This window comes from Balaenoptera borealis (assembly GCF_965194805.1).
Source record: "Balaenoptera borealis genome assembly, chromosome: 5".
Classification (NCBI taxonomy): Eukaryota; Metazoa; Chordata; class Mammalia; order Artiodactyla; family Balaenopteridae; genus Balaenoptera; species Balaenoptera borealis.
Window position 1 is genome coordinate 115,589,215 of NC_138862.1, and position 72,089 is coordinate 115,661,303.

Here is a 72,089-nt window from a genome sequence, read left to right on the forward strand (position 1 = left end):
TTGTGGTGAGTGGGGGCTACTCTTCATTGCCGTGCGTGGGCTTCTCATTGTGGTGGCTTCTCTTGTTGCAGAGCATGGGCTCTAGGCACATGGGCTTCAGCAGTTGTGGCTTGCGGGCTCAGTAGTTGTGGCTTGCGGGCTCTAGAGCGCAGGCTCAGTAGTTGTGATGCACGGGCTTAGTTGCTCCGTGGCACGTAGGATTTTCCCGGACCAGGGCTCGAACCCGTGTCCCCTGCATTGGCAGGTGGATTCGTAACCACTGTGCCATCAGGGAAGTCCCATGTTTAACTTCTTGCACGAGAAAATATATGGAGAGCTATATGCCGAGTGGTGGCATTTCAAGATATTTTCATTTTTTTCCCTTTTGGGGGATATAATTTCAATATAGTAGAATTCTCCCTAAAAAGGAGAGTTAGGTGTGCAGTTCTAGAAATTTTGACAAATGTTTTCAGGTATGTAACCCCACCACAATCATCACCCAAATTTCCCTTCTGCCTTTTAATAGTCAATACCCGCCAGCTCCAGCTCCTGACAATCACTGACGTAATTTTTGTCCCAATAGTTTTGCTCTTTCCAGACATCGTACAGGTGAAATCATACAATTGAGTCTGACTTCTTTCACTTGGCAAAAAACATTTGAGATTTATCCATTTTGGTGTGTGTGTCAGTAGTTTGTTCCTCTTTGTTCCTGAGTGGTATTTCATTGTGTAGATGTACCACAGTTTATCCATTCACAGTTGGTGGACATTTAGGTTGTTTCCATTTGGGGGTAATTATGAATTAAACCACTATAAACATCTGAGTACAGGTTTTTATGTGGTCATATGCTTTCATTTCTCTTTGGTAAATATCTAGAGTAGATTACTGGGTCATATTGAAAGTGTATGTTTAATTTTTCAAGGAACTACTAAACTTTTTCCCAAAGCAGCTGTGCCATTTTGCCTTCCCACCAACATGCATTAGAGTTCCATTTGCTCTGCATCTTTGCCAGGACTTGGTGTTGTCAGGTTTTTTGTTGTTTTTTTTGTTTGTATGTTTTATTTTATTTTGTTTTAATCATTTTATAAGTAGATTGTAGGATCCCATTGCGGTTTTATTTTGACCAATGATATGGAGCATCTTTTCAAGGGCTTATTTTCCACTCACATCTCTTCTTTGGTGAAATGCCTGTTAAAATATTTTTCCCACTTTCTTTCCTTAGGATATTTATTTTCCTATTGTTGAGAGTTCTTTATATATTCTATATACAAGTCCTTTATCAAGTACATTTTTATTTTATTTTTTTCTTGTAACAACCCCGGGGGCCGACCTGAGGCTCAGAGTAGGAAAGCGACTTGCCTAAGGCCACCCAGCCAGGAGGGGTAGTGTGTGCTGGGGAAGTCCTGGCCCTAGATCCTGAGCTACTTACTTCCAGGAGGGAATGGGGGCATTGCTGAGGAGCAGGGAGCTAATTCTCAGAGCCCTCTGGCGGGGTGGGCCTGGCCAGGTACATATTTTTAATATATTTTCTCCCAGTCTGTGACTTACCTTTTCATTTATTTTTACAGTGTCTTTCAAAGAGTAGACACTTTTATCAATTTCTTAATTTTATGGTTCATATTCTTTTTGTCTAAGAAATCTTTACCTAACTTAAGGTTACAAAGATTTTGTCCCAGAAGCTTTATATTTTAGGCCTCATATTTAGATCTATAATACATTTCTAATTAATTTTTAATAGGATATGGTTCTCCTTTTAAAATATCTTTGTTAAAGTAATCTTTTTCATAATGATAAAACATTTCTTGTGTCATCATTGATATGAAAAAGTCATTGGCTGGCCTAGCTTACATTCCAGCAGAAGGGAAGGCACAGAGTGAAGTGTGGTTCTCTTTCATAAGCATCCCAGGTTCACTGAATTTATATCTATTCTCTGTAGTGCCCAGGGCTTTGACATCATTTAAAGACACAGCGTCATGTCTGATCTGACTTGCTGGTCATTTTCAGCACATGACGAGTCAAAGAGTTTTGGCTCCTAAGTATGGTAATTTCATAGGCTCTTCCCAGACCAGCTGGGGTTTCCCAGCACTCACCACCCCTTTATCCACCCGTGGGTGCTTATCTTGGAAAGAGCCTTTAAAGATAAGGGATTTGTAGCCTTCTAGGTTGCTTTGTCTACAATTTGCTTTTATTATTTTTTCAAATAAGGACTATGCACAGAGAAGTCAGATAATAAAGATCTCATGTTCATTTCGATCTGAATTTCCTGGAAAGGGACTCTTAACCTAGAAGTTTTGCCTTGCTTTACAAGAGCTTAATGAAGCTGTCTTGGCCACCAGGTTTAAACTGTTCAGTTTTAACACTTTGATGTCCTAGTGACTAGCTTATGTTTTACCATCCAAGGGGACAAGTATTGTTTTACAAAGGTGAATAAATATGGACTTGGGCAAGATCTTCTCACGGGTGAACAAAATATTTATTTTTCTAATTAAGCTGAGGAGGAGAGGGGTGGAGAGGCGGGGAGAGAATGGTTATGGTAGAAGGAAAGATATGTGAAGATTAATTCATGTGCGATCCGCCCTGAGGGTGGGTGGAAAGAATCAGATCTGAGTAGGGCATGCCTTGTTGCCTGCAGATTTGCTATAGGATATTTGTAGTCTGGGAAGGCGAAGAAGAGGAAGGGACCCAGTATTCAGGAGAGAGTGTAGAAGGAAACTGAGTTTGAGCTAGGGCTGGGAGTGGAAGTCAAGTCCCAGATCACCATGCCTAACTGCACTGTTTTTTGTGGTTTTTTTTAGTAACCATTTTTAAAATTTAAATACAGTTAATTTACAATGTTGTGTTAGTTTCATGTGTACAGCCAAGTGATTCAGATATATAGATATAGATATAGATGTATATACACACACACATACATATATATGGACTCTTTTTCAGATTCTTTTCCATGATAGGTTATTACAAGATATTGAGTATAGTTCCCTGTGCTATACAGTAGGTCTCTGTTGTTTATCTACAGTAGTGTGTATATGTTAATCCCAAACTCCTAATTTCTCTCTCCCCCTCCACTCCTCCCCACTATCCCCTTTGGTAACCGTAAGTTTGTTTTCTATGTCTGTGAGCCTACTTCTGTTTTGTAAATAAGTTCATTTGTACCATTTTTTTAGATCCCACATATAAGCGATAGCATGTGATATTTGTCTTTCTCTGGCTGACCCTAACTGCACGGTTACACAGTCCGTCTCAGGACCAGCTAGTGAGGCCCCGCGCTGAAGGACAGCCAGCACATTGCCAGCTACAGAGCCGCAGCAGGGTTGCTTGTGTGTGCCCCAGGACTCAGTTCAGCCCTACCCACCCCCTTCTGTTCTTCTTCATGAAGTCAATCCCAGGAAGGTCAGCAACCCAGGACTCTTGTGGTTCCTCCAGGATTGGAGGGTGGGGTCCTGGACACCTATGGGGGTAGGGGCAGCATGAAAGGAAAGTGCTCCTGCTTGATGAAGGAGGGACCAGTCAAGACCAGCCCGAGCAAAAGCTCCCATGAGCTAAGGCAGGGCAGGACACAGGGGCTCTCTGGCTGGCACTGACACACATGTGCTCGTGCACTGCACACGGAGTCCAAGGCTGATACCACACACCCTTCACTCAGGTGACCCTCCCAGCCAGTTCCACCTGGTGCGACAAACCAAGTACCAGATGGTGGGAAGAGCTGAAATCAGTGCTTCCCAGGAAAGTAAACAAACAGGTAAAAGACTTAAGAAAACTTTGGCAGCGGAGACCTACATTTGACTTCTGGGAAGAAGGGTGACAGCTGGCAGAAAAATGGAGCAATCAGCTAGAGCAGTAGAGGACAATTCAAGGCCCTCTTTGTGGGGCAAGACTGCTTCCTTCTTTCTGCAGACTGGCCTCCAAAGCTTTGACCTTGTGCCTCTCAATTCACTTCCAAATTTCCAGGAGACGGATTCTGACTGGTCCAGATGTCTATTCCTAATCAATGTAGGCGAGAAAGGGTGGATCACACAGTACAAATGTGGTAGCCACAGAGTTGATATCTGTGTGTATTGAAGGAATTTCTCAAAGAAAGTGCTGGGGGCTGGGCAGACACCCCAAAGGCGTATGTGTTACACTGTAGTAGCACCTGCAGTAGTCATTTCACACTGTTGGCTCCGTGGGGCTCATTGTCTGGTTAATTGTCTTTTCCCATGAAGCCCTGCCAACCCAGATTTCCCCAGGCAATTAACGTTTTCAAACCTGAAGATATCTTGTTGCTTTGGTCCCATCCTTAGAAACTCTTAAGACAATATCGAGTCTCCATTTGGTCATCCACTATTTTTAGCTGTCTCTGCCCATAGTCAGTGTTCAGATATAGGTTTGATATGAAGCTAACATTTTGAATGAGAGACTAGTCTATGTTTTTAAGTAAGTCACTAATAAAAATGTATGTCTATGTACACACTGCTATATTTAAAATAGATAACCAACAAGGACCTACTGTATAGTACAGGGAACTCTGCTCAGTACTCTGTAATAATCTAAATAGGAAAAGAATTTGAAAAAGTGTAGACACGTGTATATGTATAGCTGAATCACTTTGCTGCACACCTGAAACTAACAGCATTGTTAATCAACTATTCTCCAATATAAAATTTAAAAAATTTTAAATGTCTAAAATTTAGAATTAATACAACATTGTTAATCAACTATACTTCAATAAAAAATAAATATATTTAAAAAGAATATGGTAAATATGTGGAAAATATTAAAAATCACTCATTTTTAATAAGCGATGTTTATTATTTTTGCTTTAAGCAAAATAATGTATATAATAGTGTATTATGGAGTTTATAACAAATGTAGAAATAAAATATACAACAACAACAAAAATAAAATTTAGAGTTAGTCTAAATCTGTCTCTAGCTAGCATAGCTCCACAAGTCAACACTCCTTGTTTCTACAGATTTGACAAGATATAAATCCACCTAATTGTACTATCATTCAATTCTCCAAGTTGAGAATATTTTAGGAGACTTTGTGATCTGCCTGACTGAAAATTAAGCTATCCTACTACTTGGAACATCTTAACCAGAGAAGGGGTAGGAAATCTAATAATTGTCCCAGTGTGTCTGAAAAGAAATGAGTTAATACATAGAATAACAGCTGAAACAGAGTAAGCCCCGCTATGTATTACATTTTTGTTAATATTTTGTTAATATTATTTTGATGCAAATCATCAAGGAAATTGTCAGTATCTTAAGTGTCACACACCCACACAAAGGAAAACATTTATACAATAATAATAGTTGGTAATGACAGATTCAAACTACTCCAAAGTTTACCATCTCAATACACCTACCCCGGGTTATATCAACGAGCAAAATTATTACTATTTCCCTGTACTAGAATCTGGTCCATCTATTCTTATTAAAGGAGGTATCTCAGGCTGTGTCTTCCTTCTGTAATAGTTTGGGCATCCTGCTCCTGCTGGGTTGAGGTTTAAGAATCAACCTAGCCTTGTAATGAGATACCAACAAGAAACCCAGAAATATCAGGGGTGTCACACATCTTATCTGACACAGGCAGCAACTTTCTTCCACTCCGGCTCTCCGGCTGTTCCGTATAAGAAGCCCAACTCTTATACTTATCCCACCATCATCACCAACCCTGAAAATCCCACAATCACCACCAACCCTGAAAATCCCACCATCATCACCAGCCCTGAAAATCCCACCATCATCACCAGCCCTGAAAATCCCACCATCATCACCAGCCCTGAAAATCCCACACTGAATTCTCCCTCCAGCCCAAATCCACAGAGGCTTCATCTGTATTCTAAGAGAACTTTGTTTTCTTTTTCTTCCCTCCCCTCAACCCTTTTAATCCTCTAGTTCAAGCAATTAGCTCTACAAATATTAGCTGCAATCAAGGTCTAGCGCATGTGGTAATTTTCCCCCTAATAAATCAATCAATTCTTTCTGTGGAGTGGTTTCTTTTCCCCTTAGAGTCATTAGAGAATGACAGTGCTACTTCAGGATCACCAGCAACTTGAATTAGTCAAGGAACGTCAATCAAATTTGCCAGATTTTGCTTTAAAGATGAGAAAAATGGGATAGATTCACAAAGGCCTCTTGTCTTAGAATAGGAAGCTTGATAAACCCTTGCTGAATCTCTCTTAGAGACGCCTTGGAGTATAATGATCCATTTGGAAGAAAATCGAAATCACTCTTACTAGTGACAAATCAGACAAAACCGAGAAACACTCACCAAATAATAAAAACTAATAATTGGAATAATCAACTATCCAGTGTTTCTCAGCCGTGCAATGTTCTATAATACATAACACGTTAGTACAGCAAATAAAGAGAGAGAAATAATCTAGCAAATGGACAAATTTTAATTCTATAACTTGTGAAAAAAATGTTTTATAGATAGAAGGGAATTAAACGATCATGTGTGTGGTCCATGCTTATCACTGTGCTTCTCAGAGCTGACTTTAGGGTTGGGATGGGGGCTCTTAGGGAATAAGGAGCGAGGGGGGTGCCCAGTGACAAAGCTCCTGGATCCCCACCTCTCCCAATATAAAAGCTCGATTTGTATCTCTTATTACACCCAAGAGTTCAGTTGAGGAAACGGTTTCTCCAGTTAAAAATAATTTGAGAATTGCCTATACATATAGCCAAGACCACTCTTTTCATAAATGACTAAAACAAATGCCAGAGAAATTAAAGAATTCTTAATTTAGTGACGGACCTAGAGCCAGACCCTGGAGCACATCTTTCTCCCCAGCTCTCTCTCCACACCCCATCATGCCGTGCTCCCTCTTACTCTCAGGGGACACATCAGGTGAGAATCTCTGTGCCTTTGGATTGGAGCCTTTTTTTTTTTTTTTGAATGGCCATAACAAAAAACCAATGAAGCCAAATTAGCGTGAGAAGAGACACAAATACTATATTGGAAGTAAAAACATTGTCTGCAATTGTACTCCTTTCTCGATATTTTTTCCAGTCACACTGGGGAATTATATCATCATCCAGCACCGGAAAGGGGTCACTGGGGAGGGTGGAAAGGCTTCGTTCCCTTTTCTTTTGTCACCAAATGTATTGCTATTAAGATTGAGAGAAGTAAAGAATACTTGGTGAAAACTTGCTGACATTAATGACTCACATTCTCGGAGAGGCTGCAGGGAAAATGGTGTCATCACTGTAATTCAAGACACTTAAGATGAAATTTCAAAAGAAGGCTGTCAGGCATAATGACTGCCAGGTTCTATTATATCATTTTCGTAGGGTGGATCACACACACTACTATGCAGCCTGTGGGTGGTTGATATTGAAGTTTGAAAGGGAGCTGCACAGAGAGGAGGGGAGATAGGCGCAGGACACGAGGGGGACCCTTCACAACCAGGAGACATCACCACTAACGTTCATGTGGTGACTTGCCGTAAAGCTATGATCCACGACCTGGTCTTTCATCTTGGAGAGGCTGAAACTTGACCTCATCGGGACAATTCGACAAGATGATGTGCTCTTGGTGCTGAACAGAATTCAGGAAAGTCTGAGCTGTAAGTGGTTGTGCCAGTTTATTAATTTATAATGAGAAACTTCCTCTCAAGTGACCAGATGGCCATGCCTGATACATCCCACCTCTGAGATATCTGCAAAGCCCAGTCAGTCATCAGAAGGCAGCCGTTTAGAATGGGGTCTGAACCCTGGCTCCAAACCTTGACTGCACAGTGCAATCACCTGGTGTGATTCGACGTGAAGGCCATACTCTAAAATCAAACAAATCTGAATTTCAGGGATTAGAACCCAGACATCAGCGGTTTTTAAAAAATCTCCCCAAGTGATTCCAATGAGCAGCTGAGAACCACTGGCTTAGGGCAAAGAGACCAGCCAGGTCACCATGAGGCTTTAGGCCTCATTGTTTCCACATGGGGATCCATAATTGGTATGTCATAGACAAGTAGTTTTTTTTTTTTTAACTGGGAACAGATAAAGTTTTGTCAATTTTTTAGCTTGCCAAGTAAGATGTTAAAAATTCAACTACTATTATTCCATTAAAGAAAGGAAATCTTAACAAAAATTAGGAAAGACAAATTTCAGAATAAAATGTCAACTTACTACGTTGTATTTATTTTTCTCATGTTTCTACAGATCAGGGAAAACTTCACTATAGACTGATGCAAACTTAAGAACTGACATGATCTAATTGCTGTCCACACACATAGTCAGGGCTTTTTTTCTTGGACAGCTTTGGCTGGATTTTGTTCATTAAACCAACATCCTATGCTAACTACCCCTCTCTTACCATGTCCTTTCTGTAGAGGTATTAATTGTATTGATTAAGTTGTAGGTGATTCCTGCTTCTAGGCTTGGAAGTGTTCTGTCTCCTCCAATTACAGAATATGTTGATTTAATTAACTTAGCTCTCCTTAGACATCTTAAAGTTTCTGTAATGGGTGTGGCATATGGATCCTCACATAACCACTTACTAGGGGCACTGGTGCCCCCTTGTTTTGCTAGTGGGCAATGATGGCAATTATTCTAAATCCAGTGGAGAATTCATTGGGAAGTCAAATGAGTTGTTTATTCTGTGTGTCAAGTTACATGAAATAAATAGGCTTACTTACATTGTAAACCTAATTTTGAGTGACTCTTCAGAATCTTGTGTGTGCGCTGTCCTGCGGCCATGGTTTATGTTCCCCCCTCCTCCCCTGAAGGGACATTGGCATTATTGAATTGGTTCTATACTTAGTTGTCTATCTCCAACAAGACAGCTTCTGGCAACTACTAAAAGAGGGTAGCCGTGCCAAGAAGTCCAAGAGTATACCTTAAATTCCCCCTCAAAGCGCTATTAACCTAAGACTCATTTATGCTGCCAGTGGTGTGGAATCTTCACAGATTAATTTCTTCTAAGCTGCCATGCTTAAAAGTGGATCAAGAGACTAGAAGCTAGCGTAAACAGGTGTTTCTGACCAACTGGGAAAGTTCTATTTGCAGATGTCTGTTTCCCAGGCACCCAAGATGTATAACAGATGATGGGCTACCCTGCCATTACTCCCAGCTCAATCCAACCCAAACTGAAGAGCTGGTCATCTCTTCAAGGTCAAGGGCTGCTACGAATAGCACATAAATCTCAGAAGGCCTGGATTTGAATCCAGTTCCACTACTCTCTTGGGCAAGTTGTTTGCTCTTTCTGAGCCTCAGTTTCCGTATCTATGAAATGGGGATATCATGGTGATCTTCTTCCTCATCACTTTATACACTAATCGTGAGAATTAGATAATTTAGGTAAAACACTTAGCAAGGTGCCAGATGTAATAAGTTCTTACTAAAAGTTCACTTTGTAGGTCAGAGCCTAGCACAATAATGTGGCATAAATAGACATTCATTAAACACTTACACACACGCACAAACGAGTACTATATCTGTTTGCAGAAAGAGGAATCTCACTGGAAATGCGGTGAAAAAGCTGTCACTGAATTCTGAACTTTAGCTTTCAGATCTTGACAATTTAACCAAACTCACTTTGCTATTTAGTCTTGCTCACACCTTTGTCTCTTGTCTCTCTGGCCAATTACCTCTGCTGGGACCTGTGCTTTTCAGTGATGAATTCTTAGTGCCTTCCATGTGACTACAATCCATTATTTCCATGACAATGCCTTTGTCTTCTTTCCAGATTCTGGTATTTCTCAGATCCAGAACCACATTCCCTTGCCATTGTCCCAAAGCAGTCAAATGTTTTAAAGGAAAACATTTAGAAATCTAGATATTTGCGTCTGCCTCTCCATATTTTTGTGTGCCAGGAAAAAACTGAATCAAACTCTCTATTGACACACTGGTTCTAAATCACTGATCTGGGAGAAAAGGAGTTAGGAGCCCCGGTGGTTGGTCTACGGTGCTTCAGATCCATACAGAATCCCCTTCAGTCCATTATTTTATCCTGCTACAATGAACATTTTCCAGAATCAATTAATTGCCAATATATATGTGTGTGTGTGTGTGTATACATATTCTTCCTACCTCTAATGACACTCCTCTTCTCTCCCCACCAAAAGCAAAAACAAAAATAAAAACACATCAATAAATGAACTTCTCAAGTTGCTGAAAATTTACCGTAGGAACCAAGCCTGTTTCTGAAAGTTTCAACTCACCCAATCAGACAAAAGGCAGAGGAGAGGGGAGGCATTCATCAAGTTACACGGAGGACTCCATCTGTTATCTTAGACCTCTGTTACCAAGGGACACAAGAGGAGATACTTGAAGGCAGTTTGAAAGAGTTTTATTTTACAGATTCTTAGTCCAAAGATTTCAAATTAGCAGCAGAAGCAGAAAAGGAGAAAAAATCCAAGTGAGCGTGATGAAGCCACCTTCATCCTGGCATTCTGACATTTCACCTGGTGAGAAACGCCATCGATGGTGAAGTTGCCTTTTCAGCGGGGTTCTGTCTGTTCAGCTTCCATAATAAATGCAGTCAAAGGGGCAGTCACTTCTCATCGGTCACAAAGGTCTGGTTTGTGAACCTCACCCTCACAAGAGCCATTTCTCATCATGCCAAGCCAACAGAAGAAAGTCATTTTTTGCATGGCTGGGATGTTAAGCTTTGTGTGTGCCCTCGGAGCTGTGACAGCCCTGGGGACACCTTTGTGGATCAAAGCCACCTTCCTCTGCAAAACTGGGGCTCTGCTCGTCAACGCCTCGGGGCAGGAGCTGGACAAGTTCATGGGCGAGATGCAGTACGGGCTTTTCCATGGAGAGGGCGTGAGGCAATGCGGGCTGGGAGCAAGGCCCTTTCGGTTCTCATGTAAGTAACTATTGCATTTGAATTATTTAATACTTTAGGCAAACTCTTCCAAGTGTTGCAAGAAATTATTTTTAAGAGCCTGGCCCTGTCTATTGCAGGATTTTTTAAACAGGTATGAACTATTTGAAATACCTAGATCTCTTCTGAGCAGTTTCTTCTTCCTAGTTTTTATTATTTTGTTTTTATTATTTCATTCTTGCTATTTTTCTTATGACAACTTATAGTTCATGAGTTGCCAGGGAATTAAACTTTTTGAAAAGACAAGCAATTAAAATTCTTAAATATTAATATTTATGTAAGAAATTATGGGCTCCTTTTTTTAAAAGGGAGGAACTTGTGCAACAGGAAAGCTGTAAGAGATGATCTTGGTTTTGTTCTTTAAAAAAGAACCAGTGTCATGGGCTCCTTAACCAGCTCTAGCTGCTTTTCCCCCTTGCACAGAACTTTGTTTCCTGTCTACACCCTTATTTTCCCTCCTAGGAGCTTTGCTGTCGAAAAATATTCTTCTTTTTTTTTTTCCTTACCCAGTTTGGATCATTTGACTATAGAAATTTAAAATGATACACTGTGCTAACTGGGAAAGAATTAGAAGCCTATTTAGGATAGAAAATTTGCCACTGATTAACCTTCGAATCACACAGAATGTGAGACAGATTTTCCTGTCGCGATATTTGTGAAATGGAAGTGTTACCTGTAGTATTTACAACCTGTTTATCTTAAGAAGAGAATTTTTAAAAAATTACCATGTGAATAGGCAACTCATTAAATGAAAATTAATAAAAAGTCATTTGTTATATCTCTCCTAGTGCACATTCAGAAATTATTATTATTTCAAAAGGGCTGGTTTGGAACAATCTTATGAAGACACAGCCAGTAAATTACTGCATAAATCACTCTTCAGGAAAGGAGGTTACCAACTGAGGCATTTAATATGAATTATTATTTTGCCTGGGTATTTTTTTTCTAGCATAGGTAGAAGGCTAAATTAATTGAATTTATTATTAACGTATGCAGTGTCTAATTAAATTTCAGTGCTGGCCTATTTATATTTCTGCAACATTCCTGACAATTTCTTAGCAGTCATTGGATACCAGCCTTCAACTCACATAGGCTGTTAAGTGATATGAATTTGCATAGGGCTCCAGAAAATCCCCAAGAATTAGTCTTCAGCTTCTCAAGAAATTATCATCTACTAGATTTGATGAAGTGGATACCCACCCTTTTCACTGCATGGCTTTAGTTCATTAAGGTAATGGGGCTCTTAGAGTTTCTTAGCTTCCCTTAGGGGGGAAAAAAGAACAAAGCAGAATGTCACGTGATTTGCAACTGTATTAAAAAACAAAAAAGGAAAAAAGATGAGTGAAACGATTTAACCATGAGTCATTGGCAGCTAAAGCGTGAATAAAGCTTCTCACAAATGAATTTAGACAAAAGCAGGGAGCCTACAGGGGATTTTTCTGGAGCCTTTGCATTTTGTACAGTGAAATGAAGATAAACTTTACTCATAGCACAGGACATGTTCCAAAACAATATGTTTTCTAAATACTTACTTCACAGTAAGCGCTATGCATAGCCTGTCTCATTTAATCCTCACAGGGCCACAGTCCTCTCTGGTCCAATGAAGGATTTTTTATGGCTGTGTCCTACACCGGCCCTGTCTATAATGAAGTTGTTCTAATCAGGTGCCCCTTTGCTTTCTGTGAAGACTCCCAGAGCTGGTGGGGTTTAAACAATACCCTAGCCTATCTCACAGGATTGCATTAGTCCCCATGATACTCTGAACATTTTCCCCAGCCTAGTGAAGAAAATCTTGCATTGGACAGTGCAAATTTAGTTGGAGATTTACTCTGAATAAATTGGGCATTGACAGTGTCCTTATTCTAAATGAATTTTTGCTTGGTTCTGCTGTACAAGTTTATGTGTGTTATTTTTATGTGCAATGTATGTGTCACTCTGAAAACCCAGATGTATGGTATAACGTGAGGATGAAGAATGGACCAGAAAAATAGTTAGGCGATGTTGTCATACTTGTTCCTATTAAATGTTCCCTATTGACCATTCTATCTCTTTTAATTATAACAAAAATCTTCCCTGCCAGCAGGCACAATTATGCTGGGAAAACTTCTGCCTCGTTTACTCTGGCTGATTCTCATCCATTTATGGGTCAGCGATTCATCTTCTAGAGGTCATAGCCTTCATACCTAGCACACAATTTCATTCATTATAATGAAGGACTGTTTTTCTTTCTAGGCAACACAACTGGTCGGCTTAGTTTTTCCTGATACGTCACCTGTAAAATTTTAATGATGGTGTTTAAACTCTAAATGTAGTCATCAAGACAAAAAGGACCGGTTTCTGAGCGCAGGGTGTGTGGGTGGGTTTCTGTTTTGGTTTGAAACAGTGCGGCGCATCATCAAAATATGATACCCAAGAATCATATGGCATCAATCATTCCTAGATATGCTGATCTCTTCATTGCCAAGACAGTTCAATGAGCTGGGGAAAACATATGGAATATTTTTTTTGACATGTGAAAAATAAAATTTAACCAATCACGTATCACAGCTTGCAGCTTGAGTCACACTTTTTAAAGCATCTTGGACCTTATGATGGAAAATTTGTAAAATTGTCTTAGCAGAAATTTAGCTGACTTCACATTTTAGAGAAGCAGAGTTTCTTGACCAAATGAGGCATATGACCCAGATTGCAGAGGGAATGTTGAAACTACTTCGGTGAGCAAGCAGGTGGCTTCCCAAACATATTTTGGGGTAGAATAGTTGGGATTCAGGTTCTCTGCGACCAACACTGAGAGTTGGCACTTGATCTCCATGGTCTCCTGCAAGTGTGACTCCTGTCTCCTGCAGATCCAGGTGATCTACCTGCATCTCTCCCGTCACCCTACCTACGCGTGGCGGAGCTGCAGAGGCCTTTGACATACCACCTTCTAATAACAATGCCTATCTCTCCCCGCCTCCTTAGCGCACCGCCTGTGTGGAAGCAGGCACGGTGCGGGTAGGAGGGACACCTACTGAGTTTGAGGAAGACTACCTGGTGGGAGGGAGGAGGCAAGGAAGCCACCTGTACTGTGTCACCCAGCATGCAGGGCCCCTCTGGGCTTTTAGCTCGGGGTTGGGGGGTGGGGGGCTACTGTCTAGTCTCACCCATTAAAACAATCCAGCTAATAGAGATGTTTTTCTCCTCCCATTGGGGGGAAAAAGTGATTAGTGGGATAGCAGATTGTAATGTTTAGGAAGCACTAGCATGAAGGGGAAAGCCAAATTCTCACAGTCAAATAACTGTTTCCTCCTTTATCCTTTCCAGACCTTAATGTTCACTCTGTTATTTCAAATCACCTTGTACTAAAAGTGTTTGAGGATGTGTATTTCACTGCAAGGAGAACGGGAGCCCCAAGAAGGCAAGGGACTGTGTATCCCTCAAACCATCCCATTTCTCCCTCAAACCAGGACCTAGCATGATGCCTGTCACAAAGGGGTGCTTAGTAAACGTTTAAGCAATTTGCGATGTAATTTGCCACTCACTGGAGGTTAGACTTTCAGCAAATTATGTCACTTCGTTGGTTTTCAGTTCTTGCATCCATAAAATGGGAGGTGAAACTAGGCTATTTCTAATCTCTCTTCCAGTTCAAACACTCTATGATCTATATAACAAGGGGCTGGCTGTCCTAGACAAGGCCCTTCCAGCTTTAAATTTGCATGTGACTCTTCTAGCTTCAGTTGCTTGAAACCCCCACTGACAGATTTTAGCCACCATCATTAGAAGCGGTGAGTTTTGTGTGCCTTTGCTCTTTCATTTTCAAAGCTCCTGATTTTTAAAGTGAAGTATTCTGAAATACCTACCATTTATTAGGACCCAGATGAATTTCATTATCAAAGTGAATGCTTCTTTTTTCCCCCCTGTCATAACCTTTTACTTTTTGTGTAGAAAATTACAGGTTAAAGAAGGAGAAAATGAAAAATGGGGAATTCTGGAATTCTAGGGAAACGGGTTAGTGGGTTCCAAACAGCAGGAACAGCCATAAACACTCACGTAATTAAGAGAGGATTATTGAGAAAGCAAAAAAAGGGAGAAAATCAAAAGGCAGGGAGAGGCTGCCCTACTTCCTTCCGTTTTTTTCTTTCATTTTTCCTAGAAATTCCTCTTCCATTCTCACTGAAAAACTCCTCTTTCCTGAATCTGATTTCATAAACTGGGAATGGCAAGAAATGAGGAATGACTAGTATATTTAACACTCCACGGGTATTCTTTACCCAAAGGCAGAACTTAAGCAGAAATTATCCTCAAATTAGTGAGAAATATGGAAAAGGTGTTTTTGAGAAAAGGAACTTCTGGCTCTCCTTGGCTAGTACAGGACAAGAACGTTTATTTCTCTCTCCTCCCTAACAACTACCTCTAATATCCTTACCGGAAAAAAAATCCACAAAATCAGGCTTGACAATTGTAATTTTGCATATACGTGTATACACACACACACATACACACACCTTCCTTCCCTTTAAATTACCCTCCACTCTAACAGCCAGTGAAGTCATTGACCTGGGCTTTCCTGAGAGATGAAGTAGAGGCTGACAGGGCTGCTTCTGAGGCTCTATGTGGCAGGACCTCAGTGGAACTTCCAGAACTTAACCCTGGAGTGTGAACTTTACCTGTTGGAGGACGACTCCTAAATCGTTCTCACAATTTGCTGCTCTGCCTTCTCTTTTAGTCTCTGAGGGTGACTCATCTTCCCCAAGGACTTTCAGACAATCCAAAAGAAAAAATTACTAATTTCAGCTGCCCATTTACTGGGCATCTCACGGGTGCCAGGCATTCTGCAGATATGAACTCCAACCCTTACGTGGGAGGTGTTATGATACTACTTCTCTTGAACAAATATAGAAACTGGAAACTCAGAGAGGTCACAAAACCTTCCCAAAGTCACAGACCTAGTAGGTAGCAGACCTAGGATTGAAATTCTTGATCTGCTCATTCCTCTGCCACATTCTGTCTCCTTACAATATGCAAAGAAGGATGCAAAGAGTTGAGGAAAATGTAAGAGTAGGACTCAGTTTCACCACCTATTTAAAATATTATGTTGGGTTGGTGAGGACGTGGAGAAAAAGGAACCTTTGTGCACTGTTGGTGGGAATGTAAATTGGTATACCCACTACCCACTATACCATGGAGGTTCCTCAAAAAATTAAAAATAGAACTGCCACACGATCCAGCAATTCCACACCGAGATATTTATCCAAGAAAGCAAGAACACTAATTCAAAGAGATATACGGCTTCCCTGGTGGCGCAGTGGTTGAGAATCTGCCTGCCAATGCAGGGGACACGGGTTTGAGCCCTGGTCTGGGAGGATCCCACATGCCACGGAGCAACTAGGCCCGTGAGCCACAGCTACTGAGCCTGCGCGTCTGGAGCCTGTGCTCCGCAACAAGAGAGGCCGCGATAGTGAGAGGCCCGCGCACCGCGATGAAGAGTGGCCCCCACTTGCCATAACTAGAGAAAGCCCTTGCACAGAAACGAAGACCCAACACAGCCATAAATAAATAAATAAATAAATAAAATTAAAAAAAAAATTCTCCCTCCCAGGTTCATATAAAAAAAAAAAAACACATCCCTATGTTCATAGCAGCATCATTTATAACAGCCAAGATATAGAAACAAAGTATCCATCAACAGATGAATGGATAAAAAAGATATGTTTTATATATACAATGGAATATTACTCAGCCATAAAAAGAATGAAATCTTGCCACTCGTGACAATGTGGATCAAACTGGAGGGTGTTATACTTAGTAAAATGTCACACAGAGAAAGACAAATACCGTGTGTTTTCAATTATATGCGGTGAATTACAAAATACAAATATAACAAAACAGAAACAGACCTACAGATACAGAGAACAAACTAGTGGTTAGCAGACGGGAGCTGGGTGGGGCAGGCAAAGTAGGGGAAGGAGATGAAGGGGTACAAATTCCCAGTTATAAAATAAATAGTTATAAGGATATAATATACAACACAGGAAATATAGTCAATATTTTATAACTTTGTAGTATAATCTATAAAAAGATCAAATTACTATGTTGTACACCTGAAATTAATATAATATTGTAAGTCAACTATACTTCAGTTTAAAAAAAAAAAACCTCAAAGGTGAAAAACAATTATGTTGGTGCTTCACAAAAGCTAGTTCTCATATAACCGGGTGATGGTACTTGGCCTTAAGATTTGAATTCATTCATTTCCTCTTTATTTCACATTTCAGTGGCCCTGATATCTCAGCCCCTATCTTTGACCTTTGGAAAGTAAAACTGTCAAGCCAAGCCTGTTTAAGAATCTGGGTTGAGCAGGTCACATGGGTTACGTAATTATATTACCTTGATGTTGATAGTTTACGTTGAAGGCAGAGATATCTGACCACACATGTGGTTAGCTGATTTAAAATCTCTGCCTACGAAAATCTACATGATATGATCTTCAGAGTTAGTTACTTGGACTACAATAAATGTTTCACCACAGCAATGATGAAAATGGCAGGCTCCTTCCTGAGGTGACATGAACAGTTTCAAAACAGAGGCAGGGATGAAAAAAAAAAAAGCAGGTACATTTGATTCACTACAAAAACCGATATTTTTTTTATGAGGAATCAGTGGGATAGATGGGATAGAATGAGTATAAATCCAGATCTCTTTTTTTCAAAAGATGAAAAATAAAAACTCATTTTAATCTCTGGACTATATCAGGGTTTTCATAAAGCTAAAGGCATATCTCTTTTAAAAACAAAACTCATCTAAATTAAACAATGACAAATGTGCCTTTCGTCTAGTCATGCAGCTGGTCTATGTGCCTTTCGTCTAGTCAACCCAGGCTGGTTGTGGTGTGATGCTCTTTTATTACAGGTATGAGAGCACTGACGAATAGCTAACTGTACCTGGCAGACTAATTTATGCAGGATTCGTATTTCCCTCCCTCTCGGCATGTTATAACTGTGGCAAAGCCATTCTTGGGAGTTATTACCCCAATATAATCATACCCCATGGACTCAGAGCAGTCAAATGGGTTCTGTTACCAGAGACACAGATGCACCAAAGCATCTGCCGTCCCTCAGCCACTGTGGGTGATTAAGACTCACTGATGGGGCTGCTTGCAATAGGCTGGAGTCAGGTAGATACAGTTCAGCTGAGAGAAATTCAGGCGCGGTACCAAGAAAACTGTATTATAAATGGTTCTATCATATCATCATGTCTCCTCCTTTTAAGTGCTGGGGCCATGGATTTCATTCTCCCTGACCACGTAGCCATCAGAAGCCTGGCTCAATACCTGGGTGTGCGACTAGGGGTGATATTAAAGGAGATGAATGCACTGAGTTTATGTCAGGGAATGTCTTTTACTGGATTTTCATAATGACTGGCTGCAGATGGGCTGAGGGGAAAGTCAGATCAAGAGCATTTCTGTAAGAAGAAAAGAAATCTTCCCCCTTATTCCCTTTCAAGAAAATGAATAGCTGAGCACCAAGGGGCCAAATACAACTTCTTTTTGAAACCTACCTTTTATGTGAAGGACAAGTTGAGAAGAAAAACAGGACCTCTGAAGCTACCATCACAGCTTTAATCTAGGAAGAAGTGGCGGCACCATGGCTAACATCATCATCAGAGGGGCTGCCTTCATTCTGAGAGCTTCACAGATGGTGTTACCTGCAGTTTACATCTAGCCAGATGAAGACGAATAGGGTTGATGCGACCTAAACCATTAGATCAGTGGTCTGTAACCCTGGCTGTGATTTAGAATCACCCGGGGAGTCTTGAAAACTACTGACGCCAAGGCTCCATCCCAGACCAACTGAATCAGGATCCCTGGAGGTGGGGCCTGATCACTGGATAGTTTAGAAGCTCCCCAAGTGATTCCAATGTGTAACCACGGCTGAGAACTATTGCGGTGGATGATGGCCAGAACAGGTAGAATCAGGTGAGGCCAAGAGCCAGAAGCCCTCAGTGTTAGGGCTGGGCAGGTCACCAGAAGGAGGGCGGTGAGGAGAAGCAGTATTTAGTATTGTTTCCACACAGCTGGGAGGTTTTCTGGTCAAATTTGAGTTGGGACGCTTGCCTTCCATTCCTTTAGCTGTGTATCTCTGTGAAGGGTCTCACACTTCATGCACACCCACCTGGCCTCGGAGGGAATGAGAGATCTGATTGATGGGTTTGCAGGAAGACACTGAGCATACTTGGCTCCCAGCCCCAGCGGCTTCAAAGGCTTCCCCTCTTTCCAAATCTGCCCACCAGTTACCGGAGTCTGCTTTTCCCCTGGCCGGGGTAAGGAGCCAGCTCTGCCCTGGATAGGGAGGCCCTCGGCTGTCCAGCCCTGCCTGTGGCCGGCAGGGAATGGGGGGAGACTCCTAAGTCAGCGGAACTGGGGGGACGGCACATTCTCCAGCACTTTGTCAGAAATAAAGCTAATGTCTTGGCCTCCATCTGCGTGTCTCCTGTGCAAGGGCTCTGCTCCTTCTAAGAGACTATCAGGAATTCCTCTTTAGAGGTGTGTCATCAGCCCAAGCATCATTTTAGACAACCATTACAGAGAATGTGCAAGCAATTGCACAAGGGAAACAGAAGCGAGAATGGGAACAGTAGATCAGACACTGAGGGGAGTGTGTGACAGGTAGCAAATAAGTGATTAGCTCTAAATCCAAAGTTCTTGGATTACGTACAGCAGTAGTCACCCACCAGGTCAGGAAAAAAAAAAACTCTGAGCTACGAGATAGTTTGCCTGACTTCCATGTAATCTAACGGCTCCTCTGGGAGGATCTTAGGTCCTAATGTACAGATATGACCCCCACCTGTGGGTCAAATAACTCCTCCCCCTCCCAGTGATCAATCCTGAGACTTGAAAATGCCAGCACTCTCACTGCACTGAGTTCTTAAATCCACCACTCTTGGTGGAACTACAACTCTTCTGCCATTCTTGTCATGTTAAAAAATATTTAAGTGATTGCGTAAAATTTACAAAGAGCTCCCACATAAATGATCTCACTGTATCTCTCAAAAATTCTGTGACTTATTTCTATTACCACCCACGTTTACAGGTATGGGAGCTGAGGTAGCAGAGACCCCCATGAGCAGCAAATGGAAAAACCAGATTAATCTCAGACTTTCCTAATTCCCAAAGCTATGCTTTTCCAAACCTGCCATATTGTCCTTTGGTTGATGCCTGGCTATTTTTCTCTCTTCCCACCAGCTCCCCACCCTTCTTGCTTTGGTCATGCGTGATATTCTAACCATCACATAGTCTTGGTTAGTGCCTAAACATAGGTTTAGACCGGGTTTACTGATTCCTGTTTTAAGAATTGCAGGATGAAAGATACGACTGCTAGACTGGAATCAGTAAGAGATAAAAAGAGAACAAAGTTTCAGGATAAAATATAACAGAAGAACGCAGGAGATAGAAATAAAATAAATTTTAAGGCAAGTGAAATGAAAGCCATACATTTATAGCAATCAAATAAAACATGGATTAATGGCAAGTAATAAAAGAACATACTTAGCAGTTAGTAAAAACAGTTTTTTTATCTTATTACTTTCCAATGATCTATTGAAAACAGTGTAACCTCACAGGCAAGACACAAATCCTTTGTAAGTTAGAGTATATGTGCCCTCATCCCCCTCACGCCCCCAAAAAAGATCATTGGTGCTTATGTGCCCAAGTGTTCTTCTAGACTCTGAGGACACAAAGGGAATAAGAGAAACAACTAAGAATCTAGCAGAAGTGTTTTTAAATAACTGACCACTTATAAGAGCTGTACAGGTTCCTCAGTCAAGAAGGGCTAGGTTGTGTTTTAATAACAAATATGTCCAAATGTTATAGGTTTAAATCAACAAAGAATGGGAGTTCCCTGGTGGCCTAGTGGTTAGGATTCCAGTCTTTCACTGCCATGGCCCGGGTTCAATCCCTGGTCGGGGAACTGAGATCCCGCAGGCTGCGCAGTGCGGCCAAAAAAAATCAACAAAGATTGATTTCTTGCTCACAGTACATATTTGTCAGAGATTAGCTATAGGTCTGTTTCAGGATGCAGCTAACATCCAGAATGTCACCAGTTGTTGCAACAAAGAGCTGTTGAGACTCTCACACTGGCAACTAAATTCTCCGACCCGGAACTGACACATGCCACTTCCACTTATATTTTCTTGGCCAAGGTTGTTACATGGGGCCCTCAAAGGGGCCAAAACATGCAATCCTATCGTGAGAACAGAATGGGGAAGAACCAGAACTATGGATGGTGGAATAGCACCCTTTACCATCACCATGAACTTTTTTGTTCAGAAAGCTCAAAGAAGGAGAATTACTCTCTGTCAGGGCAAGGCACAGAGAAATCAGAGGAAAGGGAGGATTAGAGTTAGATTTCACTAAATGGCATTGAAGAAGCCAATGTGAGCAAAGGAACAGCATGAGCCAAGGTATGAAGAGCCTATTGTGGCCAGAGTGCAGAGGATGTATGAGAGACAGGAGGAGGAGGAGGAAGGTAAGGCTGGAGAGGAAGCAGGGACCAGAATGTGAGGGGCTTTGCTGAACGGAAGCAGTTAACTTTATCCTGTGGCCATTGGGAGACCGTTTAAGGATGTTTAGCAGGTATGTGTCAGGACAGAAGATGGATTAGAAGACCAAAAGAGAGGTGGGTCAGAAGGCTCCTCCAAGATTTGGAGGTCCAAACCAAAGCACTGTCAGAGAGCTGGAAAGGGGAGCAAATATTTCCAAGATAATCAGAAGCAAAAATCAACAGGACTTGGTGACAGAGGATGAACCCCAGATTTCCTCTGGAGGGATGGTTGTGATCATTCACCAAGCTAAATACAGAAGGGGAAAATTTAGAGAGAAGATGAAATTACTTTTGGTCATGTTTAATGAGGTTCACTTATGGGCCAGCAACAAGAGACGTCCAGCAGTTACGCAGATCCGGAGGTCATGAGCGAGGCTGGGGCGGAGGCACAGTGCTGGGAATTGGCAGATTGGAGGTGGTAGTTGGAGCTACAGCTGAAGAGGAGGCTTCCCAGAGAGGGGAATCGAATGAGAAGGCAAAAGGAGATGTGTTCTAGAAAACACCAATATTTCCGGGTAGAGGAGGAGGGACTTGTGAAGGAGACTGAGAGGGGATGGCCAGTGAGCTGGGAGGGAACTGTGGCAGGAGCAACCTTCAACCAGGAAGCAATGGTCAACAGTCCTGACCACCACAGAGGCATCGCATGAGAGACAACGAAGATAGCCCTGTGACTCTTATAGACGATCATGGGGGACCTTTGCTAAAGCAGTCTTGATGGAGTGGTCCTCCTTTAAGAAGGGAGGTCCTTGCAGGAGCCGAGGAGGGAATGAAATGTAAGGACCAAAGAAAGACTGAGGTCAGGGAGTAGTTAGAAGAGTCCTAAGGCCAGGCTAGGGGGGTGTGTGTGTGTGTATGTGTGTGTGTGTGTGTATACAATGGGAGAATCTTGAGTATGATTCTATGCTGAGGGGATAGAGCAGTAGGGAGGAAAAAGCTGAAGACAGAAAGGACACGTAGATAATTAATGGATTTAGGAAGGACCCTGTAAAGCAAAAAAGGGTCTGAGAGCACAGGGAGGAGGCCAAGCCTTGGACAGGAGAAAAAATTTTTTCATTAAGAATGGAGGGAAGGTTGGCCTGGACCAAGAAGAAGGGTGGCCCTGGGGTACTGCAAAGTTGAGGGAATTCCTCTGATAGCCTCTGCTTTCTCTGTGAAATGGAACAGTTCGGTTCTCTGGATATTTTCGAGCCTTTTGTAGGCCAGGCAGACAAGACTAAGGGAAATGGAGTGGGGATGTGACAGGTGCTTAAAAGCGGGGGGAGGTTTGGAATATCTGACGAGGGACAGAAGAGGGAAAGACTGGAAAAGGCTTTGCAGAAATGGGGGTGCCACAGATCAGAGGCTCAAGGAGAGTGGGAGTCCAGAGGCAAGACATACAGCCCAAGGAATAGAGCCCCCCCAACCCCGTCCAAATGACAGCAGGAGGGTAAATTTCCTAAAGAGAGCATCCCCTGTGACTGCGTTTTCACTCCCAGTCATTAACTTGTGACTTACTCAGCTCTGTTTCATAATAGTAGACTGTAGTCATGAGGGTACCACAGCCTTCCTCTGTGCTGAGCGAGCTATGTGATGTGGGTTCCCTTTCTCTCCTCTCCCTCCTGTGACTTGGCTGCCTTCTATTCTATTGGTAGAGTCAGTCCAATGACTAGTTTCTTCTAGCTCTGTTTCTGACTCGATATCTTGTCAGAAATCTCCACTTTCCAGACATCACAGAGGGGAAATTGAGCTTTGAACCAGGAGTTTAACATGTACGTTACAGACTCTAACTCACCATCTTTAGGTTCCCTCGACCTTTACATATCTAGATAGCATTCTCTTAGAAAGCATGCTGGCCCAAGTAATTCCTTTCCTGGGAATTCATCCAGAAAGGTTATTCCTGCTCATCACCCACCCTCATGATAAGAAAGAAAAAGGTATGTGCTTGAAAATGTTCATGGAAGCATTAGCTATAACACTGAAACAATGGAAGGCTACCTAATGGACAGTACTGCATCAGTTTGATGGAAAATCCATGTAGTTATCTAAATGGTAGTTACGAAAACAATCTGTATGACATGGGAAATGCTTATATTCTGAGTAAAAAGAACAGAATGTGACCTTGAAACTTCATTATGATTATAGTAATGTATAAAATAAATAGTAAGATGGACAAAGATTTGAAAGGAACAAAAATAAAGGAAAAGCTTGCTTTTTATGTTGGTGAGATTGTGGGTGAAATTTGTACCTTAATTTCCATTTCACTGTTATAATGTTGTTCAGTTATAAGATCCCTCCATAAAGAGCTGGACCTTTGCTCAAACTAACAGAAATATGGAGAGAGCAAGTCCATCTTCCCCCATCCTCCTGCCCTGCTAACAAAAAAGAGCTGTGTCATGTTCAAGTCTGAGATGGATTCTTTCACAAATCCCAAACTTTAAACCTTGTTATTAAACAGCCATCAGTTTCCATCGAACATGTTGACAATCTCCCAAGTATGTTGGATTAAAATTTTTCTTTTAATAAAGAGATTTGAAATTCCATTCCAGTTGCCAGCCAGGTCTTTCAACTTCTTAAAAGGAAAAAAAAAAAAAAAAAACAACCCACACTGGCTCCTATCATCCCTTTGGCAACTATTCTATTTTATTACCGCATTGTCCCAGATTCTCTCCAAAAACTCAATTCAGCTTCTATTACCACCAACCCCAGAAACAGCTTATATCAAGGTCACCAGTGACTGCCTGACTCAAAGGACAAATTCTGGTTCTCAACCAGAGACTCCCATCACACTTCAAAGTGCCAACCCTCTTCTTCTCCTTTGGCCCTGACGTCGCTATCTGTATGGTCCTCTTCTCTCCTTCCTTCCCTCCTCACCGATGTGGCACTAACTCCTTTCCATCAGAATCACTGGCTTCCACCAGGAATCCCCAAACCTGCTAACCAGACTCCATCCCTGCATCCTACTCCAAGCAAAACGTATCCATCCAACACATCTGTGTCCAGCAGCTGCATTATGCCTTCTCCACAGCAGCAGAACCCCCTAAGGAGGTGAAAATTGATTCTTGGGGGCAAGAAAATATCCCTTACTCCTTAGAAAGTATGTATTATATGTGTATAAAGTACACATACAAATACCATACAGAAACCAATATACAATATATCTGTGGTATTAAAATTTCATGCATGGGGGGTGATTAGGAGGAATGTCTAAAAAGACTCCTTGGTTGAGGAGCAACAGTGAAAACAAAAGGTTGAGAAATACTGCTTTGCCAGCATTCTTAGGCGCTAGGAATACAGCAGTGGATGAAACAGACCAATGCACCTGTCCTCATGTTATGGGGGAAACAAAGAAACAAATAAGTAAAAATATACCACTTATCAAACTGTGATAATTGCTATGGAGAAAAATAAAAACAACACAAGATGTTGGGAGTTCGGGGGTGGCAGGGGTGACTGGGCAGGGGGTTGCAACTTTAAGTAAAGGAGGCCTCCCTGACAAAGTGGCGTCTAAGTAAATACATAGAGGTAAAGGAGCAAGCCATGAGTTATCTAGGGAAATATACAGGCTGAGGGAACAGTATGTGCAAAGGCCCTGAGGTAGCAGTGTTCCCGGCTCGTTTGAAGTACAGTAAGGAGACTAGTGGCTAGAGCACACCAAGCAAGGAAACAGGTAGCAGATGAAGTCAGAGGTCTGACAAGAAGTCCAATCATGTACTGCCTAGTAGGCCACTGTATTGACTTGGCTTATACTCTGGGTGAGATTAGAATTTTCTAGAAGGGTTTGAGCAGGGGACTGAAATAACCCAATTCACTTTTAAAAGATTCCACTGGCTACTGGGTTGAGAGCAGATTGCAGAATGGAGGGGTGGAAACAGGGAGACCAGTTAGGAAGCCCTTGCAGTCCTCCAAGTGAGAGATGGTGGTGGCTTAGACCAGTTGGAGCAGTGAAGACAGGGAGATGTGGTCAGGCTCTGAAGGTGGTGCCAGGAGGTTTTCCTGATGGATTAAACATGAAATGTGGGAGTTAGAGAAGAATCAAGGATGAGGCCAAGGAAGAATCGGACTGCCAGCAACCGAAGGCTTGCAAAGGGAGAAGGCTAAAGGAAGCAAGGGTGAGAAGAGGAGATTATGAGGTCAGTTTGGGACACCTTGAGATGCCTATTCAATATCCCAGTCAAGATGTTCAATAGGTAATTGGAGGACATGCAAGGGTGGAATTCAGGGAGAAGTCTGGGCTGGAAACATCTGCTTGAGAGTACTTCCAGTTAAAGCCATGATACTGCATAGAGCACCAGGGGAGTACGGGAAGAGGGAGAAGAGGTCAAGGAACTGAGTTGTCCCCTGGATGGCTCAGGAGATGAGGTGAACCAACAAAGTAGTTCAAGATGGTAGCCAGGGAGGTAGCAAACCCAGGAGAGTGCAGTTTCTGCAAGCCAGGGGGAAGAAAGCGTTTCCAGGAGGAGGGAGTAAGCCGCTGTGTCAAACGTAGACCAGGTAAGATGAGGAGAAAGATGGACCATTTGGGTTTGGCAGCTTGAAGCTCTCTGGTGCCCTGGGAAAGGTAGCATTAGTGCAGTGGGTTCAAGAGAGAAAGTGGAGAGAGGAATGAGATGCTGAGAGTGTAGGCAACTCCCTGAGAGCTTTTGCTGTAAGGGAAACTGAGAAAGGGGGTAATAGCTGGAGAAGGACTTAAGTGAGATTTTTTTTTTTAATATTTATTTATTGATTTATTTTTGGCTGCATTGGGTCTTAGTTGTGGTGCAAGGGCCTTAGTTGCCCCGCAGCACATGGGATCTTAGTTCCCCCACCAGGGATCGAACTCTCATCCCCTGAATTGGAAGGCGGATTCTTTACCACTGGACCACAAGGGAAGTCCCAGATTTTTTGTTTTAAGATGAGAAAATGATAGCATGTTTGTGTGATGATGGAACTGATCCAACAGACGGGGAAAATTGATGCAGTGGCAGAGAGAGGAGAGGATTCCTCAGCAGTGTCTTTGAGGAAGTGGGAAGGGGTGGAGTGTGGTGGAATTGGCCTTAGGGGCACACCACAGCAGACCTCTACTGAACACCTACCATGAGCTGGGTTCTCCATACGCTGATGTCATTGAATCCTCACAGATGTGAGAGAAAGGTGGGACTAGTCTTATTTTTCGGATAAGGAAATCAAGGTTTAGGGAGTTCAGAGAGTTAGAAAAGAAGCTGAAACATGAACTTCCTTTGCCAAATTTCAAACGCCCGGTCATTTCCCAGGCTGCCCCATGGAAAACTCTCATTTTACAGAGAGAAAGAGGGACCAGTTAACTTGCTCAGGGTCCCATAGTGGACCAGAACCTGGGCGCCTGACTCTTGGCCCAGTGATCCTTTTCTTCTCGCTAACTAAGCTCTTCCTTCCTCCATGCCAAATGGTCACCTTTGCTGAGGCTATCACTCACGTCTGGAGGACCCTGCTCATTCTAGACCTTGTTCCTCCTGCTGTTTTCTGTTTTCAGTGAGGCTTATAGAGGTATAACTACATATAATACACCTCGTCCTTTTTAGGTGTGCAGGTCTATGAATTTTGACTGATGCATAGAGGATGTAAATACCACTGCAATCAAGATATAGAACACTTCCATTACCCTCCAAATTTCCCTTGTGCCCCTTTGTGGTCAATATCCTCCCCTACCCTCCAACCCTGGGCAACCACTGATCTGTTTTCTGTCCTTATCATTTCGCTTTTTCCAGAATGTCACATATATGGAATCATACAATACACAGCCTTTTGAATTCACTTACTTTCAGTTAGCATAATGCATTTCAGTACACCCATCCTACTGTGTGCACCAACAGTCTGTTCCTTTGTATTGCTAAGTAGTATTTTGTTTTATGGACAGGTCACAGCTTGTTTGTCCATTCACCAGTTGATGAATATTTAAGATGTGTTTCAGTTTTTAGCAAATATGAATAAAGCCACTGTAAACATTTACATACAGATTTGTGTGTGGACATATGTTTTTAATGCTATTAGGCAATTATCTAGGAGTGGGATTGCTGGGTCATATTTTAAGGAGTGGGACTGCTGGATCATATGTTAAGTCTATGGTCAGCTTTTTAAGTACTGAAACAATTGGATATTCATATGCAAAAAAAAAATTTAACCTTGGCCATATACAAAAAATAACTCAAAATGGATCATAGACTTAAATGTAAACCTAAAGCCAAACAATGTCTAGAAGAAAAACATACAGGAAATTATTTGGGACCTTGCATTTGGGAAAGACTTCTTAGATTTGACCTCTAAACGTGATACCTAAAAGAAAAAACTCATAAACTGGAATTCATAAAAATAAGGACTGCTCTTCAAAAGACACTGATAAGAGAATGAAAAGACAAGTCACAAACTCAGAGAAAATATTTGCGAATTACTTATCTGATAAAGGGCTTGTATCCAGCATGCATAAACAATTCTCAAAACTCAATAATAATAGTAATAAATAACTCAATAAAAAATGCACAAAAGATATGAACAGACACTTCAACAAAAAAGATATATGGAAGGCAAGTAAACTCACAAAAGGATGCTCAACATCATTAGTCATTTGGCAAATGCAAATTAAAGCTACAAGATAAACTACACTTCTATTAAATGACTACAATTTTTAAAAACCTGCCAAGTGCCAGTAAGAATGCAGAAAAACTGGGACCCTCATACATTGCAGGTGGGAAGGTGAAATGGTACAGCCACTGTGGAAAACACTTGGCAGTTTCTTATAAAGTCACACATATAGGAGTTGGGGGTGGAGGACGGGTTGACTACAAAGGGGGAACAGGAAATTCTGGGAAATGTGGAATAGTTCCATAACTTGATTGTGGTGGTGGTCCCATGATCGTAAGCATTTGTCAAAACTCACAGAACTGTATGCTAAAAAGAGAATTTTTTACTGTGTTAATTTTACTTTGGTCTTAACAATAGGGGGAGAAAGTAAAAGCCAAGGCAGCAATGCCACTGTGTGACTTTACAAAAGTTACTCAACTTCTCTGTGCTTTTTTTTTAACCTATACACTGAGGATAAAATAGTACTTTCCTTATACTGTTGTTAAGAATTAAGTGTGTTGATTTATGCAATACACCTAAAGCACATGGTACATAGCAAATGCCATAAAATTAGTGGCTGTTATTTATTTTTTTTTTTTTAACATCTTTATTGAAGTATAATTGCCTTACAATAGTGTGTTAGCTTCTGCTTTATAACAAAGTGAATCAGTTATACATATACAATATGTTCCCATTTCTCTTCCATCTTGCATCTCCCTCCCTCCCACCCTCCCCATCCCACCCCTCTAGGTGGTCACAAAGCACCGAGCTGATCTCCCTGTGCTATGCGGCTGCTTCCCACTAGCTATCTATTTTACATTTGGTAGTGTATATATGTCCATGACACTCTCTTACCCTGTCACATCTCACCCCACCCCCTCCCCATATCCTCAAGTCCATTCTCTAGTAGGTCTGTGTCTTTATTCCCGTCTTAGTGGCTGTTATTTTTATTCATATTATTATTACTCACATATTTCTCTTTGAGGAAGTCTGGTAATGAAATAATAAAGAGAAAAGAAGGGTAATTAGGGGTTTGGGGTGGTTGAAGGATAAGGAGACCTAGACACACGGACTCAGAGACAGAATGGAGGAAATCAGTGATAAGGGAATGAAAGAAAGAGAGAATAATGCTGAACCCACAGACCAAGCCTGTGCTGCTCACGTGGCATCGGCTGCCCGTGTTCATAAATAACTCCCTTTCCTTGTCAACAGCTAATCAAGTAATTTCTCAAGGCCAGAAGCAACGCTGGATTAACGACAGCCCCTCCACAGATCAAAATGTTCAAATCCTTTCTCTGTGGTGCAATCCTACACCTCAAAGAATGGAAAGACCGAACAAATCTACCTCCTAGATACACAATATCCAATATCATTAAAGTGACACCTCCCAATATTTATTTGAATGGTCTGCTCTCATCCTCCGCAAAGGAAAAGTCATGTTAGTGTTGGCTGGAAAATGGAGGGTTGTTATCGGAGTTCTGATTGGTCATTACAGACTCGGGGAATTTTCATCAAACAAAGAAACCTGATAAAATGTAAGCATAACATGCAGGGATTAGTGCCCTCCTGGGTGACTTTCTCACAAGAGTAGGAATTTTAAGAGACTTCATAAGAGTTAATAGGCTCCACATGAAATTTATTTTAGCTTCTGGCTTTTCTTTCCAGGAGGCAAATCAGTGCAATTTCTTCTGCCTTTGTTTCAATTTGGTAACAAACCTCAATTTTCAGACGGGCTTCACCTAGCTGCCCCATCAGACACAAAGAGGTGGCTACACTTTCTACAAGTGGGGAGATGGAAGGAAGCAAGGTTTTCGGTAACTGCTAGTCAAAACCAAGTCAACAGCTAACCAAGTGTAAGAATAACAGGTTGGATGGATGGAGCTATCTCAGCAGCTGGAATCTCTGGAGGGCTGGTGATCATAGACAAGTTGCTTCGCTCTGCGCCCCCAAAGCACAGGGCAGCGTGGACCAGTACAATCACTGACAACCGAGGCTCAGCACCTGTGCACTTCCACACCCCGTGTGCCTCTGCACCCTCTTCCAAACAAAGCAGAGGCATTTTCTCATTTTATCTTTATCTATCCATCCACCCATCCATCCATCCATCCATCCATCCATCCATCTATCCATCCATCCAATTTCTAATTGATAAGGACTTTTCAAAACGCAATCACAATACCTTTAACATAACCAACAAAATCAATAATAGTTATGTAATATCATCTAAAACTCAGTCCATGTTCAATTTTCCTTGGTTATCTCAAAATGTCTTTCATAAAGTTTTGTTCAGATCCCAAATAATACCTATACATTGCATTTGGTTAGTACATCTCCTAAGTGTCTTTTAATCTAGGACAGTCGTGGGAATTTTTGGCTTCATTTATCCTTTTAATTGTTTTTGTAAAGTATTCATGTATTTATTGAATAGATAATGCTTGCAGAGTGGTAAAAAAATTTTTTCCAAACTGTACTAAAAGGTGCATAATGAAATATCCCTCAGTCTCCTCCCCCAGAAGCAGTGTTACCAGTTTCATGTGTAATCCTCTAGAAATAGTCTCTACCTAGACAAGCATGCCTGTCCCCAGGCTGTAGCCTGGTGGATAAGAGTGAGGACATGAGTTCAAATGTGTCCTCTGCCACTTACTAAGTAAAAATCTTGGGCACATCGCCTCTGAGCCCCAGTTTTTTCCTCTGGTAAATAGAACTAATAAAAGTACCTATCTCAAGGCATTGCTGAGAGAACTAAATCAGATAAGTTAAGTACTTAAATAATTACTTGTTATTATATACATTCTCCTTTGGCTTTTTCCCAAATGATAGAATGAGGCACTTTTCTCTGTTTGATGTGTTTTTTTCATCTAACATCGCATTTTGATGATAATTCCATACCTGTTCTTAAAGATTTGCTTCATTGTTTGAAATCATTGACTTAATTCTATTGTATGGATGCCCTACTGATAGACATATAAGTTATTTCCAACCTTTTGTTTTTACCAAAAAAATGCTGCCATGAATATCCTTGTAATATTTTATTGGATTCATATGCAAAATATCCATAGGCTAAACTCCTGGAAGTAAAATTGCTGAGCTAAAGGATATGTGCATTTTAATTCTTTATAGGTAGTACCCAACTGCCCCAAAGGAAGCTGTACCAATTTACACTCCCAAGAAAAGTGCACAAGGGTCTCCATTTCCCTACACCTTAGCTCACACAGGATATCACTAAACGTTTTAATCTTTGTAAATATGATTTGTGGAAAATGGTATCTCATAGATTTAGTGTGCATTTCTCTTATGAGAAGGTAAAAGAAATATAGCCCAAGTAAACCTCAGTAGTCAAATGATCTGCCCATGACTTCTGAGCAAGGACCCTGAGTGAGCGCCGGCAGGGCACAAATGACCTTGTCTGTACCCGTGAAGAGGATGTTCCCTATCTGATAGCGCTAAGCATGTTTTATGCATGTCCGTATGTAGTTAGTTATATCTAGCAGTGGTGAAGGGTTTGTTCTGAACCCTTCAACTGGGTTGCAACTCCTTCACCTGGTTGCTTTCTGACACGTGGTCAGGAGCACAGCGTTGTGGCCTTAGGACATGTATTTGCACAGCCGACCACTTCCTCCTTGAAACATTTTCTTTCCTTGGCTTCCTGCTGTCCAATCCATGGATTTGCTCCTAACTCACAAGCTCTCTTTCTCTCCTGGGCCCTTCTCTCCTCTAGCTACAGCTTCTCCACAGGTGATAGCCATTCCCCTGGCTTTAAATACGAGCGCCAGAACCAGAGTGGGGCCACTGAGGCACCTAGGTCATAAAAGTTAAGGAGACATTTACTCTTGGGCTTGTGCAAGGGCAGTCTTGGCCCCAGAGCATGACTGTCTCCTTAAATTTCCCTATTTGCCCTAGGTACCTTGCTTTCCTCACCCTAGTTTCACCTCCTTAAATACCTCCGCCCTCTCCATGGACCTCCAGACAAATCCTCTTTGTCGTCTCTACTTGGATATCCCAAACACAACTCAAACTTAAAATATCTAAAACAGAACTCTTGCATCACTTCCCCCTCCCCTGGCCAAACCTGCTTCTTCTACTTATCTGTCTCAATAGCATCAACATTTATTCAGTTACTCTAGGAGTTATCCTTGATTTCTTTCTTTCAACAAGTTCTATCTTCCATCTCCACATCTGACAAGCTCTCACCACCTCTACTGCTACACCTTAGGCCAGGCCTCCATCTCTTATCACTGTAAATACCCGCCACCTCCCCACACCCACCCCCAGTATCCCGGCTTCCACCCCTGCTCTCCCCCTCCCCCCTCCCCCCCCCCCCCCCCCCCCCCCCCCGCGTACTCATTACTCGGCAGCCAGAGCGATCTTTTCACCTCATGAAGTAGATTAGGTCACTCTCCTACTTAAAACTCTTTCGTGGCTTCCAAATGAATTTAGCCTAAAGGCAGACCGCCCCCCCTGCCACCAGGGTCAACAGACCAGGATCTAGCAGATGCCAAGAATCTGATCCCAGCCTAGCAACCCACTTCTTCCTCCACCTCATTCACCAGAAACCGTGGCCCACACTGGCTCACTGCTGCCTCAGCTGTGTTCCTCTTCCCTGCAACGCTCTTCCCCAGATCTTTATACAGGCACTTCCTTCTCAACATTCAGGTGTCAGCTCAGGTGTCACCTTCCTGACCACCCCCATCCACTCATCCAGTCACTCAAAATCCCATCACCCTGTTTTCTTTCTCCACAGCATTATCACTATCTGAAAGTGTCTTGTTATCAGTGCGTAACAGCCGCTCAAAACTCTGGGGCTTGAAACAAAAATTTACCAGTTCAGCTGGAGAGTTCTTGATTGGGACTTTCCCTGTTGCAGTTAAACAGCAGCTGGGGTTGGAGTCATTCGAAGGCTTTTCTGGGCTGGATATCTAAGGTTCTTCCCTCCCTTGTCTGGTGCCCCGGTGCTCCTCCGGGTGGCCTCCTTTTCCAGCAGAGAACTGGACTTCCTGCATGGCAGCTCAAGCCTCCAAGAGGAGAGAAGTGGAAATGGTTGGTCCTCTTATAAGCCAGGCCTGAAAGTGGCACAATGTATTTCTGCTGCCATATTCAAATGGTCAAAGCAGTCATAAGCCAGCCCAGGTTCAAGGGGATTGAGGAATAAGTTCTACCTCTTAAAGCAGAAGTGACATGTATGTAAAAGGAGGAAAGGAATTGATGGTGGCCTTCTTTGGCAATAAACTATCACATTCATTTGTTTACCTGGTATTTGTCTATCAACTCCCACTAGGTTATAAACTCCATAAGACAACAGGGACCTTGTCTATCTTATTTTATGGCTCTATTTCCAGCGCCTAGAACAATGTCTGGCACACAGTAGGTGCTCAATAAATAATGTTTGGGAAACTAAAATGGACTAAACTAAACTTCTCCAGTTTGGTTTTTCCAGGTTCACTAATGCTGAGCATGCTAATGACTCACCAGATAAGAGAAATCCTACATTTATAAAGTATTTCATTTCCTCTGCAAACAAGAAAAACTTGCCCTGAACACAAAATCTAGAAATAGATTTGGCATGTTTTCTAAATGGAAAATATTTCTTGTATCACCAGAAATTATTTTCCCACAGCTTGTGCTACATCAAAATATTGAAGTTGACTGAAAATACCCCATTCTTTGATCTTGGTGTGGACAAGACAAATTTTTGTTTTTGTAGCAAAGGAAATATAGAAACCTCCTGATGTTTGAACTCCCCCAGTTCTGAAAATGTCATTACAAGTTAAGACAGACTTTTTTTTAAAGACTAATGAGAAATGTCATTAAAAGTTTGGTCATCAAAATGTATAGATTTTGGTTATAAAGCCAGCACTTGTTTATTTAAGTAATTACATATGACTGAGGGCAACAACAACAAAAAAATTCCCTCAAATCTCCCCCTTTGCTAGTTTTTACTGGTGAGTTCTATAAAATAATCCCATGTTTAAACCTTTTTGTAAATCCCTTGTAAATTAGTAAGTGAGAATGTATTCATCAGAAGGATTTTAGTGATTTTTGAAGTTAAAAAAAAGAGGGATTTAATTTTTTTTAATTACACTTGCTGATGACCGCTGATGAAATTTCTTCTAATCTTTGTTTTATCTTCAGTTTTCCCAGATTTGCTCAAAGCCATCCCAGTGAGTATCCACGTCAATGTCATTCTTTTCTCCACGATCCTTATCGTTTTAACCCTGGTGGGGACAGCCTTCTTCATGTACAATGCTTTCGGCAAGCCCTTTGAAACTCTGCATGGTCCACTGGGGTTGTATCTCTTGAGCTTCATTTCGGGTGAGTACAGAATTCTATCTCTGAAGACAAATGGGCTTTTCAATGCGCAAAAGACAGAGCTACCCAAATGTAAAGTGACAGTACATATACGTGGATGTTCACTGTGGCACTATCTATGAGAGCAAAAAGTGGAGATGACTATAATTATTCAGCAATAGGGAATTCAGTAAATTCATTATGGTGATCTATTTGACTAGATGGCATTGAATTATATTTTTGAAGAAGATGTAATCAAAAGGACAGATGCTTGTATCAAAAAGTTAAGTGAAAAAAGCCACATATAAGATTTTATAGGGCTTCCCTGGTGGCGCAGTGGTTGAGAATCTGCCTGCCAATGCAGGGGACACGGGTTCGAGCCCTGGTCTGGGAAGATCCCACATGCCGCGGAGCAACTGGGCCCGTAAGCCACAACTACTGAGCCTGCGTGTCTGGAGCCTGTGCTCCGCAACAATAGAGGCCGCGATAGTGAGAGGCCCACACACCGCGATGAAGAGTGGCCCCCGCTTGCCGCAACTAGAGAAAGCCCTCGCACAGAAACGAAGACCCAACACAGCCAAAAATAAATATAAAAATAAATAAATAAAAGATTACTATAAAAAGAAAAAGATTTTATAAATATGAACCTAATTTGATTTTATATATAAATATAGAGAATATATACATATATTGTATATAGACTCTCCATATATATAGCCTCCATATATATACATAAATATATATATATATGTATATATATATATATATATATATACACACATATATATAGAGAGAGAAAGAGTGTATTCTGTTGGTAGTAGTTATCTCTGAGCAGTAAAATTATGGGTGATTTTCATTTTTTCTCATACTTTTTACTATTTCCAAACATTCAGGAATGTGCATTTATTTATTCATAATCAGAAGAATAAATAAAAGCCATCAAAAAAGAGTAAAGAACCGGTGTTCCACCCACACATGAGTTGCCATATTCAGGCCTATAGGGTCTTTGTGTAGCCTAAGTAGGTGTATCTGGGCAAGGAGAAAACTCTAAACCCCAAAATTAGTTCATTAATAAACACGTCCTACTCAATAACTAGGGCTGATGGGAAATAATATGAAACCTAGTCAGTGCCACAGGGTGCTTAGGATATATTTACAAAAAAGAGAAAGAGATGAGAAAATCAAAAGTGTCTACATAACTCATATGCACCATCCTTCAGTGGGAGGTCTCTGATTTCACCCCACTCCAAACTTGCAAAAAAGACTCAATGCTTTGTCATATCCCCAGGAAGCAAGTAATTGTATTAGTGATTTCATGGAGAGATGAGAGAGAATACAACTCACACCAGCAAACAGTGTATTGAAGATCAATATCAGACTCCTTCCTTCTCTGCAGCTGCCCTTTGGCTGCCAGCCCCCAGCCCCCAGGCCACCAGGCCCCTTCCCTCTCTTGACACCACTCCCTTCTCCCTGCACAATTCAACTCCAGCCACAAACTCGCATAGCTCCCTCTCTAGCAAACAAAACCTTGTAGTTAACGGGTGCTCCCTTAGAAAGCAGTATATGAGCCTCTATTCATGATCACTTGAGCACCCTTTGTTACCAACCTGGGTTCTTGGGCTCCTTAATCAATAGAAATTGGTAAAATGCGGAATTCAGGCAAGGCTTTACTGGGACTTGTGCTGCAGCACAAGGGAGTAAGACCAAGTAACAGGTGCCCTAGCTTGCTCGCTGAGGTGGGGGGAGCTGGTTCTTTAAATGCGGTGAGGGTGGGAGCAGATCGGTGGGTCAGGCTGGAGGGGTGACAGGTGGTCTGCTCACCCCCTTGGTGGTGCTGTGTGCAGGGATCCTGCGCAGTACCCCGCTTTTGCTCCCCGCAGAAAGTGGCAGTTGTGCTTTGGCCTTTTTGTATCATAATTTGCCCCACGTGCACATGCATGCAGTGGTTTTTAGTCCCTTGTAGTTTCTTTGTATTCTTTCGCTCGAGGAGACATTTGTCCAGGTGCAAGCACTCTGGTAAAAGGGTCCCAGGTCTCAGCCTGTCTCAACCTCTTGGGGTCTTACGCCATCTACATCTTGCTCTTCAAATTATTTACCCAACCAAAATAGTTCTCTCTCTAGGGGGGGTTCTGCTAATATGTTCTCCATATTTTTCACAAGCAAATAATACAGTTTCAATTGTGCAGAAATGATTACCCTACGACGACAGTGTCTAAGTCCTTCTCATCTTTGGATCTCTAGCGAAAGCATCCAGCATGGGCCTCTGTACACAGTAAACGATTCAATACCTATTCACTGACTTGCGAAAGCAAGCCCAGAAGGAGATGTTAAGCCGGTCACTTAAACAGCACAGGTTAGAGGAATCGGAATGCGAATGGGATGGAATTAGCAGAGTAGACCTGCAGAGGCGGTGGGACAAGATCCAGAGAGATGGGACAGTGTAATGTAAAGGAAGGCCAAGAGCTTTGCGATCAGGGCAGAGGAGCAAGAACCCAAGTACAGGGTGCACACAGACAGGCAGAGGTAGTGGTTCAATCTCAAGGGAAGGTCAGCTTAGAAGTGGGTATTGGGATTACTTCACCCCACCCACAACAGCAAACCAAACTGGAGCATCTGGGTGGTGTGCTGTTTTAGTGAAGGCCCTTGAATCAACCAGGGGCCAGCTAGACAACAGGACACACACTATTTTAACAGAGGGAATATAATGTTCAACAGTGGTTCTTCAAGGGGAGTCCCCAGACCAGCGGCATCTGCATCACCTGGGATCTTGATAGAAAAGCAAATTCTCCAGCTTCACCCCAGACCTCCTGCATCAGAAACCCTCGAGTAGGGCCCAGCCATCTGTGTTTTACCAAGCCCTCCAGGTGATTCTGATGCGAGTTCAGGTTTGAGAACCAGGGCTATAGGGAGCTGATTAAATAGATGTTGGAGGACTGAAAAAAAAGGAGACGCTGAGGTAACTCAGAGATGGCAATGTCACAAAGCAGTGGCCAGCCCTAGGGCTAGAGAACGCAGGGAAGTGTTTAGTGTTACCAGAACCTAGAGACTTGAGGAGAGGCCTCGGGGCACTGGGTCTCAGACCTCTGAGGAAGTGGCACCGTCATGTGACACCAGCAGGCAGCTCTGGGAATGTGGAAAGGGCTTGGGGACTCCTCAGCGGAGGCCCAGAGAAGTGCTACCCCGTGGCAAGGCCAGCCAGACCTTCCTCCCCTGCCCTGGTATCCTCCCTATTGGTAGAACTGGGGCAGGTGACAAGGCAGAACCAGAGTTGGGGGGGAGCCTGCACCCAGCATCACAAAGCACAGAAAAGAAGAGCTGGTTTGATGCCAAGACACAACAGCTTATTAAGTGGCACAGCCATCTCACACTCCAGCTTCTGAATGAAACTGAGAACAGCCCATTTGGAAGACAAATTATTTGACAGTTCTAACGGACGACCAAACTAACGGTATTTGAAAAGCAGGATGACTCAGAGAATGCAGACTTTAATCCGAGTCCCAGATCTTATCTCGGCTTTCGGCCAAGTCTAACGCAAAGAAAACCTGAGCACAGAAATATATGCGGGAACACAGGCCCTGGGCTTACACTGTATTGTATTTATCCTTGAACTTGTTGCAAAAGCAGGTGCTCAATAAAGGTTTGTGGATGAGGGAAGGAAGAGAGGGGGAGAAAGGAAAGGAGGAGCCAGCTCCAGATCTGCGTGTTACGGAGGATAAAGGCCTAGTGTTTCCAGATTATCTGTTTTTTTTAAAACAGATAAAATTCTTATTTTAAAAAACCAGAATTTTCAACAATTTAAAAAAAATTCTTATTTTTAAAAACCAGAATTTTCAACAATTTTTTAAAAACTGTGCCTGACAACGAAACATGTTTGAAGGTCAGATGGACCGACAGTTTGTGACCTCTAGAGGTAACAAGTCACTCTTGAATCACAGACTAACTACTTCATTCCCTTTGATCTACATATAGTACCCGTAAGCCCCTGGAGGCTTGGAAAAGTTTATCTAAAGTTGTAATATTCACAGAGACCTCAGCTTTAAACCCCACTCGTGGGAAGATGGGGATTTCACGGCCCTTATCACAAACACTCGAAATGTGAGCCAATGAATCACACACTCAGAGGCCAGAGCCTGTACTGGGGGGGGTGGGGTCCCTTAATGCCCGTGGGAGTCACACTTCACTAGGGACCTCCTTCCCCTGGGGCAGCTCTCTTCTGCTGAGTTTTCCCCCCTGTTTCTCTACCCTGGCGGCCTCCCTCATAGCCAGCAGAGAAAAACTCCTTCCTCCCTTTTCTTCTTCTCCTCCTATTCAACCCTGGGTTCCCCAAGATGCCACCTTTCCTTGTGCTGATGTCACGCCAGGGCTCTTTCTTCAGCTGTCTACCTCCCTGCCGGATGGGACCCCCAGGCTTGGCATCCTCCTTGCGGGGAAGAGAAGGGAAAAGAGCTCTTCCTGCTTGTCTGTCTGGGGCATTGCCTGCTGCCTAGAGTAACAATGCTGTGGGCATCTCCTTGTGTCCCCTGATGCCCTGCAAGCCAGACCTCAGGGGGAGAAAAGGAAAGGGCGCCAGCCTCTGGATGAGGTCAGCAACCGTTTCAGTCACCACAGCCTGCTTGTCCTTGTGGCCCAATATCCTGTTGCCCTCCTGGACCAGAAAGGTGCCTTCCACTTCTCATGGCTTTCAGTCTGGCTCACATTCCTCAGCTTTCTTCGTGTAACTTGTCTTCCCACTGTCATTGTTCCATGAAACCCACCCAAGTCAGTTAATTTGTTCTTTCTCATCTTGTCAATCATAACCCAGGCCTGAGAAGTCTTTCCCTGAGTTAGGATTTTAGTAATATCTTAATGATCTCCCATGGTTCATCTTGGACAGTGATTCTCTTCCCGGACCGTGCATTAGAATCACCAGAAGTAAGTTCCAAAAATACTGATGCTGGGTCCCACATCACAGATTGGAGTCTCTGGGGGTGGAGCCTGGGCACTGGTCTTTTTTTTTTTTTTTTTAAGGTTTCGTAGGTAATTCTAATGTGTGACCAGTGTCAAGAACCACTGATACAGGTGCACTCATTTCATTTATTCAACAAACGCTGACTGAGTGCCACTACGTAGCAGCCATTATGAGAGGTACTGGTGTTACCACAACCCATCAGGCACACAGTCCTGCCTTCGTGGAGCCTAAAATCTAGTGGGAGAGTCAACAGAAGTTTACATAGGGAATTAAAGATCACAGTAAGGCTGATGAACAGGCTGTCATGATAGAGAATGAAGGGAAGGGAAGATCGGGTCTTGATACAGCGGTTGGCAAAGGCTACTCCAGGTAGCTGAGTTCTAAAGATACAAAAGAGCTAAGGATCCTCAGAGAACTTCCCAAGGAGAGGAAAAAACACACATGAGGATGCTAGGGAAAGAGGCCAGCTTGTTGTAGGCACTGAAAGGAGGCCCATGTGGCTAGAGAACAGGCAGTGAGGGGAAAATGGGCAAAAAAAAAAAAATTAGAGAGATCAGTTGACGTCAGTTAACGTCAGACCTCAAAAACCACGGTAAGTCATTCAGAATGGATTCTAATTGCAATGAGACACTTTTGAAAGTCCTTAAGAAGCTGTCTGATAGCTGATTTACCTTTTAATTTTTTATAAATTTATTTATTTTATTTTTGGCTGCATTGGGTCTTCGTTGCTGTGCATGGGCTTTCTCTAGTTGCAGCGAGCGGGGTCTACTCTTCGTTGCGGTGCACGGGCTTCTCATTGCTGTGGCTTCTCTTGTTGTGGAGCACGGGCTCTAGGTGTGTGGGCTTCAGTAGTTGTGACATGTGGGCTCAGTAGTTGTAGCTCTCGGGCTCCAGAGTGCGGGCTCAGTAGTTGTGGCGCATGGGCTTCGTTGCTCCCTGGCATGTGGGATCTTCCCAGACCAGGGCTCAAACCCGTGTCCCCTGCATTGGCAGGCGGATTCTTAACCACTGCACCACCAGGGAAGTCCAACTGATTTCCCTTTTAAGAACTGTCTGGTGAAAGACTAGGCTATTGCATTGGAGATGGAGAGAGATGAATGTATTCTAAAAACATTTTGAAAGTAGATCCGAAATGTTTTGTAGGTAGCTTAAGCAGTTAGTAGACAGTGGTGGCATTAATCAAGCTGAATAAGACAGGGGAGGAACAGGCTTAGAGTTTAGGACAAAAAAGAAGTGGGGAGAGGAGCTTAGCATTAGAAATCAAGTGTTCCATTTAGGGCATGTCAAGTTTGAGATCCTATGAGATGTTCAAGAGGATATGTCAAGTAGACAGTCAGATATATGAGTCTGGAGCTCAGAGAAGAGGTCTAGACAAAAAACGTAAATTTAAGAGTTGTCAGGATATAGATATCATTCAAAGCAATGAAAATGGATGAGATCATCTAAGAAGAGAGTGTAGATAGAGAAAAACTGGCCTAGGACCAATCCCTGAATAACGCCATCAGTTAATTTTGGGGCTGAGAAGCAGGCAGCAAAGGGCACTGACTGGGTGTGTCTGGAGAGGAAGAAGGAAAATCGGGAGACGTGGTGTCCCAGAGGCTACAAGAGGGGGACGTTTCAAGAGTACAGGCCAACAATAGAAAACAAACTTATGGTGACGAAAGGGGGAAGGGGGTGGGAGAGGGATAAGTTAGGAGTCTGGGATTAGCAGATACTGACAACTAGATATAAAACAGATAAACAGCAAGGCCTACTGTAGAGCACAGGGAACCATGGTCAGTATCCTATAATAAACCAGAATGGAAAAGAATATGAAAAAGAATATATATACATACATATATATATATATATATATATATAAATAACTGAATCATTTTGCTGTACACCAGACACTAACATGACATTGTAAATCAACTCTACTCCAATTAAAAGTTTTTTTAAAAAAAAGAGTACAGATCAACAATGAAGTATGTGGAAGGGAGGCCACCTGCGAGAGTCAAGGAAGGGTGGCAGGGGAAGACAGAATGGGGAAAACGGTGAAAAACACTTTCCTCAAGGTTTATAACACAGTAGGAGAGAGAGAGGCACTCAAAATAAGGAGGTAGAGAGATACCAGGAGCCCAAATAGAAGGAGCTGAGTATAGCAGCAACTAGACCCATAGTTTCACACTGGAGCACTGATATATGCCTTTTTAAAAAATAAATTTATTTATTTTATTTTTATTTTTGGCTGGCTGTGTTGGGTCTTCGTTGCTGTGCACGGGCTTTCTCTAGTTGTGGTGAGCGGGGGCTACTCTTCGTTGCGATGCACGGGCTTCTCATCGTAGTGGCTTCTCTTGTTGCAGAGCACCGGCTCTAGGCGTGCAGGCTTCAGTAGTTGTGGCACACGGGCTCAGTAGTTGTGGCTTGAGGGCTCTAGAGCGCAGGCTCAGTAGTTGTGGCTCACAGGCTTAGTTGCTCCCTGGCATGTGGGATCTTCCCGGACCAGGGCTTGAACCCGTGTCCCCTGCATTGACAGGCGGATTCTTAACCACTGTGCCACCAGGGAAGCCGTGATATATGCCTTTTATACATTCCACTGGAGAAGGTTCCCAATTGATGATAGAGAGTGTAACCCACATATGCATGTAAGAGAGCAGGTTACGTGGAAGACTTGCCATGGATCCTTAGTGGAACAGCCTAGACAGTTCAGTGAATATTCCCTGAGGATGCTATGAAATGTATTGGTTCAGGCCTTTTAGAGGTGATGAAAACCACCGAAATGTGGTCTTATTGCAAAGTGTATTTATTATGCTTTCTCTTACATGTAGCATCATGTTTGAGTTACACCAAGCAAGGCAAACAAAGAAAATAACTGCCTTTCTTTAAAAAGGGGATACTCCTAATATGGACATAATTAATTACGAAAATTACAGCCGTGGCATGGAACATAAATAAGCTCAGTCATATGTAAAACATGAAGACAGGAAAACAAATAGCAGTACAGAAATAGAAGGATGCTTACGTTATATATCAGTTTCAGTATTAATAATATCCTGGCCTCTGTAATAAGTCTAGGGCATATTATTCTGCAACTGTTAGTGAAAAACCATCTGCAGCTTAGTTCCGCTTCAGTCCTTATGGAGGAGCTCTTGCTCAGAGTCTGAGAAAGACCCAGGGACACCTGGGCATTAAAGCCACAGAGCCTGAGGAGGGAGAGGATCGGTGGCGGCAAAAGTCAGCACCAAAAAGACTAGTTTCTCAGCATAAGCTTTGGAAGGAGGCCACAGAAGGAAGAGAAGTAATATTAGCCAGCCCGTGACGGTCAACGGACAAGGAATTTTGTTTTGAGATACAGGGCAGCATCTGAAGGGGCAGAACCATAGTGACGGGATTGCATTCAGCTCATTCACGGCAAGGACGCAACAGAAGGACTGTTTAGCTCACTTTGCACAGGGCCCGGCCGTGCATGATCTGGTGCAAGGAGATGTTCAATCTTGTCCCATCACAACTGCAAAGAGACTCCTGTCCTGTTCAGAACATGCACAAGTGTCTCCCCTCTCTTTCATTTAGAGTCACAACCCAAGTCCTTGCTACAACCACCAAAGCAGCACTTGCTGTGCCCACCCTAGAAACCCGCACACATACCTCACCACTTACTCCCCTCTGCCTGGTTCTCTTCTTCTCTCTGCTCAAATCCCCTGGTTCCCTTTGTACTCGCTGTTCCCTCAGCTTGAAATGCTCTTCCCCTCAAATACCTACCTTCTCACCCCCTGACTTCTTCAAGAGGCACTAAAGTGTCATCTTCTCTCTGAGGCCTCCCCAGGCCATCCCTCTTCCCTGCTTTATTTTATTCTCCTTAGTACACATCACACTCTGATAAACTACAGAATGGAATTACTTATTTTGTTATAGCCTCTCTCTCCACTCTCTCTACCACTGAGAGCTCCATGAAGACAGGGATTTTTGTCTGCTTTATTCAGTGCTGTATCCCCAGTGCCCAGAATAGCTCAGTCAGCATCCAGTAAGTAGTTGTTGGTAAATGAATAAAACAGAAGCAGCTCTACGTATTTTCTAGTAACAAATGACAATCTCCTTTTCTGAAAATCAATTCAAATGAGAAAAAGATCTTTGCATGAATCACTCTTCTCACTAACATGACATTTGTAAAACTTAAGTTAGATATGGGCTCTTCAACTCTCCATTACAGAAGACATTATATCACAGAAGAGGGGGAAAAGCTGAACCCAACTGGTGTTATAACTTCCTCCACACCTGCTCTTTGGAAATACATGACCAAATTGCTCTCCATTATGACCTCAAAATCTACTCTTAGGTATTAGCTTGCTTTACTAGTCTAGATGGTAGCCATTGGTCTCTAAAACAGTTTGGAACTGGAGCAGCTTCCATTTGGGGAAGAAACCATTGCTGGAGACCTCACCAATAATAACTGACTTCCTAGTGAGATTACATAATTTCACAGAAAATTAGCACTTACACCTGAAAAGTTGTGGCTTTTTCAACCCCATGTATCATCTCTCAAGACTCCTTAAAGAAGGACATTTTCAACTTATCATTCTGTAGGGGAAATGGGATGCCTCTGACAGTTGTCATTGTAGGGGAAAAAGTTTTCACTCTTCCCTTCCAGGTTCTTTGGCTGCCTCATAATTAAACTGACATAAGACAGGTTAACAGGAGAAGAACAAATTTAGTTTCATACATACAGGAGCTCATAAAATATGAGACTCAAAGAACTGACCCAAGCAGGCCGCGTTTATACCTTTCAGACAAAGAAACAATAAATTTGTGAAAAATTGACCAAAGTAGTTTGGGCTTGGGGTAGTAAATTAATGAAGAAGTAGCAAGGTTTTTTTTATACAGCCATCTCGGCCCTGAATTCCCTATCTCTGGTGATAAGGATGCCTTCTACCCTCCAGGTGCAGGGAGGGTACGCTTCACGTGGGAAATTTATTTCCTGATTTCAGGGAGACGGAGGAAGGTCAGAGTGTCCTTCTTGCACTAGTTGTTTCTTAAGTAACTTTAATTCAAAATAATCAATCTGTTGACGTGGTATATTTGGGAGTGGCAAATCCTGCTTCCCCTCAACATCTCTAAGAGAGTTTAAAGATGACATGTTAGCTTTCTGGAAATCTTGGCCATTACTTTAAATGGAATAGAAATTCTAATTTACTATTCCCCAAATGCAACCTTAGTGATAATAGGAGAAAGTTTCAGAGGTTTTTTTCACCTTTGAGGACACATTTCTACGGAAACCCATGGTACCCTAGACTCCCATGGACCCTGGCAGGATATTCCCACCCATAAAGTATAGTCACTCTCAGGGGTCACTGAGGGATAAAGAAGCAGCTTTCTTGTTGGCTGTGACCCTCATTCCCTATATTGTAAGGGACTGGAGGCGAGAGGAGACCGATTCTGTAGTCTCAGCTGCCAGAGGAGAGCCCTGAGTGTGTAGTGTCTAGTACATGACACATGTTTGTTAATTGACTGGTAATTCATGGTGTGACAGCCCTATAACTCAGCTATCCTATTCAGTCAGAAATTAACTCAGTAATCAAAGTCATTAAAAGGAGAAGGAAAAAAAAAAAACAAACCCCACTACGGTACCAGCCAGATGGTGGGGAAATCAAACACATGAAAGGAAAATGGCTCGTCTTTGAGTAAGACAGCCGGAGCAAAACCTCGTATGCCTGGTTATATTCCAAATTCTGGCTTGAGCAAGGCTTGTCGGGTTTTCCTAAATTTGGTGTACTTTAACCTTTCTTGTGAGCTGGAGCAGTGTTGGTCAGATAGACGGACAAGGGGGAAATCTGTCCAAATGGCCCCAGCTGAGTTTGGGCTCTTGGGGGACAAGGGTAACGGGGAGGAAGCGGGTAGGCCTGATCCTAACCCTTGGGCAAGAGCACGAATGAAAGCCCACATACCACGTGTCTCAACATTTAAAAGTTATAAGCTAATAAACTATTCAGTGAAACATGTTTATCCTTCGCCCTTGACACACGTCTCTCTATAAGGACCTGGAGGCCAGATTCAAATTTAGACTTCTTGAGCCCTGGGAATTCTGCACCTGATGTGGTGATGAGAGGAGGGCCGAGCCCTGTCTATTCGTCTCTCTTCCCGTGGCTGGTTCCATCCACACTGTAAAGGGCCTCGAGCATATGTGTGTGAACACTCCACCGCGTATCCGAGCTCTGACCATGCCCCCCAAACAGCTGTTCCTTGGCCACCCTCAGGCCTGTACAGCAGAAGCCACAAAATCCACCCCTGAGTAAATGGACCCAGGGAAGATGCTCGTGCCAGCCCAGGAAGTATGCTCGTGCCAGCCCAGGAAATATGCTCAGGGCTGTTTGCGGAGGAAATTCCTGGGTCCCAGGGGTACCATCTGGCATGTGGTCAGGGACTCCAGATGGCCCCATCCCACTGACATCAAGCATTCCTCACCCCATGGGGAGGGGTGTCAACAGGAGAGAAAGCAGGACCCTCTAAATGTGGGACCCATAGCAGGAGCCCCCTTGCTGGAATCTAAGGTCCAGACAGGAAAACGTGTTGAGCCCTGTTCCCACCACCACTCACATCCCTTACACACCTCTCTTCATGTCCCCAGCGGCCAGGCCACAAACAGAGACTCTTCCTGGGTATCTTTTGGTCCATAAGCCATAAATAGGTATTGGTGGTCCCACATTTCCTTTAGAGCCAGAGACAGAGAGAGGCAAAAATATCCTAAATTCACACTGAGTTGTTTCCCTCTGTGTGTCCTAGCATCGCTGAGGGGTTGGCAGAGACTCAGGCTGGGTTTCCATGCTCTGACTCTGAAATGACCAAGTCGACCTCATGGACAACCCCAGATTCCAGAGCAGAATCTCAGACCATCCTTTTAACGACTACATCGTGTTTGGGGAGCTTGCATGCTTGAAGTATTAGCTCCAGCAAAGGGCTATTGGTCTTAGATACCCAAGCAACTTTTACTTTAAGAATTTGAAATGCAGTCTCAGTGTGATGCTTTCTCCTTAACAAAGCAGTACCTTTAAAATATTTAACAACTTGAAAAAGGAAACCGAGCTTGAATTTTCCTTTCAAGCACCAGGGAAATACAGTGTTTCGCTTCTGTCTGAAATTCACCATCTCCTCACACAAAGAAGGTTCTTATGGTAAAAGCAATGGCATTTTCTCCACAATTTTCAAATAAAAGATAAAGAGAAAACAGCATCGCAGCCTCTTTGTTGGATCTAACAATAAAGGAATAATACAGTATTGCCAGGGGAGAGCTCTGGTTTTAAGCTCAGAATACAAAAATAGGCTGACAATTTTTACAAAGGAATATTCTCCAAGGCTGGTGGGAAGTGAAGTTTCAAGAAAATTATATCACTTAATTACTTGGGGATGTATGATGGTGAGGCTCAAGCTGGCGGGAGCCGCTCCCAGGTGAAATTCTCACAGAAGAAATGGAATTTCACCTTTCCTCCTCACCCCCAACCCAACCCCACCCCCATCTTACCGACCCAAACCCAGCCTTTGGAAAAGGAATGGGAACATCATTTGCATGGTAGCACCTCATGTCTGGAGCGTTCTCCCCACACAGCCCAACCTCCCTTTGCTAACTTTTCCTACAGCTACTTCCAAAGGACTTTCTAGGGTGCTGCCCACCTTCTCAGTAATAGCCACCTGCACCCCCCTTACTATGACACCCACTGCAATTGGTTTATAACTGTTTTATCTGAGTTCCCTGCCCGATTATACTCTCTGTTAGAGCAGAAACCATCTGCATTTTCTTTAATGTTGAGATCTCCACCACTATTCCCATGCTTGGCCCGTAAAAAGTCTAATGGAATAAATGAATGAGTGAATTAATGAATGGGAACTTAAGCCACTATGTTGGTGCTCCCAGGGCATTTGAGTTAACTGTAATTGAAGGCAAAAGCACTTACCCCTCCTCAAGGAGTCATAAACCTAATGGGAGAGCATGTGGAGGAACGAAGTAAGGGATGATGGTAAAGACTTGCAAGATGAAAAAATACATAAAAACCAGAGGAACAGCTACCAATTAGTGAGCACTTCTATGTGCCTATTCTAATACCAAGTGTTAATCTTGAATCATCTTTACTGTCCACATTTTATAGACAAGGAAGTGGAGACTTGGAGGTTAAAATTGACTACTTGCACATAGCTACTGGCAGAATCAGGGTTTGAACCCAAATTGGTTTGACCAAAGTCTGAAAACCATCTCAGCAAGTTTCCTGTTAACTAGCGCCCCACTGTGGTCGCCCAGGATGCAGATGTAGCTGTGGGAGCCCTGGGAGCCCTGGCTCTCCTCGGTGCCCCTGACTCTGCCCCTCTTGCCACCTGCTTCTGCCCCCTGTGCCATCCATCCATCTGGGGGGCTCTCATTCTCCATCCTCACGGGAGAGGGCCTATTAGAGTTTCCAGGCAGCACTCAATATGATGTGCTCCTGTCCTGCAGAGATCTCATCCAGGCCACAGCCACACCACTTAAGGTTAGATTAGGCTACCAATGAGTGATAAATAAGGGGAAAGTAATAATAATAATAATAATAGGGCTTCCCTGGTGGCGCAGTGGTTAAGAATCTGCCTGCCAATGCAAGGGACACGGGTTCGAGCCCTGGCCCAGGAAGATCCCACATGCCGCAGAGCAACTAAGCCCGCATGCCACAACTACTGAGCCTGAGGTCTAGAGCCCGCAAGCCACAACTACTGAGCCCACGTGCCACAACTACTGAAGCCCGTGCGCCTGGAGCCTGTGCTCCGCAACAAGAGAAGCCACCACAATGAGAAGCCTGTGCACCACAACGAAGAGTAGCTCCTGCTTGCCGCAATTAGAGAAAGCCCGCACGCAGCAACGGAGACCCAACACAGCCAAAAATAAATAAATAAATAAATAAATAAATAAATAAATAAATAAATAAAATAATAATGGGTTTAAAAAAATACATGTTTATTATTCTCTCACACAAAAATCTAGAGGTTAAAGTCCATTGAAGACACTGGTGGCTCCCGGTGTCTGATATCCAAAATTCCTCCTTTCCTGTTTTTCCATAATATATGGCTTCCATTTCTAAGGCCACCTTGTCTAAAACGTCTGCTGGTGCTCCAGCCATTGCATCCATATTTCAGCTACAGGAAGGAGGACAGGGGAAAGAAAGTGCAGGCCCCTAATACCGCAAACTTCAAGGAAACTTTCTGGCCCCTACATCCCAGCCCCCCTCAACCAATGTAGCCCTCATTCAAGTCAGCCACGTGCCCAGGTAAAAATCCTGAGTTCTATTACAAACAAGGAAAACAGATACTCTCCACCTCGACACCTTATCCATGGCTGCCTTTGCTCAGGGACACGTCTGGGCAGCTGTGGCCAGGTGGGAGCCCGAGGAGGGGGAGGAACCATGTAAGCCTTCTGAAGGAAACCCTCAGCCCTTTCACAAGGGGGCTGGATGACTGCCATTTCTTCTGCATGACCTGTGAAGTACAGAGAAATTGTTCTTTTGAAGCCACACCATAGCAGTGGCTGCTTTATAGCCTGATTCCACCACTGTGCTTTTAAGGTACCCAGAAATTCAGCCTTCTCCTCACGCAAAGTGGAACGTCTCCCAGTCTTTGTAAGATCGGCTTGATTCTACCCACACCACCCCAAAAGTCTTCTCATGCAGAGCCATAACCCAGGCACTACCAGCCATCGGTTGGAGAACCAGGCTCGTGATTACAAATTTGAAATATGTTTTTGCAGAAGAATGCAAATGAGGATGATGGGAAAAGGCTTTCTTTAGTTTGCACATAAACCCTCTTCCCTGTCCCTTACAATCAGGAAATATTTGTCCCAACATGCTGTTTGTTCTTTCTCTTGCAGGCTCCTGCGGCTGTCTTGTCATGATATTGTTTGCCTCTGAAGTGAAAATCCACCACCTCTCAGAAAAAATTGCAAATTATAAAGAAGGGACTTATGCCTACAAGACGCAAAGTGAAAAATACACCACTTCATTCTGGGTGGTTTTCATTTGCTTTTTTGTTCACTTTTTGAATGGGCTTCTAATACGATTTGCTGGATTTCAGTTCCCTTTTGCAAAATCTAAAGACACAGAGACAACTAATGTAGCTGCAGATCTAATGTACTGAAGGGCAAACATGGTTAATTTTGTCCAACCTTTTAGATGCACGAATTAAAGTACCAAACCCTCTGTGATAATGTTTACAAACTATGTACTAAGGATACAGGCCAGGAAGTAAGGGGAACAGAAAGAAGGCTTTGGAAGGTTGTTTAACCTGGTGGGAAATTGCTTCCCCTGGGTAGTTAAGACAGTTGACTAGAATGGACAAATTGTTACTTCATATCCACACCAGAGTGCAAAATGCCTGCTCCATCAGGGAGGAATTGGAAGGCATGGGGAATATATTTTAATACAAATAAATACTATTTCTGATGTATCTACACGTTTGTTGCCACAGGTACCAGATAACAGAGCTGGAATCATTTTCCTAAAATGATAATGCATTAAATGAGCATTGATAAAGTATATCAATGCACTTTTTTTAAGTCATTTAAAGCACAGTCTTACTATCCATGCCTGTTGGTCAAAATGTATAAACCTCTAATAGGAAAAAAGAAGAAACACAGTACTTTCAACAGACGTAATTGCTGGGACCACTGAGGAATCGTGAAAAATGATTCTTCTTAGTAAACTTGATGCAAAATGACTCACCGGGGCTGTTGCTTCTAACTTTTTAGTGTTTTCAAGCACTAATTCCCAATTATGAAATTATATTACATTCTGGGATTACAGCGATATCACTGTCATCTTGGGTTTTGGTCTGTCACAAAAGCATGACTCAAGTCAATTTTTTTTCCTGAATTACCCATGAAATTGATCTGCCGCTGACCAAAGGCCACAAGTGAGCCTGGAACTGACCGTTCCTCTATCGTCCACCTGCCGCCCTCGAGAAAGCGCTCAGGAAGAGGCAGAGGATGACAGAGAACACACCGCCAGGCCCCTCACCACAGCTGCTCGGTACCCAGCCGCCATACAAGAGGTTTTGAAAGTGCTCGTTTTAAAAAATACTTTTTTCTCTTTTGGAACAATTTACCAGAAAAGAACAACTGTCTGTATACCTGAGAAAGAACTTGCTCTGATGGTGACCTGCAGCCCACAGGCTGACATCAGGACACTCCCTTTGTTTCCAGATGTTAGTCTCTCTACCTTCATGCAGGAAATATATCTGGAGAATTTCTAGAAGGCTACAAGTCAGTCTAGTGATGAAGAGGATGCTTATTTCAGTAACGGGCTAGTGGAGCCTAGTTCTGGAGGTCTTCATGAAACAGTTAAACACAGGAGCATCTCGGGGTCCCGTCTGCTCCTCTAGGAGTGGGCAGGAAAGCACAGGACCTTCACCACCAAGGGTAACTGGCCTGAGATCCTGGAAGTCCCCAGAGTCCCATTGCATCCCTATCTCTCTTCTCAGAGTTTTGAAAAACTTCCAACACGAAGCTTTCTTCTTTAGAAAACACCTCCCTGGTAGTTCTCTGTTCTGTAAACAGAGAAAACTCAGAGCAGCCGCTGAACCTTCAGTGACAGCCTAATAGGCAAACTAATGATCTTGCTGATGGGAAGGAGAGGAGGACCGCTGATCCCTGCAAACTGGGTGCAACACACAAATACAAGAAGATGCAACCTGGGCCCTCAGAGGACAGCACGTAAGCTGTCCCCTTATCTTCTCTCTGATGAAACGTTTGGGACCCATGGCCTGAGAGTAAGCCTTCCAAGAGGGATACGGCCAGGGCGTTCTCTGTGGCGCCCTCTGCGGGGATCAGAGCCCCCGGGGTGACAGTCATCGCACTGTGTCCGACCTCCCGCCCCAGGTGGCAGCCGCTGTCTCACACTCTCGCTGGGACTCGGGGCCGCCTGCTGGCTCCAGGGCGGCAAACGCAACACCACGGTTGGGGGCTCCTTTGCCAGCGTCCGCACACACCCTCAGCCCCCAGATCATCCGTGCTTATTACGCTGTGGGTAAGAACGGCAAGAAGCTGTGAAGTTTGGTCCTTTGGGGCAGAGCTGGCCGTGGCCACGGAGCAGGCGGAGGCTTCAGAACCGAACGCAGCACAGACGGTGGGGGGGTGGGGTGGGGTGGGGGGGGGGTGGAGGGTGCCTTCCCTCTGCGCTCACTTTACAGTTTACAAGTCCTTCGCTCTGGAGGTCCCATCTACTCCTTCAGAGCAGCTGCCCTCACGTCACTTTACAAGCATTCAAGGTTGATCACTTTGGCTGGTGACTCATACATCACACAGCCCTGGGGCAATTCCTCTCCCCTCTGGAGGCCCGTTTGCAGGGAGAGAGGTGAGATGGGGAGGTCTGCCCGTCTCAGCTCTGGTGGAGGGAGGAGGGGTCCACGCTGGCAGCAGCGTCAGGGTGCCCCAGCTGGGAGGGATACACTAGCCTGCCATTACAGTGGATGTTGTCCCAATCATTTACCTATGGAAACCTGAACAACTGGCCAGGGAGAGGCTGGGGAGAAGAGAGCTTAACCTCTCTCAGTTTTCCTCAACCTCTCCCCTTCCAACACGACCCAGTAGAGGTAAAAAGAGGTGATTGTTTAGAGAAATGCTGCTTCAAGACCAGTCCCGAGCCATCAGCCCTGTTTTTCGAACTGCCTTGCTGCCCCTGACCCCTTCTATTTAGATGTTAGGAGCCTGTGCTGTTTGGGTGATCGGGGTGTGATCTGGTGGTCCGCCCATTCTCAACCCCCTTCATCATGGTTCATGGCAGTCGTTCATGGCTCAGGGCAGAGGGCTGCTTCAGAAGATAAGCCCCCTCCTCCAAGTGACGAGGGACAGAGCGATGCTGGTCAGTTTAGAGAAGAGGTACCTGCTCCTTGAAGCTAAAGGACAGAGAGAAGGACTCGGCAGGCCTGGGGCCCCGGCTTCCAGGATAAAATTCCCACTCAGGAAAACACCCTCTTGCTGATAAAAATGCTAATGCAAACTGAATAGACTTACACTTTGATTTACAGACTTTGCGATTCCCCCCGTACCCCCTTAGATAACCAGACACACCTGCCGTGTCATGCCCAGAGCTGGGGCTCACTGGCCTGTTTGGAAAGTCCGAATGAGCCCAAGGCCAACTGGATGACCCTGTCAGAAACCTCCAGAAAGTGTCCCCTGCGGGTCCTACAGGACAGTATCACACAGTGGCGGTAGAGACCCTGGGGAATAGCTATGGTGCTCTGAAAGCCACCCAACAATTAAAAGGCACACAATATTGTAAATCAACTATACTTCAGTAATTTTTTAAAAGGCACATGTCTTAAAGGGTAATATCTCTTTACTAGAATCTTGGTTGGAGGGGCTTCGACTCACTCGGAAAGAACACGACGAGTGGCAAGCTGGGTGTGTGCCTCACTCGGCGCAAGTTCTCTTCTCCCTGTGGGCCAGCAATCTGGTTCTGGAAGAGAGGGAGGGTCTCAGGGGCTCCTGGTAGCCTCTGCTCCCTCTCTCCTCCAGTCTGGTTTGTAAGGGGGAGCACAGAGAAGGTGCCTGCGCCCTCAAGCAATTCAAGCCCGTGCCCCACCGGGGACACACAGTCTCAGGGCACACCAGCCGCTCGCCCTGTCGTTGCAGCCTCCTCGGGTTCCAGTTTGTCATGGACTTTACCTAGTGCAAAAAAGGGTGTCACATCTGATTCACAGGTATGCATTCTAAGATGCCCCAGCTCACTAACTGCACTTAAACTGCCATCCTTTCATTTAGCCAAGGAAAATGAAGAGTATGCCTTCACGTGGGGGAGGACCATGTTTGAGGCACATTCCTGCCAGACAGCCCAGGAGAAGCTGGTGTAGACACCCATCTGCTCCCACATAGGTGCTCCCTTCGCCCTGCTCTTTGGCTGTCACCCTCTCCCCACTGGCCCTCTGTGGCAGACACTGCTACGCACCCCCCACCCCGTTCCTCTTAGGAACACAGCTAAGGCACGTTTCCCAGCTCCTTTGCAGCTGGGGCCATGGGAGTGAGTCTGGATTGATGGGATACAGGCTCAAGTGACCCAGGCCATTTTCAGGCCTGGTCCTGAAGACCCTCCCGTGCGATGCCCCAGCTCTGCCTTCCCCTGGCACTGCAGCCTTGGAGGTCATGGGATCCAAGTGGCGGAGCTACAAAGCGGAGGCAGTCTTTGTGACCTGCCCTGGACAAGAGTGGTAAATAAACTTTCTGTAGAGCCGCTGAGTTTGGGTGGTTATTTGTTACTACTTAGCCTCGCCAACAAAGCCCAGCTCTCCAGGAAAGTTCTGCTTCGTGACAGTGAGACACTCTCTGAGTCCCTTGAGATGCAGCCTGAGGCCAGGTACAACCTCTACCACCACCACCGAGTGGCTCCCTGTGCCGTCGTCCTCCTCAGAGCCATGGCCCTCTGGCCACATTACTCATCACCCCCCACCCCCGAAATGAAGACCAGAGAGTGAATTTTCTGCATAAATATCTAAAGAGTAAATAAATGCTTTTGCTTTTGCTGGTATCCTTCAGGATTCTTTCCAAAGGACGATTAATAAACCTCTTTTCATTCATTCAGAAAGGTTTTATCTTGCATCTACAGTGGATCTAGCTGCGTGTAAGGCATTGAAGATGGGGGGAGGAAATGTAGAGTCAGAAAAACATTCTTCCTTGATCTGTGGTTGAGAGCAGAGAAGAATATCTGTCGATATCCTTATTTTCTTTTTAAAGCTTCAATTTATTATTAAAGACAGAGCTTTAAAATTTGTGCAGTAAAAACTCCAACTAATCAGATGCGATTCCTTAGCTACATAAATCCCCCCCAAATCAACAATTATCCTAGAGTTTCATTTTTCACAAAATGTTGTAAGAACTGTGAAATTAATTAAATAATGCCAAGGAAGGTTTTCTAATGTATCTGAAAGAGCCAGGAGGGAGGGGGGGAGGCTTCCATCATTGCCCAGGTTTGGGGTGTCACCTGGGTCGTGCCTAGGCAGGCAGCCGTTTTCCCTTCCACAGTGCCACTTGCCCTTACTTCCCCCTCCTGAGCGTTCAGGGCATTTGGAGGAGGGATTTTTCCACAGTTCTGGGTCAGACAAGTCCTGAGTGAAGTCTCGGGGCCCTGACCAGCGTCCTTCCTGCAAGGACACTGATGGGAAGCCCTCTCCCTGCTGTCAGCTGAGGCTTCACGTGGCCGGCAATGAGGGTGACACCCAGGCACTGCCTTCATTTCCCCAATATTCTCTGGTGCTGGAAGAAGATGGTACTCAGTCCAGCAGAGATTCTAGGTTTAATCTAGGTGTACCTCTCCCCCTCCTGCCCATCCCCAGCCCTAGGAATTTTCCAGCTAGTTTGGAGACAAAAGCAAACTTTTTCTTCAAGAATGTATCTGACTCTGTTTCACACCTAAATTAGTGACTACTGAACTACATCACTTTTTTTTTTTTTTTTTTTTTTTTATGGCTGTGTTGGGTCTTCGTTTCAGTGCTAGGGCTTTCTCTAGTTGCGGCAAGCGGGGGCCACTCTTCATCGCGGTGCGCGGGCCTCTCACTATCGCGGCCTCTCTTGTTGCGGAGCACAGGCTCCAGACGCGCAGGCTCAGTAATTGTGGCTCACGGGCCCAGTCGCTCTGCGGCACGTGGGATCTTCCCAGACCAGGGCTCAAACCTGTGTCCCCTGCATTGGCAGGCAGATTCTCAACCACTGTGCCACCAGGGAAGCCCCTTAACATCACTTTTTAAGTCCACCATCGTCACCCCCTTCTCCCCAAAGCTTATGTGTAGCTACCTGGACTGGCCACAGGTATCTGGAATACAGGTGATGAAGTGAAACTGACATAGGAGAGCAGAAAAGCAAATAGAACCAGTGAAATATTGCACCTTCCACCCAACACACACACATTAACATGAAACTGGCAACAAGGACCTACTGTATAGCACTGGAAACTATACGCAAAATTTTGTAATAACCTATAAGGGAAAAGAATCTTTAAAATAATACATATATATAAAAAACTGCATCACTGTGCTGTACACCTGAAACTAACATGACATGACATTGTAAATCAACTATACTTCAATTAAAAAAAAAAACGAACTGGGAGCTCTTTTCTTCACTTTTTTTTTTTTCCCACTTTCTAGCAAACTTCACAACTGCCCTCCCACCTGCACAAATATGCTGACTATTTCCTTTTTAAAATTCATAAATACATAAAAACATAAAGTGTATTTATGCCATATCAATTAATCCTCTATTCTTTACCTCCAAAGAAAGAAAACTTCCTATTTTACTTAATATCTTGGCCAGTGAATATTTAATATAGAAAAAAAACCCACTTAAAACATCTTAACCAAGGAAGGAAAGAGTGAGAGCAAGAATGCGTGGGAGAGAAATCCATCTGAAAGACACAAAGCATCTCCATCACACTAGTACACGAGGACGGTTTATGCACTCAGGCCCCAGGGAGAGGCAGATCTCTTGGAAAGCCAGTAGGACCAAGGTTGCCCTTCCCCTCCCTTCTCTTCTCTCCTACACCCTCCTCTGTGTGTGTGTGTGTGTGTGTGTGTGTGTGTGTGTGTGTGTCTAAGGCCACATGCCTCTGGCCCCTGTTTCTCCCTGTACTTCTAATTCACTTTCCTCTCTCTCTCTGCATACCAGCTTTCTTTGCTTTTTCAAAACATGAGGGGGAAAAGTCCAGCTCTATATTATCTGCAGGATCTACATTATCCCCAAGATCCAGAACCAATGAGTGAGAGGGAGTGGGGGAGGGAGGGAAGGAGGGGGAGAGAGAGAGAGAATGAACATCAGAATGATACAGCCCAGCCTCTGCACAAGATGCCCTTGGTCACGTGCCCATCCTTACTCCACACGACTGAAGTAAGAGAGAGATGAGTCACAGCTGCAGGGAGGGGCTGGGCCCAGAGGATGAGTGAGTGTGTGTGTGTGTGTGTGTGTGTGTGTGTGTGTGTGTGTGTGTGTGTGAGGGGAGGTCTCCTAGAAGAGGATATGAGTTTGGCAGGTACCCCAAAACTACCCATCACGGTTGCTTATGTGATTCTGCATCCCATACATTAATCTTTATTCCTTGTTATCTTTTAGTGTCATTTCTTGCCTTGTAATGACTGATCAAACTTCCTTCACAGTTTCTTACCCATTTTATTGTTTTCTAAAATCAGAGAGAGAAAGACATGGAGATACATTGAGAGAAAGACGTGGAGACACAGCTTCACTTTCTCTCTGTGTATCGCATTCACAGATATCCCAGCTGACCGAACAGTAAGTACTTCCTTAAAAGGGGGGAGGGGGAGGGGCTCTCTAGATGATTTCTACGGAAAAGGCAAAGCAGTTTCGTTTCTAGATGTATTCATTCTATTCTAACGTGACAGCCTTTTCCCATCCTTTCTCTGGCCTTCTTCACCCACTCCATAGCACATCTATGGCCAAACCCACACGTACGTAATGAGCCGGGTGAGCAAAAGGGCCTGAGCGGAGATTGTTCCGATCATGTTTACAAACCCGCATTTCTCTGCAAGAAGCTCACTTCAAGCCTTCTTATCTTCCTCCTGCCTTGCTTCCGGCTATTCTGTGAATCACATTAAAGTTCTTTATCTCATGAAACACATGCAGGATCAATAGCCGTGCTTTCCCGTGTGTTTAATGTCTGCTGAAGAAAGCGGCAGGGCCTGACTCACTATGGGCACGCTTGCCCCCCCTTGTTGCAGGAGATGCCATGTGAACCCACAAAGCCCCAGCCATTGGGTTCAAGGTGAGAGCTCTCCCAGCCTCACCTGAGTGGCCTTTGGCTTGTGATATAGTCCCATAGCACAACCACAGAGCTTCCTGTTTTTTGGAGGATTCTTAAAGGCATTTCCTTCACGTCTTGGTATTAGGATTTGTTGTTCTTCTTCCAAAGAACCATGGTTGGTTGGTTGTTTCAATGGTGGTATCACAACCCCCCAAACCCCCAAGTTGTTCAGTCACCGAAAAGCCTAAAGCTGCATCTGTGGCTCACTTGTGGCATCTAGGATTTCAAAGATACACGTTATGTCCTAGTAACTAGCCTTATTCCTGGCTGGATTCGGGTTCCAATGATTTTTAAATTTTTTGAAATGTATTTACCTATTACTTCTACTTCTATTTTATGATATCTTCATGAATTGTATACTACTTTAGGAGTTGCTGTAAGTTTTTTTGAACAAGCTGGGATATAAATTTTACAAATCCAAGTCTTTCCATCATCCTAGGACTACAAGGGCTTAAGGAAAGATGTAGATATAATATAACCCAATCCTCAAAATGCTTTCACCGTAAATCAGTTCTGTTTCATCCACTGCCGAATCCCTAGAACAATGCCTGATGTGTGCTAAGCACTCAATACATTTTTTTTTTTAATTTTTAATTTATGGCTATGTTGGGTCTTTGTTTCTGTGCGAGGGCTTTCTCTAGTTGTGGCAAGTGGGGGCCACTCTTCATCGCGGTGCGCGGGCCTCTCACTATCGCGGCCTCTCTTGTTGCGGAGCACAGGCTCCAGATGCGCAGGCTCAGTAATTGTGGCTCAGGGCCCAGCTGCTCCGCGGCACGTGGGATCTTCCCAGACCAGGGCTCGAACCCGTGTCCCCTGCATTAGCAGGCAGATTCTCAACCACTGCGCCCCCAGGGAAGCCCTCAATACATTTTTGTTAAATGTTGATGGCCAATTTTCAACCCTTCTTTCTGTCCCAGAGACCTGACTGCTTCTAATCTTTACTGAAGTCCCTAAACTCAGTCCCCTCCCTACCATCTTGCATGTACCCTTCCCCTTGGTTTCTGTCTAGCCATAAATCTACCAGGGCTTTCACTCCTTCATTTTGGAGGGGGTGGTGATGTTGAGATATAAGGTCTATTGTACTGCCACGTCTTCCCAATCTTTTGCCAGTAATTGCCTACAACACTCAAGAGAAGATGCCGATGCTGGTTCTAGTGAATGAATCAAATGACTCGCAAGATATTGATTAAGCTTCAACCACATGCCCTACAGGAAAGACGTACAAGGCATTGGCCCCTGCTCTTAGAACTTAAATCAGTTTCCTAAAATCACTGAAACTACGCTGCCACTAAAATACAGACTATTTTCTCAGTAAGTAAATACAAATTGAACCAGCTTGTTGAAGCAGGAAAGAGACTTGGTTTAAGCCCAAACTCTTGCTCTCACCAGTTCCGTAATGTTGGGGCATCATCTAACTTTTCCTGACCTTTGTTGACCCATCTGAAACCAATATAAATATCCCTAGACTTCCCCAGTAGATGAACATAAATAACAATCATACTAGATTTAATTTCCAAATTTCGATGGCTCTTAATAGTCAGACCCCTGCCAAAAAGAGAACCAAGGCATTGCTTCCCACCCTGCCCTCTCACCCAAGTCCCTCCTACTTCATTCTGGAAGTTTCTAAGTCCTCCTGTTTCCTCTGCTATCCCAGCTCCCACACCAAGGCAGCTCACAGCCTACCTGCCTCTGAGGCTTCTATGACAAGACTGCTTTCCCAAGGCAAAGGAATTGTTCCCCAGGGACACTCTACAACCCTAGGGTTCTAGAACGCATGGAGTCTGTGATAGAGCGAGGGCATGGGTGGAGAAGAGCACACTCTGTCATCTGTACCCCCAACTAGCCTTGTTTGTGCCTGGGATGTCAAATATCTTTCAGGAAAGCCCAAAACCAGACCTGTAGGCTGAGTGCAACCCAAATGCCACACATGGGATGGCATTCTCTCCTGTCACAAGTCCCTCTTCTCTCTTCTCCAGGCACCCAGCTACAAAATTTCCTTCTCTGACCCAACAGGTCATGCTTATCAGCTCTTGTCGATGTCTTATAAATGCATCCAGAAAGGACCCTAGCCTACGATCTGTAGAGTCAGGGTTGGATCCAAAGCTGCATTATACGTGAAAGACGACCCACTCAAAAAACCTCTACAGTCCCTCTCGACTAAAGCAGCTAATGATTTGAAGGAATCCAGCTCTTCCTGGAGGGCACAGCAGGGCCAGGCAGGACAGCATGTCACTGGGAGCACTGACTTTGACTGTGCAGGGGTGAGGAGGTGGTACCAGGACCTGCCCTAACCTGGCAGCCCCACATCAGAGGCATTTGCCAGTCTGTTCTGCACAGGGTCCTGCCATGCAGACCAAAGAGCTAAGAAAGAAGGTGGACAGTAGGTATTTTAAGCCCTCAGTATTCCTTATTCATCTAATTTTAAGGCCTCTTCCTCCTTTTCTTTCTTCTTCAGTTATATTAGTACTACTTCCCATTTTTTCTTTAAGCAGTGAAAGGTTTATATCATATTTTTTAAATGGCTCACTTTGGAAATTGGAAGCTTCTGTGTAGGGCACCTTGGGAGCTTTCTAAATCTGCTCCCTGCTCAGAAAGTTCAAAGCTATATCTTCAGCACCTTTTGAGTTACAAATCCCTCAGATTCCAAGTCAAAGTAATCCATGCCTTCAGCTGAGGTATCAGCCTGGCCCCCATTAAAGGTAGAGGACTATGTTGGCTCAGCAAGGTCACAGAGCCAGAGCAAGAGCAATGCAGTGTTGATTTAGGTCTACAGGCTGGCCGTGGAGAGATGCTTAGGGCCCCGGAGAGGCCATATCTGTGGAGGCGGCACGGAGGAAGCAAGAACCCATCCTGGGGAGGGGTCCTCGTGTGCAGTTGTTTCACAGCAAATTGTCGAAAGGAAATGGCATAGTTGGATTTACGTTACAGAAGGACATGCTGGGGCCTGTTGAGGAGCGGTAGGAGCAGAGACTGGTCAATCAACGAGGACATTTTATAGAAACTCACCCAGGAGATGATGAGAGTCTGACTCAGGCAGTAAAGGGATGCAGAAATGTGTATGAGGCTAAATCGTCAGGGTCTGATGATTGACCAAATGGGAGGAGTAGAGGTGAGTTCAGTTCTATACCAAAGTCTCTCTCCCCTACTGCAGTAGCTTGAATAAAATCTCACTTGCCATTTTTAATAAGTGTCCGGTGAACATTTTTTTCTGTTAAACCAAAGACAAGCTACCCAAATATGAAGTGGGTGAGGAGTGAGAAGACAGAATGTAGGACTAGAGCCTCAGAGGTCGGGCCCACAGTTCAGTGAGGGCAGTCAGAGGACTCTCCATGCAGGAGAGCTAAATGCTTGGGAGGTGTCTTGGGGGCCAGAAGAAATAGCCAGATAAACATAGGAGAAGCCAGGTCTTCTGCCTTCAAATCCAGTATAGCTAAGCTTGCTTGTGATTGCACAGAGTGTGGTGTGGATGCATACAAATGTGGAAACGTACACACGTGGGTGCACACACAAGCAAACTAGGCAGCCGCCTGTGCAGTACAGTGTTAAATGGGGGTGGAGAGGGTCGAAAGCTCTTCCCTTTTCCCAGAAAGGCCACCTTCTCAGTTCTGTTCTGACACATAAAATTCTTTTATTAGAAAAAAATATGTTTTATTATGTAATTAGAATTAAGGCTGATTTGATCAGCCTGGGAGAGGTATATATCTACAAATTCACATTTTTTACAGTGTCAATAATTGTTGTTGGATCCTTTTCTAATGGCCAGTTTTGATTGGGAAAGAACATGGAAACCGAAGAAACCACAATTTACCTTTCACTTTGAGAGGGTGAAAGGGCACAGATTTATAAGATGAGGGCACCAAATGTTAAACACTGCCAAGTTTGCCAATAATAGAGTTTAGTTGAGGTTCTTGTACGGAAAAGAAACTACCCTAATAAACTGAAACAAAGAAATGGAATTTATTGAAGGAATAAGGCATCTCACAGAATACAAAGACTTGCTGACCTCTAGGACCCTGGAAAGACTCCAGGATCCCAAGGTTTGTGATTGGCCCCTACAGACCTCAACCACTAGTAGGATTGTCTCACCATCATCCGTCCCTCCAGTCCAAATGCATATTCCCCAAATAAAAAATCAAGCCTGTTTGGGACAAGATTCTATGCCTGAATCAACCAGCTGCAACTGGGATGGGGTCATGTGCCGACGCAGGGCTCCTGGGGGCTCCCTCTGTGAGAAGGGCAGTGTGATCAGATTCGGGAAAGGTGCGGTGTACCTGGGCTCCCTCCATACATTACTTCCCAGCCATGTGGCTCTTCACCCTTTATAAAGCCCAAGCACTTCCCCACGACTATTCTCATCCTCACAATTATCACATGTGTAGGCTAAGCAGGGACTCTTTCAGATGCAATGATGCCTTCTTTCAGGTGAGGAAGATGAGGCTTACAAAGCTTAGTGGACTTACCCAAGGTCACAGATAGACTAAGTAGAGGAGGCAGGACTTAAACCTATGTCTCCTGTGCTGCAAAACCAAGTATGTGAGTGTGGGTGTGGGAGACACAAATGACTACCTGGATAGAAATGCATGAATAACAGGTAAGGGGGTGTCTGGATCAGAACAACCAGAACTGAAGGAATGTGGTCACTTGCACTCTGAAACTAAGCTATTTACAAGGGGGCAAGAAAAAGGGGAGGAGGGACCAGAATACAGGTGGAGGAAAGAGAAAAGCAAGAAATAGACTCAGATCAAGAGGAAAACTTCTGGATTCCGCACATAAAACATATCTATAATGTATCAATGGCAGAGGCTATTCATTGCCCCCCCCCCACCAATGGCTAATCTTCCCTTACAATATAGTAAAAACATTCTTAGTAGAATGAATGGCTGCCCAGCTAAGGGTTACATTTCCAATCTCCCTTCCAAGTAGTGGCCACATGGTTCTGGCTTTTGGGGTGTGAGCAAAAGTGACATGTACAGATTCCTTGTCATGCTCTTAAAGGGCATGTCTTTTACCTCTTCCTCCTTTCTACACTGTGGAATACAGAGTTAATGGCAGGAGGTAAAGCAGCCATATTGGACCATGAGGTACAAGCCAAGTATGAGGATGGCAGAGACACACAATGGATAAAGCCTGGGTTCCTGATGATTAAGCCACCATACTAATCACTGCCAACCCAGAATTATTTTCAATTCCAAGAAATAATTTTATTATGGTTATATTGAAGAAATAATATAATGCCATGCATCATGCAGTATTATAGTAGGCACTGGTAAATGCTAAATATTTACATGATTGATATGCAGGCTAAAAAAAAAGTTGGTGTATTTGGCTAGGGAATTAGTGGTAAGTTCTATGTCTTCTTTATCTAATTTAAGATTTAAAATGATTATATATCAATAGTGAAATTATTAATAAACTATATTCCATCAATTGAAATTGTTTGAATGCTTACAACTCTTAATACAATTATTCCTCTTCAAGGAATTTTTTTTTCTCATAGGGAAACTTTTTACCAGAAATTTCTATCAAAAACACAATGACGGTAATTATATACTTCTGGCTCTTGTGTGAGATTTTTCATAGACTAAATTCCTTTAAAATACAAATTTTAAATCACTGGTTATGAACATTAAATATTTTAAATGTTTTACTATGGAAAATTTCAAATATATACATGATTAGAGAAAGCAATACAATGAACCCTTGTATACGTATTACACATCTTCAGCTACTAACTCCTGACCAATTTTGTTTCATCTGTATGGCCTCATCCACTTCCAATCCTCCCCAAGTGGATTATTTTGAGGCAAAGCACAGACATCACATCATTTCATCCATAAATATTTTAGCATATATCTCAGGATAAGGATTCTTTTTTAAAAACGTGATCATCATACCATTCTTTGTTATTATCATTAAACATACAGTGTTTAATTTCCCCAATTATCTCATAAACTTTTTTGCAGGATCCAAATAAATTCCATACATTGCAATCAGTTGATACGTCTCTGTTAGTGTATAGGTTACTTGGACTTTTATGGAAAAGACCAACGATCTTCTGGCTTGTTTAAGCCACTGTCACTTGGAGTCTCTCTGTCATGACAAGGACATCCGAACACCCCATCTCTCCACTAGACCTGCAGGGGCCTCGGCCTAGAACCACTGCAGGCTCCGGTCCTCAGGGCAGGCACGTGGCTCACTACCCTGGTCCCCAGGCCTGGACCGACCCAGACAAGGGCAGGGCCAGAATCCAGCACCCAATCCTGTCTTGGGCTGAGATATTTCTAGTCCTTATCAGGCCACCCATCAGCCATGGCAATAATCAGGACTTGTTGGAAGCACCAGATTTTCTCCAGAAGCAGCCCAGGTCTGTTTCACGTAAAGTCTGAATTTCTTTCCCACGTTGAGAAGGCGCTATACTGAGAATTGGTTAGTTTGTAAATTGACTAAGAGACCACCTAGGTCAGGGGTCAGTAACTTCTTCCATAAAGGGCCAAATCGTAATTATTTTAGGCTTGGCAGGCCATACGATCTCTGTTGCAACTACTCAACTCTGCTGTTGAGTCTGAAAGCAGCCATAGACAGCATGTAAACAAGTGAGTGTGGCTGTGTTCCAATAAAACTTTATTTATGGACACAAACCGGGATTTCATATAATTTTCATAAATATTATAATATACATTATTACAAATTATAATTATGTATTGTTAAATTATACTATGAAATAGTAAAATATTTTATGTCATGAAATAGTATTCTTTTGTTTTTAACCATTTAAAAACGTAAAATCCATTCTTAGCTTGCTGGCTGCACATAAACAGATGGCAGACCAGACTTGTTGGTCTGTGGGCTGTCATTTGTTAAGCCCTGATGTAGCCAAACCTTCTCATCTCTTTTACTGAGAATTAAACTGAGGACCAGAGAGGTGAATTAATTCCCCCAAAGTCACACAGCAAGTTGATGACAGAGGCCAATCTGAACCGCAAATGTACCAAAGAGTAGAATACTCTAATGTGCAAGAACAGTGTACTCAGGAACCATTTGAAAGGCCAAAGACAGAGAACCAGAGCTTATATTCAATGCCATATGGATACATAATGACAATAGACAGCTTGACTGCAGTGCCCGTTTCCTAGTAACCACAGTCTCTCTGATGAAAGATTGTTCCCTCTTGTTATTTATAACTTATTTCCCAATTGGGAGGGTGAGTGATTGGTTTATATTTAGTTACAAGAGCCAGGGAAATCCTGATCTACCATCTTAGGATAGACACAAACCTTATAGCCACAGCTGCCAGGAGATGGGAGAAAGCAAAGAAAGCTGCAATGTACAGTGTTGTCCCTGTTACCAACAACAAGGGTCACATATAGCAATTACTGACTACCTGACACAAATAACAGATGGTGTGAGGGGAGACGGGAGGAAAGGGATGCATTCCTATTTATGCTCTACGGAAGCAGTCATTATGAAAAACCTCTCTGCACCTTGTTCATTACTGGGAGCATCTGTTAATTTTGTCTGCCTTTTGACTTTGTTAGCATAACTTTGCTTCTGGCTCCTAGAATTATTATTCATTCCTGAGAATGAATTCTGCTGTCTCTAGAAGGGGCTTTCTTGGTTCCATTGAAAATTAGATGATCTAAAGTCCAGGAAGAGAGCCCAAAGCATTAAAAACCATGAACAGCCTATAAAAAGAAAAGAGTTCATGGGCCTGAGTCAAGAGATTCCAGGTGGAGTTGGATAGAATTGACAAATTAAGCCAAAATCAGAGAAGGTATGCACTGAAGGGGTTATCTGGAGATTAGCTAGTGTTGTCCAACCCCTTATTTACTTCTACAGGCTCAGAGAGGGCAAGTGACTTTCATAAGATCACACAGCAGCTTAAGTTCATTCATATCTCTTTACTTGCTGCCCTGTGACCTTTCTGTTGCCTGAGCAGCTGCTAAAACAAGGCAGAAAATATCTCAAAGCAGGCAGATGTGAAGCGCCAACATGATGAATAGATACAGAGCCTTCACTTCCTTCCATGCACAAATGTAAAGAGACAATTATGTGTCATTACACAATATAGGAAAGTAGTCAAAAAGCAACATTTGTTAAAAGAGTAAGGAAGACAAGCCCTAAAACAATAACCCATCCCCATTTGTGTGGTGCTTTTTAGTTAACAGAGACCTTGCAACGCCCTGAGTTGTTTTGTAACAACTCTAAGAGGTTGACAGTGCAGGAAATGTCCCTATTTTGAAGAGAAACTGCTAAAAGTCATAAACACCTGCTATGTTCCACTGTTCTGAATGCTTCTTAGGTATTAATTAATAAATCCTCATAGTGATCCAATGATGTGGTTAAAATTATTATCCCCATTTTTCAAGGGTAGAAACTAAAGCGCAGAAAAGTGAAATGATTGGTCCAAGATCACTGCCAGTATCTAGATATGGTGGACACACCCTAGGTTGACCCCCCAACTAGTCATTGTTCTGTGTCATAACCTCCCCTTGAGTGTTGGCAGGACTTGTGACTTGCTTATTATCAACAGAATCTGGGATAAAGAAGGATATTACACAATGATAAAGGGGTCAATTCACCAAGAACACAGAGTAATTCTTAAAATGTATGTGCCTACCAACAGAGCATCAAACTTCATGAGGCAAAAACTGATAGAACTGCAAGGAGAAAATAGATGAATCCACTATCATAGTGAGAGACTTCAACACCCTCTCCCAGAAATGGGTGGATCCAGCAGGTGGAAAAATCAGTAAGGACATAGTTCAATTCAACAATGCCATCAATCGACTGGATATAATTAACATATAGAATATTTCATCCAACTAGTAGCATAATATATATTCTTCTCAAGCTCACACGGAACATTCACCAAGATAGACCACATTCTGGGCCATAAAACACACCTAACGTACTATAAGATGTTAGGTTGGTGCCCACGTCCTGGGCCATGAAACACATCTACCCAGTTCACTAGTTGAACTCTTAGAGTTGTTACAAAACCTAACAAATTTAAAAGAATAGAAATTATGCAATGTCTATTCTTAGACTACAATGGAATTAAACTAGGAATCAATAATAGAAAGATAAAGGGGAAATCCCCAAATATGTGGAGATTAAACAACACACTTCTAAATAGCACATGGGTCGAAGAAGAAATCTCAAGATAAAAGTTAAAATATTTTAAACTAAAAGAAAATAAATCACAACTTATCAAAATTTGTGGAATGCAACAAAAGCAGTTTTTAGAGGGAAATTTATAGCATTGAATGCATATATTAGTAAAGAAGATCTAAAATCAATCATCTAAATTTCCACCTTAGGAAACTAGAAAAAGAAGAGTAAATTCAATCCAAAGTAAGGCAAAGAAAATAAATAATAAAAATTAGAGCATATATCAATAAAATTAAGAACAGGAAATCAATAGAGAAAATCTATGAAACCAAAAGCTGGTTCTATGAAAAGATCAATAAAATCAATATAGCTCTAGCCAGGCGAAGAAAAAAAGAGAGAGCATGACTAATATCAGAAATTAAAGAGGGGGAGAGACCTTCAAGATGGCAGACGAGTAAGACGTGGAGATCACCTTCCTCCCCACAAATACATCAAAAATACATCTACATGTGGAACAACTCCTACAGAACACCTACTGAACGCTGGCAGAAGACCTCAGACTTCCCAAAAGGCAAGAAACTCCCCACGTACCTGGGTAGGGCAAAAGAAAAAAGAAAAAACAGAGACAAAAAACAGGGATGGGACCTGCACCTCTGGGAGGGAGCTGTGAAGGAGGAAAAGTTTCCACACACTAGGAAGCCAGGGGGAGACAGGGGGGTGACGGGGGTGGGGGGAGTTTTGAAGCCACAGAGGAGAGCGCAGCAACAGGGATGCAGAGGGCAAAGCGGAGAGATTCCTGCACAGAGGATCGGTGCCAGCCAGCACTCACCAGCCCGAGAGGCTTGTCTGCGCACCCGCCAGGGCAGATGGGGGCTGAGAGCTGAGGCTTGGGCTTCGGAGGTCAGATCCCAGGGAGAGGACTGGGGTTGGCTGCATGAACACAGCCTGAAGGGGGCTAGTGCACCACAGCTAAGTGGGACGGAGTCCGAGAAAAAGTCTGGAACTGCCTAAGAGGCAAGAGACCATTGTTTCGGGGTGCACAAGGAGAGGGGATTCAGAGCACCACCTAAATGAGCTCCAGAGACGGGCACAAGCCGCGGCTATCAGCGCGGACCCCAGAGACGGGCATGAGATGCTAAGGCTGCTGCTGCAGCCACCAAGAAGCCTGTGTGCGAGCACAGGTCACTCTCCACACCGCCCCTCCTGGGAGCCTGTGCAGCCCGCCACTGCCAGGGTCCCGTGATCCAGGGAAAACTTCCCCAGGAGAACACATGGCGTGCCTCAGGCTGGTGCAATGTCACGCCAGCCTCTGCCACAACAGGCTCGCCCCGCATTCCATACCCCTCCCTCCCAGGGCCTGAGTGAGCCAGAGCCCCCGAATCAGCTGCTCCTTTAACCCCTTCCTGTCTGGGCGGGGAACAGATGTCCTCAGGCGACCTACACGCAGAGGCGGGGCCAAATCCAAAGGTGAACCACAGGAGCTGTGCAAACAAAGAAGAGAAAGGGAAATCTCTCCCAGCAGCCTCAGGAGCAGCGCATTAAATCTCCACAATCAACTTGATGTACCTGCATCTGTGGAACACCTGAATAGACAACGAATCATCCCAAAACTGAGGTGGTGGACTTTGGGAGCAACGATATATATATTTTCTTACTTTTTCTCTTGTTGTGAGTATGTATGTGTATGCTTCTTTGTGTGATTTTGTCTGTTTAGCTTTGCTTTTAACATTTGTCCTAGGGTTCTGTCTGTCCGTTTTTTTTCATGGTTTTTGTTTTGTTTTGTTTTTGTATAGATTTTAGTGCTTGTTATCATTGGTGGATTTGTTTTTTGGCTTGGTTACTCTCTTCTTTCTTTCCTTCTTTCTTTTTTTATTACTTTTTAATTTTTTTTAATTTTTAATATTTTTTTAACAACTTTATTTTATTTTATTTATTAATTTATTTTCTTTCTTTCTTTCTCTTTTTCTTCCTTTTCTTCTGAGTCATGTGGCTGACAGGGTCTTGGTGCTCTGGCCGGGTGTCAGGCCTGTGCCTCTGAGTTGGGAGAGCCGAGATCAGGACATTGGACCACGAGAGACCTCCCAGCTTCCACATAATATCAAAAGGCAAAAGCTCTCCCAGAGATCTCCATCTCAACGCTAATACCCAGCTCCACTCAATGACCAGAAAGCTACAGTGATGAATACCCTATGCCAAACAACCAGCAAGACAGGAACACAACCCCACCCATTAGTAGAGAGCCTGCCAAAAATAATAATAAGGTCACAGACGCCCCAGAACACACCACTGGATGCGGTCCAGCCCACCAGAAAGACAATATCCAGCTTCATCCACCAGAACACGGGAACCAGTCCCCTCCACCAGGAAGCCTACACAACACAATGAACCAACCATAGCCACTGGGGGCAGACACCACAAACAACGGGAACTACGAACCTGCAGCCTGCAAAAAGGAGACCCCAAACACAGTAAGTTAAGCAAAATGAGAAGACAGAGAAACACACAGCAGGTGAGGAAGCAACGTAAAAACTCACCAGACCAAAAAAATGAAGAGGAAATAGGCAGTCTACCTGGAAAAGAATTCAGAGTAATAATAGTAAAGATGATCCAAAATCTTGGAAATAGAATGGGGAAAATACAAGAAACGTTTAACAAGGACCTAGAAGACCTAAAGAGCAAACAAACAGAGATGAACAACACAATAAATGAAATTAAAAATTCTCTAGAAGAAATCAATAGCAAAATAACTGAGGCAGAAGAACGGATAAGTGACCTGGAAGATAAAATCGTGGAAATAACTACCACAGAGCAGAATAAAGAAAAAAGAATGAAAAGAATTGAGGACAGTCTCAGAGACCTCTGGGACAACATTAACCACACCAACATTCGAATTATAGGGGTCCAAAAGAAGAAGAGAAAAATAAAGGGACTGAGAAAATATTTGAAGAGATTATAGTTGAAAACTTCCCTAATATGGGAAAGGAAATAGTCAAGTCCAGGAAGCAGAGAGACTCCCATACAGGATAAATCCAAGGAGAAACATGCCAAGACACATATTAATCAAACTATCAAAAATTAAATACAAAGAAAAAATATTAAAAGCAGCAAGGGAAAAGCAACAAATAAAATACAAGGGAATCCCCATAAGGTTAAGAGCTGATCTTTCAGCAGAAACTCTGCAAGGCAGAAGGGAGTGGCAGGACATATTTAAAGTGATGAAAGAGAAAAATCTAAAACCAAGATTACTCTACCCAGCAAGGATCTCATTCAGATTTGACGGAGAAATTAAAAGCTTTACAGACAAGCAAAAGCTAAGAGAATTCAGCACCGCCAAACCAGCTTTACAACAAATGCTAAAGGAACTTCTCTAGGCAGGAAACACAAGAGAAGGAAAAGACCTACAATAACAAACCCAAAACAATTGAGAAAATGGTAATAGGAACATATATATTGAAAATTACCTTAAATGTAAATGGATTAAATGCTCCAACCAAAAGACATAGACTGGCTGAATGGATACAAAAACAAGACCCATATATACGCTGTCTACAAGACACCCACTTCAGACCTAAGCACCCATACAGACTGAAAGTGAGGGGATGGAAAAAGATATTTCATACAAATGGAAATCAAAAGAAAGCTGGCGTAGCAATTCTCATATCAGACAAAATAGACTTTAAAATAAAGACTATTACAAGAGACAAAGAAGGACACTACATAATGATCAAGGGATCAATCCAAGAAGAAGATATAACGATTATAAATATTTATGCACCCAACATAGGAACACCTCAATACATAAGGCAAATGCTAACAGCCATAAAAGGGGAAATAGACAGTAACACAATAACAGTAGGGGACTTTAACACCCCACTTTCACCAATGGACAGATCAACCAAAATGAAAATAAATAAGGAAACACAGCTTTAAATGATACATTAAACAAGATGCACTTAACTGATGTATACAGGACATTCCATCCAAAAACAACAGAATACACTTTCTTCTCAAGTGCTCAAGGAACTTTCTCCAGGATAGATCACATCCTGGGTCACAAATCAAGCCTTGGTAAATTTAAGAAAATTGAAATCATATCAAGTATCTTTTCTGACCACAATGCTATGAGACTAGATATCAATTACAGGAAAAAATCTGTAAGAAATACAAACACATGGAGGCGAAAGAATACACTACTAAATAACCAAGAGATCACTGAAGAAATCAAAGAGGAAATCAACATATACATAGAAAGGAATGACAGTGAAAACACGATGACAAAAATGGTATGGAATGCAGCAAAAGCAGTTCTAAGGGGGAAGTTTATAGCAATACAATCCTACCTCAGGAAACAAGAAACATCTCAAATAAACAATCTAACCTTACACCTAAAGCAATTAAAGAAAGAAAAACAAAACAACCCCAAAGTTAGCAGGAGGAAAGAAATGATAAAGATCAGATCAGAAATAAATGAAAAAGAAATGAAGGAAACAATAGCAAAGCTCAATAAAACTAAAAGCTTGTTCTTTGAGAAGATAAACAAAATTGAAAATCATTAGCCAGACACATCAAGAAAAAAAGGGAGAAGACTCAAATCAATAGAATTAGAAATTAAAAAGGAGAAGTAACAACTGACACTGCAGAAATACAAAGGATCATGAGAGATTACTACAAGCAAGTATATGCTAATAAAATGGACAATATGGAAGAAATGGACAAATTTTTAGAAAAGCACAACTTTCCAAGACTGAACCAGGAAGAAATAAAATATAAACAGACCATTCACAAGCACTGAAATTGAGACTGTGATTAAAAATCTTCCAACAAACAAAAGCCCAGGACCAGATGGCTTCACAGGCGAATTCTATCAAACATTTAGAGAAGAGCTAACACCTATCCTTCTCAAACTCTTCCAAAATATAGCAGAGGGCGGAACACTCCCAAACTCATTCTATGAGGCCACCATCACCCTGATATCAAAACCAGACAAAGATGTCACAAAGAAAGAAAACTACAGGCCAATATCACTGATCAACATAGATGCAAAAATCCTCAACAAAATACTAGCAAACAGAATCCAACAGCACATTAAAAGAATCATACACCACGATCAAGTGGGGTTTATCCCAGGAATGCAAGGATTCTTCAATATACGCAAATCAATCAATGTGATACACCATATTAACAAATTGAAGGAGGAAAAACCATATGATCTTCTCAATAGATGCAGAAAAAGCTTTTGACAAAATTCAACACCCATTTATGATAAAAACCCTCCAGAAAGTAGGCATAGAGGGACTTACTTCAACATAATAAAGCCCATATATGACAAACCCAGAGCCAACATCGTTCTCAATGGTGAAAAACTGAAATCATTTCCTCTAAGAGCAGGAACAAGACAATGTTGTCCACTCTCTCCACTATTATTCAACATAGTTTTGGAAGTTTTAGCCACAGCAATCAGAGAAAAAAAAGAAATAAAAGGAATCCAAATCGGAAAAGGAGAAATAAAGCTGTCACTGTTTGCAGATGACATGATACTATACATAGAGAATCCTAAAGATGGTACCAGAAAACTACTAGAGCTAATCAATGAATCTGGTAAAGTAGCAGGATACAAAATTAATGCACAGAAATCTCTTGCATTCCTATACACTAATGATGAAATATCTGAAAGAGAAATTAAGGAAACACTCCCATTTACCATTGACACAAAAAGAATAAAATATCTAGGAATAAACCTACCTAAGGAGACAAAAGACCTGTATGCAGAAAACTATAAGACACTGATGAAAGAAATTAAAGATGATTCAAACAGATGGAGAGATATACCATGTTCTTGGATAGGAAGAATCAACATTGTGAAAATGACTATACTACCCAAAGCAATCTACAGATTCAGTGCAATCCCTATCAAACCATCAAAGGCATTTTTCACAGAGCTAGAACAAAAAATTTCACAATTTGTATGGAAACACAAAAGACCCTGAATAGCCAAAGCAATCTTGAGAAAGAAAAATGGAACTGGAAGAATCAGGCTCCCAGACC

At 43.1% G+C, this 72,089-nt stretch overlaps 1 protein-coding gene across 1 annotated transcript; it reads left to right on the forward strand.

The window, feature by feature from the left end:
* The first annotated feature begins 5,700 nt into the window (after positions 1 to 5,700).
* On the forward strand, positions 5,701 to 51,013 carry CLRN1 (clarin 1). Its single transcript, XM_082394545.1, has 3 exons — positions 5,701 to 10,773; positions 34,050 to 34,229; positions 48,965 to 51,013. Exons 1-3 carry the CDS (start codon positions 10,521 to 10,523, stop codon positions 49,270 to 49,272), a joined length of 741 nt encoding a protein of 246 aa, XP_082250671.1. The 5' UTR covers positions 5,701 to 10,520; the 3' UTR covers positions 49,273 to 51,013.
* The last annotated feature ends 21,076 nt before the right edge of the window (positions 51,014 to 72,089 follow it).

Bases quoted from the DNA above. Each gene is read 5' to 3' on its own strand.
- CLRN1 (XM_082394545.1), top strand. From the start codon at position 10,521: ATGCCAAGCCAACAGAAGAAAGTCATTTTTTGCATGGCTGGGATGTTA. The intron at 10,774-34,049 runs GTAAGTAACTAT...TTTTATCTTCAG, and splicing joins AAGGCCCTTTCGGTTCTCAT to TTTTCCCAGATTTGCTCAAA. The intron at 34,230-48,964 runs GTGAGTACAGAA...CCTTACAATCAG, and splicing joins TCTCTTGAGCTTCATTTCGG to GAAATATTTGTCCCAACATG.